Source organism: Schistocerca serialis, chromosome 8 (genome assembly GCF_023864345.2).
Source record: "Schistocerca serialis cubense isolate TAMUIC-IGC-003099 chromosome 8, iqSchSeri2.2, whole genome shotgun sequence".
NCBI lineage: Eukaryota > Metazoa > Arthropoda > Insecta > Orthoptera > Acrididae > Schistocerca > Schistocerca serialis.
Genome location: NC_064645.1, coordinates 193,444,066 through 193,516,154, shown reverse-complemented (window position 1 = coordinate 193,516,154; position 72,089 = coordinate 193,444,066).

Genomic DNA, 72,089 nt, shown 5'->3' with positions numbered 1-72,089 from the left:
TCCAAATTTGGAGAAGGTTAGAGAATTCCCTCCCTAGGCCCGACAAGACGCCTCCTGAGACGCGGCAAGGTAAGAGTGGGCAAAATGAAACAGGGAATAACAATATTAATGTGTTAATAGTAAACTGCAGGAGCGTCTGTAGAAAGGTCCCAGAACTGCTCTCATTAATAAACGGTCATAATACCCATATAGTACTAGGGATAGAAAGTTGGCTGAAACCAGACGTAAACAGTAATGAAATCCTAAACTCAGATTGGAATGTATACCGCATAGACAGGCTGGTCAGTGAAGGGGGAGGCGTGTTTATAGCGATAAGAAGTGCAATAGTATCGAAGGAAATTGACGGAGATCCGAAATGTGAAATAATTAGGGTGAAGGTCACGGTTAAAGCAGGCTCAGACATGGTAATTGGATGTCTCTATAGGCCCCCTGCCTCTGCAGCTGTTGTGGCTGAGCACCTGAACGATAATTTGGAAAATATTTCGAGTAGATTGCCCCACCATGTTATAGTTCTGGGTAGAAATTTTAATTTGCCGGATGTACACTGGGAGACTCAAACGTTCATAACGGTGGACAGGGACAAAGAACCCAGTGAAATTTTTTTAAGTGCTTCATCTGAAAGCTACCTTGAGCAGTTAAACAGAGAACCGACTCGTGGCGATAACATATTAGACCTTCTGGTGACAAACAGACCCGAACTATATGAAAAATAAACGCAGAACAGGGAATCAGCGATCATAAAGCGGTTACTGCATCGATGATTTCAGTCGTGAATAGAAATATTAAAAAAGCAGATTACAGAGTACCGGACGGCTTAACACGAAAGCTTTGTCTCAAGTACTGATAGTGTTGAGGATCAGTGGAAAAGTTCAAAACCATCGTACAATATGCGTTAAATGAGTATGTGCCAAGCAAGATCGTAAGAAATGGAAAAGAGCCACCGTGGTACAACAATCGAGTTAGAAAACTGCTGCGAAAGCAAAGGGAACTTCACAGCAAACGTAAAGATAGCCAAGGCCTTGCAGACATACAAAAATTAAGCGAAGCGAAATGTAGTGTGATGAGGGCTATGCGAGAGGCATTCAATGAATTCGAAAGTAAAGTTCTATGTACTGACTTGGCAGAAAATCCTAAGAAATTTTGGTCTGACGTCAAAGTGGTAAGTGGATCAAAACAAAATGTCCAGACACTCTGTGACCAAAACGGTACTGAAACAGAGGATGACAGACTAAAGGCCGAAATACTAAATGTCTTTTTCCAAAACTGTTTCACAGAGGAAGATTGCATTGTAGTTCCTTCTCTAGTTTGTCGCACAGATGACAAAATGGTAGATATCGCAATAGACAACAGAGGGATAGAGAAACAATTAAAATCGCTCAAAAGAGGAAAGGCCGCTGCACCTGATGGGATACCAGTTCGATTTTACACAGAGTACGCGATGGAACTTGCCCCCCTTCTTGCAGCGGTGTACCGCAGGTCTCTAGAAGAGCGTAGCGTTCCAAAGGTTTGGAAAAGGACACAGGTCATCCCCGTTTTCAAGAAGGGACGTCGAACAGATGTGCAGAATAATAGGCCTATATCTCTGACGTCGATCAGTTGTAGAATTTTGGAATACGTACTATGTTCGAGTATAATGACTTTTCTGGAGGCTAGAAATCTACCCTGTAGGAATCAGCGTGGGGTTCGAAAAAGACGGTCGTGTGAAACCCAGCTCGCGCTATTCGTCCACGAGACTCAGGGCCATAGACACGGGTTCACAGGTAGATGCCGTGTTTCTTGACTTCCGTAAGGCGCTCGATACAGTTCCCCACAGTCGTTTAATGAACAAAGTAACAGCATATGTACTATCAGACCAATTGTGTGATTGGATTGAAGAGTTCCTAGATATCATAACGCAGCATGTCATTTTCAATGGAGAGAAGTCTTCCGAAGTAAGAGTGATGTCAGGTGTGCAACAGTGGAGTGTCGTAGTGCCGTTGCTATTCACAATATACACAAATTACCTTGTGAATGACATCGGAAGTTCAAAATGGTTCAAACGGCTCTGAGCACTATGGGACTTAACATCTCAGGTCATCAGTCCCCTAGAACTTAGAAGTACTAAAACCTAACTAACCTAAGGACATCACAAACATCCATGCCCGAGGCAGGATTCGAACCTGCGACCATAGCAGCTGCGCGGTTCCAGACTGAAGCGCCTAGACCCGCTCGGCCACCAGCGGCCTGCTCGGAAGTTCACTGCGGCTTTTTGCGGATGATGCTGTGGTATATCCAGAGGTTGCAACAATGTAAAATTGTACTGAAATGCAGGAGGATCTGCAGCGAATTGACGCATGGTGCAGGGAATGTCAATCTACATCTCAGAGTAGACAAGTGTAATGTGCTGCGAATACATAGAAAGGTAGATCCCTTATCATTTAGCTACAAAATAGCAGGTCAGCAACTGGATGCAGTTAATTCCATAAATTATCTTGGAGTACGCATTAGGAGTGATTTAAAATGGAATGATCATATAAAGTTGATCGTTGGTAAAGCAGATGCCAGACTGAGACTCATTGGAAGAATCCTAAGGAAATGCAATCCGAAATCAAAGGAAGTAGATTACAGTACGGTTGTTCGCCCATTGTTTGAATACTGCTCAGCAGCGTGGGATCCGTACCAGATAGGGTTGATAGAAGAGATAGAGAAGATCCAACGGAGAGCAGCGCGCTTCGTTACAGGATAAGTTAGTAATCGCGAAAGCGTTACGGCGATGATGGATAAACTCCAGTGGAAGACGCTGCAGGAGAGACGCTCAGTAGCTCGGTACGGGCTTTAGTTGAAGTTTCGAGAACATACCTTCACCGAGGAGTCAAGCATTATGTTGTCCCTCCTACGTATATCTCGCGAAGGTCCTGTAATGGCCTTTCTGGATACAGAAAATGTTCGACTGCTGCCCCGGCCAGCACATTCTCCAGATCTCTCAGCAATTGAAATCGTCTGGTAAATGGAGGCCGAGCAGCTGGCTCGTCACATTACACCAGTCACTACTCTTGATGAACTGTGGTATCGTGTTGAAGTTGCATGGGCTGCTGTACCTGTACGCGCCATCCAAGCTTTGTTTGACTCATTGCCCAGGCGTATCAAGGCCTTTATTACGGCCAGAGGTGGTTGTTCTGGGTACTGATTTCTCAGTATCTACGCACCCAAATTGCGTGAAAATGTAATCACATGTCAGTTCTAGTATCTTCTTTGTGTAGCAATTTTAATGACCATTAGTGTATTATTTTAGAGTTCAGGGTTGCAATGACACCGTTCCTCAGTATGTAAAGGAAATTCGCAGCAGCAGGCTGGCTCTGTGTCGGAAACTACCGAGAGAAATGCTATTGATAATATCTTACAGTGGATGTGTCCGCAGGATAGTTCGAGTGTCGTTTTTGCCGGTAATCCTGCCAATTTTCAGGAACTGAATTAGCTGATTGCCACCATGGAGGGTTTTCGGCTGCAGGATAAAAAGAGAAGTCGTAGCAGCAAGGCCTATCCGTTCGAAGCAACAATGTAGTAGACAGGGAGTACCATGTTCGTAGTGTGTTTTCGTTAACACCAACCAGACACTTCAGTAGGGAATGCATACGCAGAGTGCCAAGTATTAATAGCAGCTGACTGTGACGGCAAATATGGTAGACCGTCAAGGACCTATAATAAATCTGAGGGAGGTAATCGCGATCTTCCTTTAGTTTGTGCGCTCATTACGTGGGAATGAGTTTGCAGTTTACCTGACTCAGGCAGTGGTTCTTCAGTGATAGATTGTCGGTGAAACCAAAGACATAATTATCTGTGTAAATTCTTCACCGTGCTGCCACTTAGGGAACGATGCAGGGCGGTGAACTGCGGAGAACTGACGTTAATGGGAAAGACACGAGTTGATGTGAAGGTCTCAAAACTTTCCTGGCTGGTCAATCTCTTAGTTGCCAAGCTCCTATCTTCAAGCATTAGTTTGGGTTATGATTCCATAATTAAACCTCGCTGCGTTTTGGATTATGGTGAAAAAGATTCTTTTTAAAATTTTGCCTTGAGAGCAAGTATAGGTTGTGCAAAGATCATCGAGAACATGGTATTCATGCTGTGGAAGTGTGTGCGAAAGAGATACAATTATATCATCGGAAAGCTAAGCAAACTCGACGCATCCTGAGTCATCAGAGCAGTTCCCAAAGGTGCTCACTAAGAGAGCAGGAGTAGCCAGTAAGATAGAAACTAACATCCACCGGATGCATCTGGCCCCTGTATGGCTATCACCTTATCTCTTAGCCCTAGTCAAAATGCGAGAGCTAAAGATAACTGTTCTGCATTAGTTGGAGGATGGTGGGATGAGGCCCTTCACCTACCCATACGCGGCATTACGTCATATTGTGCCTGTTAAAGTCATGCAGGCCAGTGCTCTTTCGACTGTCCTTAAAAATAATGTATTGAAACAGAAGAGCATAAGCTTTGAAGTTGTTGCTATTGTACCTGATAATGATGCCATCAATAAGGACGATATATCGTAGTTCAGTGACCCACCAGAACTTAAAATTAAATATGCACATCCCTCCGAGATGCTGGATTTAGGCCTTTGTATTTGCTCTTTGATAATGTGCACCCATTGAAAACTATACGTATTAACTGCCTAAATCAGGAAGAAGAGATTGTGAAGATTCCAGGTTTTAACAATGAAGTTGATTGTGTTCTTACATCTTTCTAATAGTTTGAGATCTCTCAATTCACTTGAAAGGCCAATTTATTAAAGAGAGGAAGTTAAGGTAGTGCCCACTCATTGATTAGTGAAGGTTAAATTCCAGGGTGGTGTTAGAATCAGTCCCATTGCCTGATGTTCGAGACTGTTTCTAGTGGCTCGCGAGATCAAGTTACTTTACTGTAAATAACGCCTACTATCAGGAGCCTTGAGGGAAAGTTCCAAGCCTTTTACAGCTTCTGCAGCGATTGGAATCTTTATGAATTAACCGTGTGTCCCTTCGGTTAGCGATCAGCGCTGCTCTCCTCTCCGGTTTATTGCATTCGGTATTTGGAGAGCTAAACTTTCAGTTTGTATATAATTACTTGAACCACGTTCTCATTGCAAGTAAGACCTCCGAGAAAAACCTCGATCAAGGAACATCTTCATCGTTGAATTCAAGAGTTGAAGAGCCTGAGGGAGGTGGGCGTGACCGTAAAGCCACCTAAGGTCAGCTTCATACATTCTGAGATTTCCTTTCTGGGACACTTAGTGGCAGCTGAATGTGTGAAAATCGACAAGAAAGAACCAGTTCCGTTCATGACAGCCCGTCTCCCAAGAATAAGACAGGAGTATCCAGATAATTCGGCATAATCTTTTTTTTTTTCGAAAATTTATTCTAAATTTCACACAGGTTGCTGCTCCGTTAAAACCAAGTCGTAGAAAAAGAGCCACCTGGAGCTGGTAAACAGCAGTTCTTACCGCACTCAAGGGAGAACTTAATAACGCGCTGGTGTTGGGAATTCCGGATTTTAAGAAAGAGTTTGTGCTTCAGACTGTCGCATCGAATGTCGGCGTAGCAGCAGTTCTTCTGCCGGAGCAGGAATGAGAGCGACGGTCGACTGCTTACACCTTGAGGTCTTTGACGGAAACAGAGATGAAATATTCGGTCTATGAACTGGAGCCCTCGCGGTATAGTTTGGACCAGAGAAATTCTGTTACTATCTTGACCATAAAAGTTTTAATTTCGAAACAGACAACAAGGTTTGACCTGGCTTCTAGCCAGGCTTCGGAATACAGATAGAACAGCTCGTTGTGTAGTCTGCATTGTTGCCTCACAGTTTTCCATGAAGCACTTTAGAGGCTCGCATAGCTTAGATGGCCGATGCGTTGAGCCAAATGTTTGAAGGGGACACTCCGCTGCTGAGTGAACGTCGGTGTTTTAAAAGGGATATCCGCCTTGTTTGAAAATTTACCCGATAATGAGGAGGTAGACGAATCTTCGGAGAAGTTAGTCGGTAACTGAGGAAAGGTAGTTGGTGGAGAGATACTAGTAAGATAAACGAGTGTTATGTTAATGCACCAGTTTCGTTTGTGGTTCAATTGTGATTGTAAGTAATGTGAAATGCCAGTTTAGTTCAGTTCAGTTCTTCAGCTGGGACAATGGGAAAATCTGCAGATTTTACCTTGCCTATACCAAGATTTTTCCATAGGACAGCTGGACTATTTCTATTGCTGGCTGACGTATGGATGTGCCTGAGTTTTGCATTTGTTAGAGCTAGACTAACTCTGTTCCGCTTCTGTGTGTAAGCAATATGATTCTCAGGCCAGAGATGTGGTATATATGCCCAATGTGCAGCGTCTCTGAGATTCATGTTCTGCTTTAGTTCTTCTGTTAGCCAAACTGCAGGATTCCTTCTCACTTCTCTGGCCTTTGGGTGAGCACATTTGTCATACAGCTGAGTACGTTTCTTAGCAAATTAATGATGTTTTTCGTTTATGCCTGAGAAGTAAACATAGGACCTCCAACGAACTATTCTTACACCTCTGTTGCAAGCTCAGATAAATCAATGCAACTAAAGTTTCGGTATGTAGTTTGTTTCGGTTGCTTTCTAGGACATTCTACCAAGTATGTCATGAAAGTTGTGTCATGGACGGACAAGCCAGGTGTAGGTCTTTGACAGGTACGAATCACTCTGTTTGGGGATTTCGTTGCAAATATGTCTCTGGGCGCGTGACTGCTGTTCATCAGTTGGAAAGAAGCAAGCTGAAGTAGCGACACGTTTGAAGAAGAAAGCATCCGTTTAAATTTCGCACTTAAAGGACTACCGTATATAAAATTAATGTTAGTGCCACCAGTTATAAATACGAGGGTTGGAACTTAATTGTGGCAACTATTTATTCACAACCGATACAGCAGAGTTACACGTTTGCACCTGTTACTATCCTTCAAAGTAGTCTCCAGCGTTTTATAAAACCCGTTGTCAGCGATGTGGAAGGCGTAGTATACCGTTAGCAGAGCCTGTTCTGTTGATGGTGCGAATGGAGCGGTCTACTGCCTGTCGAATCTCTGCAACAGTTCTGAAGCGAATGCCATGAAGTGGTTCCTTCATCTTCGGATTCAAATCAAAGTCACAAGGACTTACATCCAGGGAGTATGGTGGATGGTACAGTACCTCCCAGTCCCATCGACCGAACACAGCAGCCTAGGCTTGCGCTGTATGCGCCCGCGTATTGTCGTGCGAAATGATGGGTGGTTTGCGGAGGAAGTGTCGCCGCTTCTTTCGCAAAGCTGGTCGCAGGTAATGCTCCGAAACCGAATAGTAATACTGTGCCGTGGAGGAACGTAATGCGTTAGAATAACACCATCACAGTCGTACATGAGAATGGCCATAACTTACGAGCTGGTGGACATTAGCGTCTCTGAGCCAGCGAGAGTAGAGGAAAAATCCATGGCCGACCTCTGCGGTGGGGGACACATAGGTTCACGTAAGTGGAAGTGGTAGGTATCTTCAGGTAGAAGCGAAACTTTACAGCCAAGGCCTCCAGGCTTTGACAGCAGTCATTAAATAGCCGACTGAGGTGAGGAACAGAAACTCACCAAACAGAGCTACATTAATCTGAATGCTACTTTAGTGAAAGCTAGATAAACAGAATAAAAAGAAAGTGCGCTGTAAATGGTTCTAATGATGAGTAAAAACGGCAATATGATAACAAACTTCTACATAAAAATGAAACTAAGACAGTCAATTAATCATCTCAGTCAAATCCCTGTCAGAGTAGTGAAGTAATAGTGAAACAACGAACTATACAGGTATTGGAAGAATGTTGCAGTCTTGTCTTCCCATTTTCGGTTGTCACCAATATCCTGCCGTCGTTTATCCACGCGATTTGTATCCCAAATCTCGAGCCCGCACTGATCAAAATCTTTAGTCTTACAAAGGTGGGATTCTTGCGTATTATCAGACCTAACATCCCGAGGTTCTTCATCGCTGTTTTCGACATTTCAGACTTAGTTTCTATGCATGTTATTGCCATCCCATTTAAGCTTTTGACTTTCATTCATACTTCGCAGTGCCTCTTTTTAATGGACGCACTAGTCTGTTCTTTAAAATTTTCCAAGCATAGACAGTAATATTCTGTTGTTTCACAGCTTCATTCGCATGAAATAATGTTCAGTTGCCAACGAAGAATAGTAATGCCCGTCATTTGTGCCAGCTTTGTGGTGATGTGATAACCCTCAACTTCACGTAGAAGCCAAGTGTAGTCAATTACAGTAATGGCTGCCTAATGACGTCGCTGTTACGCACAGCCTACAGATGTATTTGGAAAGATTCAACACTTGCTTATATTAGAAATGAACGAAAGAATTTTATGAAATAAAATATTTTTTCCTTTGGCAAGCCTTAAAATATGCGACAGCTGCAGTGATAAATCCCTCTTTCTCTCACTCTTTACCTATTTTTCCCTTTTCCTTCCTTTCCTCGCAGCCACCGAAGCATCACGTGTTCAATTGAGTTTCGTCAGCTTTCTGTTACTGACTAACATTTCTTCATCTTTTATGACATAGGTTTTTTGGTTCATTCGCACGTGGTCTCATCCGTTCCTTCTCATTAGCTGTTTTTCTCTAACATTTCTTCATATTTTTAGCCTATCATATTTATCCTTCCTTAAAAAGTACCTCTACTGGTTTTCGTGCAGTCGCTACCTATGAATTCGAATATTAACTTCCATTTCTGTTGCTTCTGCATTTCCGAAGTGCACTTCTCCGATCCAGCTTGTTGGTGATTACTTTTCCCAGATATTCTTGAAGGTCTTTGTTGTTAATCAATTAAAATTCCTTCTGTACAATTTTCCAAAGGCTTAAACTCTCATCTTTTGTTTCTGTGATGCGATACATTTCATCATTCCATTTTAATTAGCAGGCATCTACGCTCCATGTTGGGTCAAACGATCTCGTATACTTTCTCCAGATAGCAAATTTACTCTAGGAATTCATTTGAATCTTGGTGTTCTGTTTCAGCTAATTAGAGAAGCATTACGTATGCTTTCCTTGATATCCTAAATCTGTGGTAAATGCTCTTCACTAATTCAAATTATCTTTCCATTTTGGGTATTCTTTCCTCCATCGCAGATTCCGTAATCCTTTTTCTTGAATAATGTTTTCGAAATTATGGAATTTAGCGCTTCGGTATAAGTTTTAAAAACTACCTTGTTGCTTCATCCGTGTCAGTGTTTACATAAACATTCACTCTGAAGATATTCACCGAGTCTGAATTACTGTTAGTGAAGCGATGTAACATGTTGCACCACTTGCATGTGAGTGCAGCAAATGGTCGACAGTACATGCTGTAGCAGCTCCTTTATCCCTACGGGTTAGAATTACAAGGAAAAAAAATAGTAGACGTAACAAGCAGCACCATTAAATCCCTGGGAAGTCTAAATTTTAATTATATATCATTTTAAAAGTTACTTTTCTATGGGCAATAGATAATTGCAATCATTGTCTCCGGTAAATTTCGTAGAGCATATCCGAATTAACATCGCTTCAGGTATTACTGATCCCTACTACAAGAAAGGCCTGCGTCTTTCTCAGCTAACAGACAACTCGTGTAGATAAAATGGTGAACCGTTTTCTGAAGGACCGACGTTTATTATTAAATATTTTGAATAAATTTACGTTTTGAAGAAGAGTTATCTGCAACGATTCTTCAACGTGTTTTTAGTGCTGGTATTGCTGTTCTTTGCGAGAGGACAAATTGTGCTGCTGCTCCTGGAAGAATTTCAGAGACTACGTCATATTTCTTAAATTTTTCAATTTTTTCAGGGAACACACTTATGAAAAAAAGCATTGCAGACAAGCCATCACCTTTTCTGACGACTGTACTAATTTTAAAGGGATCGTGATAATTTATAAGTAACCATTTAACATATTAATTTATTTACATAATGAGCAGCTGCTTTTTGGCTTATTTGTCCCACGGTGGCAAAACAGAAAGACCTATTGCACCAGCAAAAACAGAGAAACAGGATGTAGATAATCACGACCAAAATAATACAAATTATATTTAACGTAAATACACAAAAAACATTTTTCAATCTGAATTAAACCATTAATAAATATTAATAATTGAAGAATAAACATAAAAACCACGTAAATAAACTAATAAAGAAGCAAAGAAGCAGAAATTATGAATGTCAATTTAAACAGTGAAAATAACATTATTCTTGTAAACCAAAAATAACACTAGTCAACGATTATAAAAATCTATACTTTGCGGTCCCAGAAACCAAGAGTTTAATAAGTTATGCCATGAAATGATTCAAATATTTATTCTCACACATCACTTAAGAGCGAGAACCGAGTAAACTTAGCGCTCCTTTTCGTTCTTGAAATTTTTCTCTAATACGGTACCACACAGATGATACAACCGTGAAACTACACCTATGCTATGCTCCATGAAATCTATGAGGGCGTGTTGAGCAGCAATTCTCCAGAATTTTTTATTCTGTTCTCAAAATCGGTTGAGATATTAAATGTAAAGTCGGCACCTATTTGTAGCGGTGTGTAATGTAACTATGTCGGTGCTTGAGAAACACCATCCTGTAATCGCTTCTCTGAACACGGAATAAATTTCTCCAATTGAAACCCGTACACGAAAGAAAGGTGCATAGGGTGACGATTGTACTGACATCAGTAATGTGTGACGTGGTTGTTGGAATCCTGTCTCGGGCATGGATGTGTATGATGTCCTTAGGTTAGTTAGGTTAAAGTAGTTAAAGTTGTAGGTGACTGATGAACTCCGATTTTAATACCCATAGTGCTCAGAGCCATTTTGTGGTTGTTCGAGCTCGTAATAAAGGAAACGGTGATGGTAACGTCAACGTGTGTGACGAAGACTTACTGAAATCGGGTTGGTTAACTCATCAAAGAAAAACGTCGGATAACACAGGCACAGACCTCAGGTTGTTGTTGTTGTTGTTGTTGTGGTCTTCAGTCCTGAGACTGGTTTGATGCAGCTCTCCATGCTACTCTATCCTGTGCAAGCTTCTTCATCTCCCAGTACCTACTGCAACCTACATCCTTCTGAATCTGCTTAGTGTATTCATCTCTTGGTCCCCCCTATGATTTTTACCCTCCACGCTGCCCTCCAGTACTAAATTGGTGACCCCTTGATGCCTCAGAACATGTCCTACCAACCGATCCCTTCTTCTGGTCAAGTTGTGCCACAAACTTCTCTTCTCCCCAATCCTATTCAATACTTCATCATTAGTTATGTGATCTACCCATCTAATCTTCAGCATTCTTCTGTAGCACCACATTTCAAAAGCTTCTATTCTCTTCTTGTCCAAACTATTTACCGTCCATGTTTCACTTCCATACATGGCTACACTCCATACAAATACTTTCAGATATAACTTCCTGACACTTAAATCTATACTCGATGTTAACAAATTTCTCTTCTTCAGAAACGCTTTCCTTGCCATTGCCAGTCTACATTTTATATCCTCTCTACTTCGTCCATCAACAGTTATTTTGCTCCCCAAATAGCAAAACTCCTTTACTACTTTATGTGTCTCATTTCGTAATCTAATACCCTCAGCATCACCCGACTTAACTCGACTACATTCCATTATCCTCGTTTTGCTTTTGTTGATGTTCATCTTATATCCTCCCTTCAAGACACCATCCATTCCGTTCAACTGCTCTTCCAAGTCCTTTGCTGTCTCTGACAGAATTACAATGTCATCGGCGAACCTCAAAGTTTTTATTTCTTCTCCATGGATTTTAATACCTACTCCAAATTTTTCTTTTGTTTCCTTTACAGCTTGCTCAATATAGAGATTGAATAACATCGGGGAGAGGCTACAACCCTGTCTTACTCCCTTCCCAACCACTGCTTCCCTTTCATGTCCCTCAACTCTTATAACTGCCACCTGGTTTCTGTACAAGTTGTAAATAGCCTCTCGCTCCCTGAATTTTACCCCTGCCACCTTTAGAATTTGAAAGAGAGTATTCCAGTCAACATTGTCAAAAGCTTTCTCTAAGTCTACAAATGCTAGAAACGTAGGTTTGCCGTTCCTTAATCTTTCTTCTAAGATAAGTCGTAAGGTCAGTATTGCCTCACGTGTTCCAGTATTTCTACGGAATCCAAACTGATCTTCCCCGAGGTCGGCTTCTACTAGTTTTTCCATTCGTCTGTAAAGAATTCGTGTTAGTACTTTGCAGCTTACCTCAGGTAAGAGTGGCGTATCACAAGTGTGTGTATAGACCAGCGTTGCAGAATTTCAGTACAGAAAACTGTGTACATGGTGGGTGCCTCAAATGCTCACTCATCACACGAAGCATAAGAGCCTGGACAGCTCTCAACAATTTCTTTGCTTTTCGAGCGCAAGGGAGATCGGTTCAATAAATATGGCGACAGGTCGTAAAAGCTGGGTTCACCAATTTGATACCAAAAACAATAGAGCATCAATTTCCAAAACTTAAAGAACACCTTAGAGAAATTATCTTTGATAGTGATGAGCCGGCGCAAGCAGAGGTAAGGTCGTGGCTCTGTGAACAAAGTCAGACGTTCTACTGTGACAGTATCAACAAACTCGTTTCATGATTGGAGAAATGCGTTTGCCGCCAGAAATAAATATGTAGACATGAAGAATAAAGATGTAAAATATTAGTAAAGTTTATATCATTTAACAGGCTTTACAAGTTCCCACATAAATAATTTGGCGGCGTTACATTTCAGAACGCCTTTGTAGCAAGCTTTCGAAACTAATCTACTTGACGAGGCATAAACGAGTAAGGGAAAGCACGTGGAATATTACATAGCGACACCTATTTCACAGGCGTGCCAAGCACCGACGATGTTTCGGAGTGTGCTGCTGGTAAGCACAGCGGCGCTGGAGGATTTGCTAATGACGTCACCGGCATCAGGCGGTGCTTCACCACACGGCCGGGGAGTAACGCGGTTACCAGGGCCGCAATTTCCTCGCCACCGGAGGTTGGAAGGTGGCGGCGTGACCAGGGGGTGAGTGGCGAATGAGGACGGTGTTATGAGCTACCTGCGCTAGAGGAGCAACACTTTTTCATACCAAAAAGAGCTCCTGCTACTTTGCAGTCGTGAAACAAAGTTCTTCCACATGAAAGAGTGATGACCTTCCCGCGGCGTAGGAGAAATGAAAGTGCTGCAATATCATAACCAAAACTTGCGCCACCGATTTTTATACATTACTGATATAAATTACATTACAAACAGGAATATTGTAACACATATAACACGAATTTGATTACTCGATTGCAAAGTAGATGGCTACCAGACTACCAGACTAAAGGTCTGACATTAGATTATCAGTAGGTTCTGGGATGTTATTACGTCTATTACAACTTTTTACACCTGTGGAAAGTATTTGAAAAAATAAGTAGTCCAACTTGCTCTATGGCTCGTAGTCTGCCTTTATATTGCTTTGTAACTCACCTCTACGATTCAGCGGAAAACAGGTGCATACAATCATTAACATAATTACTCAATCGCTTTGGTGCACAAACGAAACTACTGCCTGAGGACAACTTGACCTGTATTTTACGAGCATGATAGCAGGAAAAAGTCCATAGCAACAGCACAATTCCGATTTTAAAAATTTCTTTGTGATTTGAAGTTCCCACATCACAAAACTGCATGCTGTATTGTTGAAGAAGACGATAATGCGCTCCTACGAAATATATTTAAAACATATATTTCATGCCTTTCCATGAAAAGCAAAGACGATTGCAGGAGGACTGTAGATCAACCAGAAACTGTTTATGACGGACCATATGAAAAGTGAGTGTGAAGTTCTGAGTAGTGCTAACACCTATTACTCTTCCCAGAAACTTTCCACATCTTACGTCACTCGTAGATTGCCATTGTCTTGCTGGTATGTGCCACATGAATTATTGTGAAAGAGAAACTCTCAACGTAAGCTCTAAAGAACTCATTCATTAGATAGCGTGTTTATCTACTGGAACTGTAATACAAAACACTGTACATTGATCCACTATGACAATAAATACTGCATACTGCCACTATGTTGTAAAATACGCTGCTGAGGCAAAACATTTAAACCAAATGTGTCACAAGCACATGTGGATAACACCAGGTACTAAGAAGCCATCCAGAATCCTTGATTAAATCTGTTCCATGAATAAGAGTCATAATAAGCGAAATTTCCCACATTTATATCGTGAGTATAAAAATATTTATGGTGAAGTGGTACAATAATCCATTTAATGATGAAATAACGTACGGTTCAAGGGACTCGCGAATGAGTTTGGGAACACACTAAAAGAGAATTAAAGAGAGCGTAACAAAAACATAGCCGCCCGCCGTGGCCAAGCGGTTCTAGGCGCTTCAATCCGGAACCGCGCTGCTGCAACGGTCGCAGGTTCGAATCCTGCCTCGGGCATGGATGTGTGTGATGTCGTTAGGTTAGTTAGGTTTAAGTAGTTCCAAGTCTAGGGGACTGATGACCTCAGATGTTAAGTCCCATAGTGCCTAGAGCCATTTGAACCATTTTTGAACAAAAACATAATATACTATATCGAAAACCATGTAAATGAGCATTTTTCAAGTATTGGAGAGAAATTGCTGCAAAAGCTCCCAAAAACCAATGTATCACCCGCAAAAATTATGCACGCACTAAGTACAGTGATGTTGCTATGAACCACGGAGCATGATATCCGTAAATGCGGACACAAGCTAAAAAATGAAGCCAGTAGTATGAGGTGAAGCACCGATGTATGTTGAAACGATGTATACTGAGTATACAAGCTCCCTTAAACGTAATCAAACTTTCATTCGTATCAGAGAAATATCCATATTTCGGCAAGAATTGTACGTCTTCTAAAGAAACGTAATGTGGAAGGCATAGAAAACTAGCAACACATTTCCCCTTGTCACCATTCTCAACAATAATAGAATCAATTATGAAAATCATATCAATAAATTACTTGAAATATTACAAATTTTTAAGTGATTTACAGTTAGTTTTACGAAATGGTGTAAGTGTAGTAGCAACTACATTAGATTTTTCTAAAAATGTATTTAATGCTATTGACGATGACAGATGTGTCTCATGCATGGTTTAGCTCTCCCCCCCCCCCCCCCCATGGCCTTTGACACTAATGAGCATAAGACTATACCAAAACAGTAGAAGCATTGGGAATAGGAGGTGTAGCTACTGATTGTTTCCGACCCCACCTAACAGATAAAGTACAACGATTAGAGGTAATATATAACTCAAGTAAGTATAAGCATTCCGTCCGAAGCTCGTGGTCGTGCGGTAGCGTTCTCGCTTCCCACGCCCGGGTTCCCGGGTTCGATTCCCGGCGGGGTCAGGGGTTTTCTCTGTCTCGTGATGAGTGGGCGTTGTGTGATGTCCTTAGGCTAGTTAGGTTTAGGTAGTTCTAAGTTCTAGGGGACTGATGACCGTAGATGTTAAGTCCCATAGTGCTCAGAGCCATTTGAACCATTTTGTAAGCTTTTCATAAAACACTTGTCACAAAAAAATACATAATCGTAAGAGTTCCTCAGGATAGAATTTGAAGTCCAATAATTTTGATAATATACATTAATGACCCTCTCAGTAGCCTTAGTCTTAGGTTATAAAATTCCTTTTGACGATGATAGCAATATTATACTCACTGAGGAAACAATATACATTAATGACCCTCTCAGTAGCCTTAGTCTTAGGTTATAAAATTCCTTTTGACGATGATAGCAATATTATACTCACTGAGGAAACAAATGAACTCTTTCTAGAGAAAGAAAATGAAAACTTGAAGACACGTTACAACTGATCCATATGAAATAACGTGACATGCACTTAAAGATAACAAATGCTATGGATTTCAATTTGAAGAGGCAAAACGACACTATTAAATTAAATGTAAATGGCACCTCCATAGACCGCCTAACAAACACGAGACGATTGTAGGTTCTTAGTAGAATAGGTGTGATCACACAACGATACTTCTAAACAACACGTCATCTGCGTTTTACGCTCTTAGATTCCTGTCATCAGTGTGTGACAGCCATTGTATTTCTTTACGAATTATTCATATCAACATACAGTTCCTAGCTACGGAACAATGCCACAAAAAGAAACACTGTTTTCAAACAACAGGAAAGGTCTATAAGAATATGAATTTAATATAGTAACGATAAATAGTTGAGACAAGAAGAGAATAGAAGCTTTTGAAATGTGGTGCTACAGAAGAATGCTGAAGATTAGATGGGTAGATCACATAACTAATGAGGAAGTATTGAACAGAATTGGGGAGAAGAGGAGCTTGTGGCACAACTTGACTAGAAGAAGGGATCGGTTGGTAGGACATGTTCTGAGACATCGAGGAATCACCAATTTAGTATTGGAGGGCAGCGTGGAGGGTAAAAATCGTAGAGGGAGACCAAGTGATGAATACACTAAGCAGATTCAGAAGGATGTAGGCTGCAGTAGGTACAGGGAGATGAAGCGTGCACAGGATAGAGTAGCATGGAGAGCTGCATGAAACCAGTCTCAGGATTGAAGACCACAACCACAACAACGACAACAACATAGTAATACACCTCATAGTAAAGATCTGTTCAAAACAGTGGGGATTTGGACTATACCCTGTGAGTACATTTACCATTCACTTGCAGATATCAGAAACAACATTGATAATTACTTCGCAAATAACTCTGTTCATTATTAGGGCCAAGAGCTGGACTCAACATACAGTGGACAAGAAAGAACAAACATTAAGCTCAAAACAGTATTTTGCACGAAAGAATAAAACCGTACCATAAATTATCACAGGAGAGTAATGAGGTTACTAAAACAAACTTGTTTAAAAACCACTTAAAAAGTTCCTGATAAGCAGTACATGCAACATACGGGAGGCCTATTCATATAATACAGTAGGGGTCTGGTAAACATTGTGACATATATAAATAATAATAACGAAGCACACTGAGGCAAATATGTTCCTCTTTAAGAGACGCTGACTGAAAATGTGTGGAACCTGCTGCCTAAATCCTCATTCCGTATAGCTTACGAAATGTTTGGCATGCGAACATATCCACGCTCTTTGAAACCAGAACCATTTTACCCAGTCTCTCCTAGTAGTTAAGCCTTCATACTCAACATCTCTCTTTCTGTCTCATTGCCATTGTCTACACATGTCTCTCTCATACCGTCTCCTTTTTCTCCCACTGATATTTGCAGTATAACCTGTCGCTATCTCCACTATAATTGCATTGCCTCCTTTTGTCTTTCTTTCTCACTCCCATTGGCTTCACCACAACTCGGCAACTTAAAAATTCAGGGTGTCAAAGTTATTGTTTCCCCTAAAACCATGTACCTAAAATTCCGGACCAAAATGCATCTTGCCTTACATCTCCATGTTAAAGCTCGCCAGTATGGGAGGGTCATGATCACAAAGAGCTATTACACCCATTTATCTGTCTTTTTTCTTTTCCTCTTCTCCCCTCTCATTTATTCCAATAGTTTCTATCTGCACTCTTCTCTCTTTCTCTCTGACTGCCACTGTGTCTCACTGACCATCAGTATCTCCTATTCTGTGGACCCACTGCTATTGGCCTCATCCATATCTCTTTCTCTTTCACTGCCTAGATTTTCTCTCCCAACATTGTAGTCTCCTGGTTCTTTCTCTTCCACTGAAACTGTGCTCTCTGTTCCACCGTCATTGTGTCTCTGCTACTCTGTTTGAGCACAAAAACACAGCGATACCTTCGCATACCAAAATTTTCGGCGAGGAAGACGGAAAGAGGATTGAAGAAACTGGTTCTCCATTGTTCTATCAGAGTCGTTTGAAGAGGAACGTCCTGTTCGTGCTCCAACAGGTGCATTTTTACACGCATTCCCTTCTAGTCTCTGCAACCGCTGTGTGTGCTGTTTATATAAAACGGATTCTACAGGTCACTAAACTTTTGGCAGTTTTTTGTTTCAATACCTTGACATATACACGAGTATATACCACAAGTAAGTACACTTAATATGAGGCTAACACAAAATCGTTTGCTTTCCACTTTTATGGATGCTTTGTACACAGATCGCAATTCAACGAAAATGCCTGACGCATGATTTATATCTTAATACAGTGGAAAAGTAATTAGGATTATTTCACTGGATTAGCAGTCTTTAGAGTTTTCTCTAATTATTGTCATTTTTCAGTCACGTTAGGAACTATTTTAGCTAATTTTGATCACTACAGTACCACTTTTGGCATATATGTGTAAGCACAAAGTAAAGATTTGGCCTATATAGATACATAGTGTGTATGTCAGTCAACTAAATTTTTTTACGACTCAGGGTAGAAGTTTGTCGAATTTGCCCACAAAATACGCAAATTCATCCCGTGTATACCTGTCAGTTTACAATTTTTGACAACAAAGAGTATAAATTTCAGGAACTATACTCGAAAAATTACCGCAAATTCATCATGGGTACACCCGTCAGTTTACAAGTCTTGAAGGTTTCGGGTAGAATTATGACGACTTGTACCCGAAAAATCTAAGTAATGCATCATTCGTTCATTTTATGGGTATAACCTCCTACTTCTATAAACTTTATTTGTTTATTTTGCGTGTAGATGTAGGGTGGTTTTGAACCTTTGCATCTCGTAAAGAGATAAAGATGTTAAGAAAATTTTCAAGTTTACTGGAGATCGGGATTTTAATAATTCACAAAAATTTCAGCAACTTTGTGTGCTGTCTTGAAATCCGCGGATTGGTTTGCTGCCGAAAAACTACGCTTTCGCGGTGTTTCACGATAAAGAGTAATGGTTTCTGGGAAGAAGAAGAGCCGGCCGCAGTGGCCGAGCGGCTGTAGGCGCTTCAGTCTGGAACCGCGCGACTGCTACGAACGCTGGTTCGAATCTGTAACGTACCCTCTCTTTTATTGTTTTTGTTTTTTTATTTTTTTGTTATTGTAGTTGTAGGGATATGAAATTATTGTAGCGGTTTGCTTAGTCAGTCGTACTTCGGAATTTTTTTGACTTTAAATTGAGCCTGAAGCTTGCGTAATAAATACTTCGCGTGAACTGTGATTTGCGGCATAAACAAAAATTAATTGCGAAGATGCAATCCACAGAATATTAACAGAAAAGCTTTAAAAAATGCGCCCGACTGACTCGACACATTCAGTGGGTACATGCATTCGCGTACGAGTGGTTGCGATCTGATGAGAAAGATATACCTTAATTTTTTTGTGTAAAATAATTACGTAGTAACACACTCGGAGATTGCGAACGTACAATCAGGGTAGAGGCACGTACTTTCTATCATTCCCCATGGCATGGGTAAAAGAATTTCAATTATTTAAATTTAAGAATATTTCTTTTTCATTCGGACACCTATTTTTATACGAAAAGGAAGATTGCAGGTTCTGAATGTCTCAGCAAAAACACATCGACAGTAATCTTAGCGGCCACAATCACGTACCTCTATTGTTGAGCAGCGCCGTCGTAAAGATAGTCGCCTCCATCTAAAATTCGCCTTCTCGAATTAACAGAATAATTTGTACACGATTGGCATGGGATTTAGGCTTGATCTTGACAGAAATCATAAAACGCATTTTTCATCATTTGACACCTTCATTTAACAAACACATAGACATGAAACTATACAGTATGTCTTTACGCCGGCACATCAGAACAGAAAGGTAATTAATACTAGAAATAATAAAAGAATCTCGAAATTAGTCCTTTGTCTCTCAATGATGAAAGGTTTTTTAGAATATTCCTGTGGTATGACAGTCTTAACAAATTTTCTTCTTGTATCTTTGAGATTAAATTACAACATTTTTTAGTCCTTTTCATCCCCCTCTTGGGCGAATTGTCCGAAGAAATTTCAATTTTCCGAGCTATGACCCCAACACTTAACACTTGACTGTTATACACACATAATGGGACCGCACTGTCAGTGTGTTTCTTCCCATATCTTTATTCTACAAACATGGTTTTGATGCGAGTTTTGACACAAGGCAATGAGGACAATACATATACATTAGGATATACAGAACTCACGTAAAACACACAAACTTACATACAATACACACAAAATCTTTTACATTGTCTTTACATCGTATTTCACATAAACTCATCACATCTGGATAATTATACACAGAATTGTTACATACTCCTTTTACCTCCTTCCCCTTCATTTCTTTCTTTTTTATGTCGTACAGTATACACAAATTTTTTTTTATTATCTCTTTGTACATTGTATTATACAAGGGTTTTACATTGTTTTATACATAATATATCGTCGTATAAACAGCCTTCTCGTTCGCATGTTGACAATAAAACGCATTTTTCATAAGTCTTTGTCTCTTGAGTAAAAAAAAAATTACAGGAAAGTCACATATTTATTGGAGTGTACAGATCTAGGGTGTGGGGCTAGCAGAGGTGTCTGGGGCAGCAAGAGGCGTTAGTTCTTGCTTAGAGTTGCTTGTGCTTTCCACTGCTTCCCTCTTCTACGCTAGGATCTGCTTAGTGATATCCTTTTCGCATTTTACTATTGTCCCGTCATGGGTAATATAGACATGTAACAAATAAAAATTCATATGGATTAGTCCTTAATATAAGCATAGGCGTTTTTCAAAGGTAACGTGGAACGTGAATCATGAGCTGTGGTAGTCAGACTTTATTTAGTGTGTCAGAGAACTGTTTTCTACATGTCTTGGCACTTTGTTGGGTGACAATTTAAACGCAGTTATTGCTTTGCATTTAAACTGTCCTATGTTACGCCGTTAGCCAATAATGCGTCGGATGCGCATAACTGCAGACGAAACAATCAGTTTGATGGCGCGCTGCGCGCCATTTGGAGCTCGGCAGTTGGGTGGGCCAACCGCCGTAAAGCGATGCCGCGCGTCCCGGTCCATACTTTTCAGTGTCTCGTGCAGTGTTCGCAGAGTTTGCGAAAAACCAACCTCACTTGTCTCAACTTGCCGTGCACCTTGGCTGTGGGAAGGGACCACTGGGTGCCTTCTAAGTTTACTGCACAAAAGTAAGTACAGCCCTTCACTATTTGGCTTGCAACGGCACACTGGCCTATGTAGTGCACAAACACTCGTACCGTAGCAGGCTTCCTCGATTCACTATATCTCTTTTACCTGTTTGCGTATAGCTCACAAGTCACTGGCACTGAATAACTCATTGTCACTGGGTAAATACACACTGTCCTGTTCTTTATCTAGTTCGTTCAGAAAGAAAACTGTAGCTCTTGATACCACTAGCTTGTCTTTTATGATAAATGCCCACGTTCGTTATTTCTTCCGGTGCTTCTATACGGAACTATGTCGGCGTACTTTTTTGCTCACAACATTTTATTACATAAATTGGTAGGTGATTGTGTTCTCAGAGTGTACGGACCTCTAATACTACATTTCGCGGTCGCGACACTGCCTGACATCTCATAGAGCATAGGAGAACACTATTGAGAACAACAGCACTTTCTAAGTTTATGTCGTACTACTGATCCACTTATGTATTGAAGTAACAGCACTACGACATAAACGCACTATAAATGTTTTTTAGAAGTTGTCTCCTAATGAGGCAAAATCTGTTCATTTTCTGCCTGCGGGTTACTATGTGGGGAAGGGGGGGGATTTTTTTTATCCTTTCGTCACCCAAGTTTGTAACAATGTATGGTACACACATCATAAACAAAGAAATAAAAAAATAAGAAAATACATACATAAATAAATCACTATACTTAAATTGCTAGGTAGAACCAACAACAGATTGGCTGCTGTGCTCTACTGCCTCTAAAGTCTGTGCTTGCGTATATGGTGTTTCTTTGTGCTCATGTTTGTGTTAGTTTTCCCTTCCATCGAATATCTTTTGCTCAGATTGGACAAAATATTATAAACATAGAAAAAAAATTAAGTGTACTGCATCCCTCTAAAGTCAGCATACATCCTTTGTGTTTTCATACTGAAAAAATGGATTATTAAAATCCTCTGGCGTCACTTAGTGTCACGTAGTGTATTTCTCAGTGATCTTGGTAATGTTTTATTATGACAATCGTCCGTCATAGTGACATTAATGGAACTTAGTGGCTTTTCTCCGCCGATTGAAGTCTCGCAGTATCTCGCCGAGCGCCACCTGCAAATAATTGTTTGTTTCGGCGTTACCTAATTTTTTTTCGGCTAGTTGGCTTACTATAACTTACCTTGTACATACTCCTTTATTTTGTTAGAAGATACAGTGTTATGTCTGCCTCAGTTAACATTCACTAATCGTATCTCAACATCGTACTTGCATTCAAACATGTATATAAAGTTTAAAAAAAAATATCTGTATGACAGTAAGATCACACAAGTTGTTATCCATGAGTCCTATCTTTACGTGCACTTTCCTTAGATTAGGTTACTGTGCGTATGATATATAGTATGCTAAACTGTCATTAACAGCTGGAAATCATTTTTATAATTGCAGCATCCAAAAAAAATTAACATCATTTTCCATGCGATACATATATAGATGAAACTCCGTGGTGTGGATACGTCAAAAACACACAATACTTTCTCAGCAACCTATAGTGTACTTGCGTCACACATTTATCCTTTGTACCTTAGGTAGTCCAATACTTTTCTGTAAGTTACCCTGTACCTTATTGCTTTGATACACAAATGGCATAAAAAGATAACTTACATCTATATTGTTCCGAGGTCTGTGATAATTCATCGCTCCAGATACCTCCGTATGTTGCTGTTCTTGTCTTCAGTCCTGAGACTGGTTTGATGCAGCTCTCCATGCTACTCTATCCTGTGCAAGCTTCTTCATCTCCCAGTACTTAGTGCAACCTACATCCTTCTGAATCTGCTTAGTGTATTCATCTCTTGATCTCCCTCTATGATTTTTACCCTCCACGCTGCCCTCCAATGCTAAATTTGTGATCCCTTGATGCCTCAGAACATGTCCTACCAACCGGTCCCTTCTTCTTGTCAAGTGGTGCCACAAACTCCAATTCTCCCCAATTCTATACAATACCTCCTCATTAGTTTTGTGATCTACCCATCTAATCTTCAGCATTCTTCTGTAGCACCACATTTCGAAAGCTTCTATTCTCTTCGTGTCCAAACTATTTATTGTCTATGTTTCACTTCCATACATGGCTACACTCCATACAAATACTTTCACAAACGACTTCCTGACACTTAAATCTATACTCACTGTTAACAAATTTCTCTCCTTCAGATACGCTTTCCTTGCCATTGCCAGTCTACTTTTTATATCCTCTTTACTCCGACCATCATCAGTTATTTTGCTCCCCAAATAGCAAAACTCCTTTATTACTTTAAGGGTCTCATTTCCTTATCTAATTCCCTCAGCATCACCCAACTTAATTCGACTACATTCCATTATCCTCGTTTTGGTTTTGTTTATGTTTATCTTATATCCTCCTTTCAAGACACTGTCCATTCCGTTCAACTGTTCTTCCAAGTCCTTTGCTGTCTCTGACAGAAGTACAATGTCATCGGCGAACCTCAAGGTTTTTATCTCTTCTCCATGGACTTTATTACCTACTCCGAATATTTCTTTTGTTCCTTTACTGCTTGCTCCATACACAGATTGAATAACATTGGGGACAGGCTACAAACCTGTCTCACTCCCTTCCCAACCGCTACTTCCCTTTCATGCCCCTCGACTCTTGTAACTGCCATCTGGTTTCTGTACAAATTGTAAATAGCCTTTCGCTCCTTCTATTTTACCCCTGCCACCTTTAGAATTTTCTTCCCATATCTATATTCTACAAACGTGGTTTTGATGCGAGTTTTAACACAAGGCAATGAGGACAAAACATATACATTATGATATACAGAACACACGTAAAACACACTAACTTACATACAATACACGCAAAATCTTTTACATTGTCTTTACATCGTATTTCACATAAACTCATCACATCTGGATAATTATACACAGAATTGTTACATACTCCTTTTACCTCCTTCCCCTTCATTTCTTTCTTTTTTATGTTGTACAGTATACACAAAATTATTTTTATTATCTCTTTGTACATTGTATTATACGAGGGTTTTACATTGTTTTATACATAATATATCGCCGTATAAACAGCCTTCTCGTTCGCATGTGGACAATAAAATTCATTTTTCATAAGTCTTTGTCTCTTGAGTAAATAAAATTTACATGTCGGTCAGGTTCTTCACGTCAGTTTCTATTTTGTCCATTTGTGTCGTAATATTTTCTAAACGCGTATTTACAGTACCTATTTGTGCTGCAACATTATCTATCTGCGTGGTGACATTTTCTATGTGGGCGTTCATTTGTGCTGTAACATTTTCTATGTGAGTGTGCATTAGTGCTGTAACATTTTCTGTGTGAGCGTGCATTTGTGATGCAACATTCTCTACACGTGTGTTAACAGTACCTATCTGAGCTGTAACGTGAGCTGCAAACTGTGACATTAAATTCGTCTGCATCTCTCTAAACATGCGCATGAGGTCTGGTTCTGCTGGGTCTTGTTTATTGTCAGTATTCGTGTCTGTTTCTGTAGTCGACATGTTGTCACCTGTCGCTTGCGACTGAGCACTGCCGGTCGCTGCAACTGTGTTTTCAGTATTCGCAGTACTTTCTGCCTCAAGGTTATGTAAAGGTTGGACTATGGTTTCCTCATCTGACGAACTATCCATGGTGTTGGTTTGAGATCTGAGTTTCACCATGCCGATTCACAACTCAGAACAGCGTGCAGCCGAATTTCACTATCACTACAGCTCGTACTACACGTAAATAAATCACAGATGGCTTTGCGCTCGTCCGAGGAAATTCACGTAGTAAAATATGTCTCTGTCAAAACAGAAGACTGAAAAATGACTCTTTTCTTTTTCGCGCGCAATTAATAAATTTTGTCCGCCATCTTGTGATGCATTTACATATAATAGGAAATGAACTATTGCAATTTTTGCGTAAAAAAATGGACAAGAATTTGGAAAAAAGGAACTGGTGCGTTCTACGCAGTGGGTGTCGAAAAAAATAAAAAAAAAACAATCCCACGTTTACTTTCAACTAAAGCGTAGTAGTGCTGCTGCTCTTAGCTTACGTGTTTTTTTTTTTTTTCGGACGGTTTTGTAGCCGGAAGAATTAACATTAAATGGTCCAACACTTTTCTCTCAAACATTGTTAATTTCTATGAGTTTTTTTCTTTTTTTGGGTACGCAGCTCGCGTAACATGCAACAGAAACAATGAGTTGTAATAGCAATAATGGATGGCAAAAATGGCTTAAATATTTCAACTAAAATGTCTACTGATTTTTTACTGAAATAATCGTCATGGCACTCGGTCGCCACTGTAACGTACACTCTCTCTGTTATTGTTTTTTGTTATTGTAATTGTGGAGATATGGAATTATTGTAGCGGTTTGCTTAGTCAGCCGTACTTCGGAATTTTTTTGGCATTAAATGGAGCCTGAAACTTGCGTAATAAATACTTCGCGTGAACTGCGATTTGCGTCATAAACAAAAATTAATTGCGGAGATGCAATCCACAGAATATTAACATAAGAGCTTTAGAACAATGCGCACGACTGACTAGGCACATTCAGAGGGTACGTACATTCGCGTACGAGTGCTTGCGATCTGATGAGAAAGATATATCTTAATTTTTTGTGTAAAATAATTACGTAGTAACACACTCGGAGATCGCGAACGTACAATCAGGGTAGAGGCCCGTACTTTCTATCATTCCCCGTGGCCTGAGTAAAAGAATTGCAATTATTTAAATTTAAGAATATTTCTTTTTCAATCGGACTCATATTTTTATACTAAAAGGAAGAATGCAGGTTCTGAATGTCAAAAACACATCGAAATTAATCTTAGCGGCCACCAAAGGATAGTAGTGAGCACAATCACGTACCTCTATTGTTGAGCAGCGCCGTCGTAAAGATCGTCGCCTCCATCTAAAATTCGCCTACTCGAATTAACAGAATAATTTGTACTCGACTGGTATGGGATGTAGGCTTGATCTTGACAGAAATTATAAAACGCTTTTTTCATCATGTAACACCTTCATTTAACAAACACGTAGACATGAAACTATACAGTACATCTTTACGCGAGCACATCAGAACAAAACGGTAGTTAATACTAGAAGTAATAATAGAATCTCGATATTAGTCCTTTGTCTCTCAATGATAAAAAAGTTTTTTAGAGTATTCCTCTGGTATGACAGTCCAACAAATTTTCTTCTTGTATCTTTGAGATTAAATTACAACATTTTTCAGTTCCTTTTCAAATCCTACCTAGGGGATGGATGTGTATGATGTCCTTAGATTGATTAGGTTTAAGTAGTTCTAAGTTATAGGGGACTGATGACCTCAGATGTTAAGTCCCACAGTGCTCAGAGCCATTAGAACCATTTGAACAGGAAGATGGCACTTGTAGATAAATGTCAAGACAATACACTTCCAAAATTTGAGCCATTTACTGAGGTAGATATGCGTTGCTGAAGCCGAAAACGTGGAATAAATACGACTTTTTGGGTTCTCTCAGGAACTACCCATGTACTAATACTGCCTCCATAAACCCCTCAAGGCCCTTTCGTAGATCACCTCTTATGCAATACAGCCAACCGATTTGTTTTATTTGCCTGCGCTGGAGAAAATGTGTAACATTCAAACACTGTCCATGCAGTGTAGGATACTTACATAGGACGACTGGGTGTAGAAATGGTCCCTAGGCCAAGGATTATGTAAAGAACTTGATCTTACCCTTCTGAAACTGAGGTATTAGCACCTGAAAAACCCGACTTTTAAGGGCTACTTTTTGGGCATAGTGGTAGCCCATGCAGTCGCAGGCGTACCGATAATAAAGCATGTACCATTTCACTTAACACTTCCATACTACGTTATTTCCTTAACTTTTATTTTGTGGGAATACTTACCCCAAATCCTTGCAGTGCGTAATTTTAACACCTTTTCCTCTTTCTCATTTCAGCGTTTCATTTGCTTTCAGTCTAGGATGTGACAGGTTGCGGTACAGAAAATGGATACGAGACATCATCACTATGTTCCTGCCGTCAATTCATAGTGTGCGTGGCATTGCATTATGAAAATATAAGCTTATAGGATGTGTAGATGCACTGATTGGGAGTGAGAAATGAGTGAACAGCATTATGAAACATTTCTTTGTAAAACAGCATTGTACACTGGGGATACACCGAATGAGTTAACATTGCTTCAAAAAGGCTGGCTCTGTATTCTAGAGGATGGAGTCTATTATTTTCATCCGCCCATCCATATTTAGATTTTTCGCGGTTTCCCTACATTACTTAAGTCTAATGCCGGGATGGTTCCAGCTCCAAGACCTCTGCGGACTACCTGTCCTACCCTTTTCAAACAAGACCCGGAAATATGTAAATGGCTCTACATTTAAATTATGCTGGTTATGTTGTTCGTAAATTATAATAACAAAATATTTCCGATATCTTTGTAAAAGTGATCTACGGATGAACAAACCTATTACTTAGACTACTACGACTACTAGTACGACTACATAAGACGGTGATCCACCTTTGGAACGAAATTCAGTATCTGTTGTGCGTGTGAAATGAATCCAACAATTTCTTGACAGGTTTGCAGCAGGTGGCATGAGGTGTCTACGAACAGGTCGGTTATTTGTGGGAGTTCATCTGGCACCCTCGCGCCGTCCCATAGGTGTCCCATCCTGTGGCTCTGGTGGCAAAGACATCAGCATGAGTTGACTATCCTGCTCTTCGAACCGCGATAGCACGATTTCGTTCTTGTAAAAAGGGAAGTTACATTGCTGGAAGATGCCAAATCCGACGGAGCAGACAAAAAGCTAGAAAATGGATGCAGGTGGTCCATAATAACGACCACATCGTCCACAGCTGTCACGGTGCCCTCGATTACCACCGCACTTCCCACAGAGGACCAAGTCAAAGTCCCTCGGAGCATAATATTGTTCCTACCGACCAGTGATAGCGGCATGATGCTTACATCGGGAAGCTGTGCACCTACACGACAGAGTATGAGGACATGACCAGAAATGTGGTTCGTCCGACCAGCTGACATGTTTCCATTTCTGTACGGTCCAGTTTCGATGGTCCCATCCCCAATGCAAACGTAACTGACGATGTCGTAGGGGCCAAAATAGGAACACGCATGGATCGTTATTGACGTTTCTTATTCATATAATTCAATTTTTCTAACCATCTAATCTGAACATCTTTTACTCGACGGTAAGATGGAACATTGATCTTCGGGTCCGCTAAGCCATTTAGAGCATATTTTCCTCCCCCTTTTGACGTTTTCACGTTTCCACATAGTTTTTGTCACTATTTGATGTGTAAATAAACACATTAATAAGTTTCCGGTCCATAACCAATGTCAAAATACCAATAAATAGAAATACACTACTAGAAAGAAATTCAATTTCGAAATTCAAAAATGGTTCAAATGGCTCTGAGCACTATGGGACTTAACTTCTGCGGTCATCAGTCCCCTAGAACTTAGAACTACTTAAACCTAACTAACCTAAGGACATCACACACATCCATGCGCGAGGCAGGATTCGAACCTGCGACCGGAGTGGTCACGCGGTTCCAGACTGAAGCGTCCAGACCGCACGGCTACACCGGCCGGCCTCGAAATTCAATACTAGAAAGATATTTAATTGGCTGTTTTCTTTGTTTATACTGCACTCGTTTTGAAATAATTGTTTTCCATAATTACTATTCCATTGTAAGGAAACTGAATACCCGGAAGTAAAGAAAAAGGAAATTTGAAAGCTTATTTTATTTTCCGTCACTTAAGTTTTGCAGACTTTTCGTGAACACTCCAAGCAAGTTGGTTCTTCAAAAGAAATTCACTCGCAGACAGTATTCCTCGTTTTTTTTTATATGGGCAAAATCGACAAATTTTTCCTTTCTCGAACTTGCTTGGTGCACGTGAAATGTCATCAAATCGAACTTAAAGTTAATTGCGTTGGCTAACGATTTTCATCTGGTGTCTCTTCTTGTACAGACAAAATAATATTTTGTAGCTCTTGAGACAAATTGGAGATTGCCACTCGGGATTTCACGATATCGTTGACCAACTATACAGAAACACTTTAAGGAAATCAAAACGTGATATGGTTCTCTTTCTTCAAAAAAGTCCATTAAGATTACTTGGTATTGATCCAGCCATGGTCACCATGTGTTAAAAAATAGGTAATGGCCACCTTGTTGTTTTACGATTAGCTGAATAAACACTGCACTTAATGTCTAGTGTGTCAATTCAACGTTTTGTGGCATTGCAAGAAGACGTAATTTCAGAGATACCATTTCAAACGTCAGTATAATTAGCATGATCCATTGATGAAGTGAGCAGGACTTTCTTATTTTTCGATGGGACATAAGAATGTAGGGCCATGTCTTTTTTAGCAAAACCAAGAGGATAGATACGGAGCATTTTAAGTAATCATTAATACTGATATTTCTCATTCTGTAACAAGTTTGCTTAGTAAAATTGAATATGTGTATGTAAAACGAAACAAAATTAAAAGGTAAACTTCGGGTTATTAAATTTTTTCTTTCGTCTATGAGCATAAAAGTATTAATCGTAGCCCACTGCAGCCACTTTTAATCAAATTCATTGAATGTTCCTAGAGAGAAACCTTGTAATAGTGGGACACCGGTCAAACAGACCGACAAATAAGTGACAGTTTTAGGAATACCCAGTCGGAGAGTAACGCAAAAAGTTCACAGTTTTAGGAACCCCTGATATGTCAGAATGGCAAGAGATTGCATATGAACACAGTCCCACAGACTGACAATGGGTAACAACAGGTTTACTTACTGGATAAAAGTGAATGCGCCAACAACGAGTTGTTGACCAACTGCCATTCGAGACACGACTGAGAATCACTCAGTTTGCCACCTTCCTCAGACGCCATTCAGCACTGTTAGCATTTTTAACGTCAATTAGATTGTGGTGGAAAAATGCGTGGGATACCTCTTCATATCGTGCCGGAACTATTTTTCCTCGGCGTAGTGCAGTAACTCGACGTGGTATGGAGTCAACGAGTCGTTGAAAGTCCTCTGCAGAAACGCTGAGCCATGCTGCGTCCGTAGCCGTCCATATTTCCGAAAGTGTTGCCGTAGCAAGATTTTGTACACAAACTGACCTCTCGGTTATGTCCTATAAATATTCGATGGGATTCATGTCGGGCGATCTGGGTGGCCGAATCAATCTCTCGAATTGCAAAGAAAGTTCTTCAAGCCAATCGCGATCAATTGTGCCATGGGGACATGGCGTATCGTCATCCATAAATGATCAATCACTCTTTGGGTACATGACCACCATGAATGGCAGTAAATGGTCTCCAATGAGCAGAACATAACCAGTTTGAGTCCTGATAAGTTTAGTGGGACCAGGGGACACAGTCCATTCCATGTTAACACAGCCCATACCACTGTGAAGCCACCACCAACTGCCACAGCGCCTTGTCGACAACTTGGCTCATTGACTTCGTGGGGTCTCACCACGCTCGAACCGACCATCAGCTCTCACCAACTGAAACGGGGGCTCATGTGACAAGGTCACGGTTTACCAGTCGTCTAGGGTGCAACCGATATGAAAACGAGTCCGGGAGAGGCTCCGCAGGCGACGTCGTTCCGTCAGCAGAGGCGCTTGCATCGGTCGTCTGCTTCCATAGCGCAGTAACGCCAGAATTTGCCGCTCTACCCTAACGGATACGTTCACCGTACGTTCGTCATTGATTTCTGTAGTTATTTCAGGAAGTGTTGCTTGTCTGTGGGCACAGAAAACTCTACGATAACGCCGCTGCCGTCGGTCGTTGTTAATGGGCATCGGCCGCTGAGTTGACCGTGGTCGGGGATAGTTCCTGAAATTTGTTATTAAAAAAAAATGTTCAAATGTGTATGAAATCTTATGCGTCTTAACTGATAAGGTCATCAGTCCCTAAGCTTACACACTACTTAGCCTAAACAATCCTAAGGGCAAACACACACATCCATGCACGAGGGAGGACTCGAACCTCCGCCGGGACCCGCCGCACAGTCCATGACTGCAGCGCCTTTGAATACAGAGCTCCCTAACGGTTTCGGGATTGGAATTTCCCATGTGTCTAGCTCCAACTACCAAACTGCAAACAGAGTCTGTTAATTCCTGACTTGCAACCATAATCACGATTTCATAAGAAACACCTGAGTGCCAGTGACATCTCCGCCAACGCACTGCCTTTTTATACCTTCTGTACGCGATGCTACCAGCATCTGTATATGTGAACATGCTATTCCATAACTTTCGTCACCTGACTTTGTTTTCATTATAGTATTTGCTATTCTTAACTTGTTACGAGGAACTGGCCACTTTTTTTACAACGTGAATTGAACGATATGCTCCGAAACACCTGCACCATAAACGTGAATGTATGCTTTCCCGGCGTATACAGCTGGCGAAGAGTTCTCGGGCTTCCAGCCGGATGATGAGTATGTCACTCGTCGAAACGTCGGAGTTTGAAGACACCACCACCTGGCTGGAAGCCCGAGAACTCTTCGCCACCTTCACCATAGTTGTACTATGCCTTCTGCTTCGCCGGCCAGGGTGGACGAGCGGTTCTAGGCGCTACAGTCTGGAACCGTGTGACTTCTGTGGTTGCAGGTTCGAATCCTGCCTCGGGCCTTAGGTTAGTTAGGTTTAAGTAGTTCCAAGTTCTAGGGGACTGATGATCTGAGAACTTAAGTCCCATAGTGCTCAAAACCATTTGCACCAACCTTCTGCTTCACCACTCATCCCCCCCACATAGCCTATTTCGCAGTACGGCCGGGTCTCCTACTTAGGTGTTCTGTGATGTGTGTATGTCCAGCACCTTGTACCTTACTCGTGGTCCCACCGTACTCCACCTACTTTCCATAGATGCTGACGACAGTAGCAAGCGAACAGGAGACCTGCTTCGCCGTGTCCATAACTGTGCCGGCGTCGGTTCACAAATTTTTACACATCTACAAAGTCCCTTTAGTCAGCAGATGTCCCGTTTGCGGCCTGTTCCGTAGAATGATTCCCCGTTCTTCTCTACATTTACATACGGGGTGTCTATAATTAAAGTTCAAATTTGTAAATGCTTTAGGAAGAGAACCACTACGCAAAAAGACGACAAATTTTACCATCATATTATTGACACAGCGGGAAACGTCATAGAAGGATAACAAAAAACGTAAGGAGAACCAATATGGCTCTCTCCGTGAAGGATCGCGCGTTGCTGGTAGTGATCGTTTAAAAGAACGGTGATTGTGCGCAATTAGTAGATTGGGCGCCTGTAGGAATCAACATGGGTTTCGAAAAAGACGATCGTGTGGAACCCAGCTCGCGTTATTCGTCCACGAGACTCAGAGGGCCATAGACACGGGTTCCCAGGTAGACGCCGTGTTTCTTGACTTCCGCAAGGCGTTCGATACAGTTCCCCACAGTCGTTTAATGAACAAAGTAAGAGCATATGGACTATCAGACCAGTTGTGTGATTGGATTGAAGTTTTCCTAGTTAACTGAACGCAGCACGTCATTCTCAATGGAGAGAAGCCTTCCGAAGTAAGAGTGATTTCATATGTGCCGCAGGGGAGTGTCGTAGGACCGTTGCTATTCACAATATACATAAATGACCTTGTGGATGATATCGGAAGTTCACTGAGGCTTTTTGCGGATGATGCTGTGGTATATCCAGAGGTTGTAACAATGGAAAATTGTACTGAAATGCAGGAAGATCCGCAGCGAATTGACACATGGTGCATGGAATGGCAATTGAATCTCAGTGTAGAGAAGTGTAATGTGCTACGAATACATAGAAAGAAAGATCCCTTATCATTTAGCTACAATATAGCAGGTCAGCAACTGGAAGCAGTTAAGTCCATATATTATCAGGGAGTACGCATTAGGAGTGATTCAAAATGGAATGATCATATAAAGTTGATCGTTGGTAAAGCAGATGTCAGACTGAGATTCATTGGAAGAATCCTAAGAAAATGTAATTCGAAAACAAAGGAAGTAGGCTACAGTACGGTTCTTCGCCCACTGCTTGAATACTGCTCAGCGGTGTGGGATCCGTACCAGATAGGGTTGATAGAAGAGATAGAGAAGATCCAACGGAGAGCAGCGGGCTTCGTTACAGGATCATTTAGTAATCGCGAAAGCGTTACGGTGATGATAGATAAACTCCAGTGGAAGACTCTGCAGGAGAGACGCTCAGTAGCTGGGTACGTGGTTTTGTTGAAGCTTCGAGAACATACCTTCACCGAGGAGTCAAGCAGTATATTGCTCCCTCCTACGTATATCTCGCGAAGAGACCATGAGGATAAAATCTGAGAGATTAGAGCCCACACAGAGGCATACCGACAATCTCTCTTTCCACGAAGAATACGAGAGTGGAATAGACGGGAGAACCTATAGAGGTACTTAAGGCACCCTCCACCACACACCGTCAGGTGGCTTGCGGAGTATGGATGTACATGTAGCTGTAGATGTAGACACCCAAGAATATGGAAAAAAGGTGTCTGGTAAGCGTCTGGAGAAAATGATTACAAATTTAAAAAAGACATATTCCTTTGAAGTGCAACGTGGCAGAGGGAAGAAAGCAGTTGATCCGACGTCTCTCGAAGAAGTCACCAAAGTAAGGCGGGAGGGGTCGAGCGATGGTGTGCAAGCATGTATTGCACATCGAATTGCATGAACGTTGGACATTCCTACAAGCACGATGCATAAATTCCTACGAAACATCATAAATCGCTGACCACAAAAAATCAAACATGGTTGAGCTATAGCTTTCTTCTGAACTGCCAGGTTCGAATCCTTCCTCGGGCATGGATGTGTGTCATGTCATTCGATTATCTAGATTTAAGTAGTTCTAGGCCTAAGGGACTGATGACCTCAGATGTTAAGTCCCATAGTGCGTAGAGCCATTTGAACATTTGCTGTGAAATTTCTTTCTCGGATGAAAGTACACAACGAGTAGCCATGGAACATTCTGTGTGTGTGAGAAGCCCACTTCTATTTTAAAAACATGTCAATACACAGAATTACAGAACATGGACAACAGAAAATCCGCAGGCACATCAACCGGTACCACTTCGTTCTGCAAAAGTGGCTGGATGAAGCGGACTGATGGCCTCGTTTACCGTAGAGCGATATTTTTTCGATTAGGTGAGTCCTGCGGGTCCCATTACCTCTACCGTCACTAGTGAAAGCCATTAGAGTCTTGCGTACCAACCGCAATCCAACCCTTCAACTTGGAGGGTGTATGTGTAGCAACAATGTTTTACAAGGTGGTGCTGCTTCGCGTACTGCACATCCACTGAAGCGGCTGACGCAGAGGCATTTCGGAAATGTTAGAATTATCAGCTGCCACCTCCCTACAGCCTGTTCGTCCAAAACGCTCGATCTTAAACCGTGTGACTTCGGGCTATGGGGTTGTCTGAAAGATGTGTTCAGTGCTGCAGCCAGGGAGCATTGAAGGTTCGCATTGCCCAATGCATTCTTAACGTGGACCCATAGACACTTCTGTCTGTTGCGGAACGTGCTGTTCCCTCGATTTCAACGGTGCCCAGCATACTGAGCATGTCTTGCGCCAGACTTCAAAATGGTTCAAATGGCTCTAGGCTGTATGGGACTTAACGTCTGTGGTCATGAGCCCCCTAGACTTAAACCTAACTAACCTAAGGATATCAGACACATCCATGCCCGAGGAAGGGTTCGAACCGGCGACCGTAGTAGCAGCGCGGTTCTGGACTGAAGCAAATAGAACCGCTCAGACACAGCGGTCAGCGGCCAGACTCAAGGAAATTATAAACCTATATCATTTTGCTTTTATGCGTTTTTGCCTCGTGGCAGTGGAAAATCTATTTCTCCTGTCCGATGTGGTACGATCTCGCCGTAGTAGACGGGCTTACGTCACAGTCTCATAACTGATGGCTGTCGAACTTGTGCCATCATGTAGTCTGAATAGTAGGGATGGTGTAATGTCTAACTCAAAAGACAGACGTCCTACTGTCATTCAGCTATCATTTGTAGCCCGCCTCACTTACGTTAAGACACTTACAGCGTCATCTACTGCTAAAATTTTCGTTTATTTGTTTTTCTTTCGATGATGTTTTCGCGTGCATAAATAATATGCTGCTTAAATCTGACGTCATTCTGAGCAGTGGTTTTCTTTCTACAGCTTTCGAAACCGTAATTATGGAATGCTGCACATTCCCTACATTGTCAAGTGTCCGCAAAAGGACTAGGTGCCTATCAATCTCGCGATGGGCAGTACTCGGTATGTTTAGTTAGACTCACGAGCGTAAGTTGCATCTACACGGCCATAATTAAAAGACATGTTGAAGCCGTACCAGCCTGTAGACATTAAAATTTGCGTTTCGTCAATGGCGTTTGAAATCTTTAATGGTTCTCGGAGGTAGACCAAATTACATGCAGCACTGGCATTTGCTGTCATGTTTGTGCTTCGTGTGAGGGTTCTCCGGTAGAAGTTTACGTTACATTGGTGACATTCCTGGTCCCGAAAAAGGGGGCCACTGCAGGTTGTATACATACCCAACCGCAGTGTAATCATATCCACTATTTCCTCATATGTTGCTGTGCACATCCATCGACTTACGATTCATTTGGACTATTCCTTTTAGATGTTCCTGCTTTCGTAAATATTTGTGTATTGCTTTACTCCTAGAGCTCACGTCTTTCCTGGAAGCTGGGAAATCAACTAATACAACCTCAATAAATTTGCTAAAGGCGATTTCACAGTACTGTCTTCATTCCATATATCATGTGACACACTTAATCAATCAACAGTTTCGGTAAACCATCGCCCACTTCAGGTGATTGTCAAGCAGCTGCCAAACTATACCCATACTTTTGTCTTTAAAGTTTACGTTATCCACCTTGTTATGTGGCTGATAGGCAGACTTTTCATTTTCTTGTTAAAAATGTTGGGAAAAGCAGCTATTGCAATGAAGTAGTTCTAATTCAAATGGCTGTAAGCACCGTGGGATTTCACATCTGAGGTCATCAGTACCCTAGACTTAGAACTACTTCAACCTAACTAACATAAGCACATCACGCACATTCATGAACGAGGCAGGATTCGAACCTGCGACCGCAGCGGACTGAAGTGCCTATAACCGCTCGGCCAGTGCGGCCGGCTATGAAATAGCAATGAAATATTGCACAGAACACTACGGATCACATAAAACATTAGTTACCACTCATAAATAAAAGGATTTTGCTGCGATCAAGATAACTGTACATAATTTTTATTACTTCCCTTTTTCACTGTATCTGTGTTAAGTGAATTTCAAATTGTAATTCTGTAGCTATCAACCTGTTGATTTCATTAGCATATAAGCTAGCACTATCGTGATGGGCGGGGGGTTCGTATCTATCTTCGGTACAAGAATACGTTCTCTGTGCTTTTCATTGCAATTTACCCATGTTCCTGCGTAAGTGTTTTAAACTCTAACAAACAGTTTTTATTATTATACAGTGTGCTTCTTTTCACTCTCTACCAATCACGACCATATGGTTCTTCTAACAACAACCTTACAGAAAAACTGCCACATGGTTTTTATAACAACTTCCTGCAGTATGTCTACTGAGGTGGTAGGACTACCTACAAGATAACTGCTGCCTTGGATGATGTCCTAGAGAGCTGTTCTGGGTATGAATTTAAGCGCTACCTGCATACAATCGTTAACAGCAAGTGTCTCCATAGTACAGCCAACAGAGGACTTCCCACAAATGTGTGACGGATCATATCCAGTAAACTGATGGATTTCGGCACCGAAATGTTCCGCAGTGTTTCCGAAATATCCCGGAAAGGCAAACTCAGAGAGCAATAGCAAATGTGTACGAGCTTGCAGACCTCGGTTTCCCTCAGATTACAGCCCTATAAAAATGTTCTTATTAGCCGCTGCCAAACTGGTGGATGGATGCTTCGAGAACTCACATGGGTCCTCTGGAGGGAATCTAATGTTCTTTTCAGGAACACATTTGAGAACCGACGTATGGAGCTGATTGCTGAGGGATATGTTTCGTATGTGGAACACGAAAATAAGAAACGAAAAATTAACACTCATAAGACGCATAAAACCTACACCATTCCCCAGTCCCTTTTTGAACATGTGTCAAGTCATCAGTTTCATAACTTCCTTGATTCTGAGTCACTGACAAAGATTTATGAGGCACTTCAAACGATGTGTTCATTTGCTTGGCAGTTGTCCTGTTCACGAAGTCAGTGCAGCATGGCGTGCAATTTCGCATGTCAAAGGTTGATGCTATGCAGTTGTCTATTTACTCATAAGCTGCATTTTCCGTTTATGACGATCATTTTACAGGACTGATGCGAGTATAGCATAATTTCCTAAATGTAGTCGGATGCGGGCGATGGGCGCTATACACCTCTAGAAAGCCATATTGTGCATATATCACAAAGAACCGTTGATTTTATTTGGTGTGCAAGGAAGTAGTTTTGTTATTTTATATTTGTCACCGTAGTGAGTCGGATAGAAAACCTGTAGAGTGAATGTATGTAAGATTTTGAACATAATGTTGTGCATTAGAGTATTAAAAATGTTGCATTGCGCACGAGTAATATTTCGCAAACCACATGGCTTTTACGTTATAGCGTCTTTAATTGCAGAAACGTGTAGACTTAGGAGTGCATGTGTTTCTGTTCTACCATTTTTTTTTTTTTACGAACAACTTCTTGCTACTGACTCCAGACACTAGATCAGTACTGCACAACTGGCAGCACAGATGACTTACGTAAAATGTTTCACACAAGCTCCATCATGCGTAAGCCACACGTTTCTTCTGATCTGTCTGTTACATCACAACAATAGTCTCATATCAACTATTAAACAATGAGTGGTGCTTATCTCCTCAACCTGCACACTTCTGGAGAGATCTTCTGCACTTGTATTGGTGCAGTGAGTTAGACTGGTGCCGATCAGTCTTTGTTGAACAGAAGTTATGGACTCAGCTCTCTCTGTTTCTTCACAAAACGTGTAATGTAGAGGGTATAGTACCCTCCTACGTCAGGTCAGTTGCAAATAAAATTGACGATATTGTTGCAGGGGGAGTTGGTCAAAGGCTATGCGGAGTGCGGAGAGATCTTTCAATCTCCTACTTTGTACTAAGAGTGTCTGAATACTTTGTGATTCTCGTCCAATAAGGGTCAGATGGAAATTCGTAATAAACTCTTACCGAATTTATGAAGTGTTTCAGCTAAGGAAGGTAGTTTTGGCACCTACTCTCTGCTGATGATTATTTCCAGCACCAAGGAACAGTATTTCTGTCATTTAATGTAGGTAGTGTAACAGGGCACAATATATGTCCACATGTATATGAGCTTCGCAAATTAATGGAGAACGTTGTTCGGCAATGATACAGAAGTTGGGAACCTTGCTGCTATGACATTGGCTGATAGTATGACGAAATAGAAGCGAGACACGTTTCGTTTACAGGATAACTCGTCGAGCGTGGTGGTTCGGACCTAGAGTAATTGGGTGAATGCTTTGAAAATACGGAAAACCTGGTAAAATGGCGAATTTGGTGGAGAATACGTAAAGTTGAAGAAAATGCGACAAAAATGTGGTATGAAGACGGTACTTACATGCTCGCCCGGGTGAATGAAAATCATTCCTCTCCTGCAGTGGTAGGAATGACAATTGATGGTTCATACTATCCACACTCAATAGGCTTAAGTCCCACGCAATACCCCTTGTTCCACATATGGTTATGTACTGTAAGTCATGAACTCTTCGAAAAGTGAAACACTGACAAATCTGCTACCCACTCACTGTGGAAGATGAGAATAAATGTGGAAGGCATCACCTCTGGATAACTGTTCAGAAACGGTCCACAATGCTGTAAACTCTTCCAGTTTCCATACATCGTCATGTCTTTCACCACCACCACCGCTGTCTTTCATCCCAACCACCCAATGTTGTGGGGGCAGCAGAGTCTGCACAATGCGATGTGTAGCTTTCCATGAGAGCCAATGGATCGAAACTTGTTAATGTCGACTTAGCACCCGACACAGACTTCGAAGTCATTGTAGAAAAACAAATGTTCTAATGTTCAGATGCGTGTGAAATCTTATGGGACTTAACTTAGAAAAACAAAATTAATGGCTGTGTACATAGCTGTAGTCATACACTGCTTCAGTGTGTTACAGCAAAAACAATGTATCAACCTATTCATGAAACAACAGCACAAGAAACCTCTCACTGTGATTCACAGTCTGTGGGATATGGCCTTCCTCCAGTATAGGAGATAGAACTCTTCTCTGGTCCTGGAAGCGACATTGATCATTGGCCACCTGCTACAGTGGACCAATATATGTATATTTAATTTGATCACCACATATGGTTGATGTCAACACGCAAACAGTATTTGTTTTCCGATATATCGGAAGAGAGAGCCACGGTAAAATCTTATTGAGTTCTCTGCCAGGTGCGGTTAGCGAAGTTTTTGTATTTCGTAGTTTTACTCCACTGGATATTAAAAAAAGTAGCAAGAGGAGAGAGAGGGGAAGAGAGAGAGAGAGAGAGAGAGAGAGAGAGAGACTGTACTGTCAACGAAGACTTGGACACCATTATACTGTATATTTCTGGCAGGGTGATAATAGAAATACGATAAAGGAGATTCGCTCATGTGCAGGGGGATATTTATACATAGTCATTTGATATCGATGAATTGTAGGTGTTACACTTCGGAATTTCTTTGTGTAGTCAATGTATACTCTGCAAGGTTGTGAATTTACTCCTGTACAATAGTGTGCTACATTTCTCATTGTGGTAACTCTCTTCCTTGTTAGTTACGTTTGGAGGTCTAGACAGCCTTCTAACTAACAGAAACAGTGCTGTCGGAATGTGATGAGATTTCTAGATAATTAGCAATGGTCGGTAATTTGGCGGGGAATACCTTTTACTTGTAGAGATCAGATGGATTCAAATGCTATATACTGAGAACAGGAGGATTCGTGAGAATACAGCAGGTAAACGATACTCTGACAAAAGATGAGTTGAGAGGTTAACTCTTTACAGTCCCTTCTAAGTATTGTTGCCAAACATATTACAACCCCTCATATACGTCTCATGATATGACTGCAGTGAGAAAATTAGGACTTAATGCGAAGGCTTCTACAGGGAGACAATCAGCAGCGGTGGTTTCCTCTTTGTTTTCCTTATAAATAAGAAACAGAAGTCTTTCATGAGTTCTATGTGTTTATAAGAGGATGAACTGAAAACCTAACAGGTGGACTAAATTTACATCTATATGTGTACCCTGTAAGCCATAGTAACATGCGTGGCACAGTGTACCTTTTCCTACTACTTGTCATTTCCTCCCCTATTCCACTCGCAAATAGAATCCCCACATGAGTGTTAATTTTACGTTTCTTATTTTCGTGTTCCACATACGAAATATATCCCTCTGCAATCAGCTCCATACGTCGGTTCTCAAATGTGTTCCTGAAAAGAACATTAGATTCCCTCCAGAGGACCCATGTGAGTTCTCGAAGCATCCATCCACCAGTTTGGCAGCGGCTAATAAGAACATTTTTATAGGGCTGTAATCTGAGGGAAACCGAGGTCCGCAAGCTCGTACACATTTGCTATTGCTCTCTGAGTTTGCCTTTCTGGGATATTTCGGAAACATTGCAGAACATTTCGGTTTGCATGATGGATAAGGCGAATCATCCCACCCAACATCCAAGTATTTATCCCAGCGATGTTTAAGCAAGTAGTCCTTCTGAGAAATATAGGACAAGTTTTGCGAGTCTGTAGTAATTGACAATTCTCTGGCACTGCGAGCGGTTGGTTGTTGGCTGGTAGCAGTAGAGCCCTGACAGATGCATGGGGATTCGCGACCTGGTGGTGGCGGTGGCGGCTGTTCACAGGCGGCCCAGTGGGGAGGTTGGGTATGGAGACAGGGGCGATGCATACTACTGCCGCTATAGACCGAGGGTCGCAGAAGGATTAGTTCAGAAGCGATATACCAGGATTCGAGTTCCAGGTGACCTGCTTCCACCAGCACACCAATGCAACCAAGGGTGGGAACGCAATTGGCACTGGATGTCTTTAGCTATTGGGCACTGTTTATCACTCATTTTGGTATTGGGGGAAGTAATTGCCTAGCCTATGGATGACACCCAATTTTGTATTGGAGGAAGTGAGTGCCTAGCCTATGTGAAGCCTCCGGATACTTCAGTGAAGTGTTTGTAATGGTTACCTAGCGAGTGTATTCCGACTGTGGAAAAAATTACTCATCATGAAAAGGGAGTGTCATGATCAATTTAATTAATTGCTCAATCAAATTGATAACAATGATATGCCACTAGGTGGCTGGAAGCGATGGCGAGTGTACTAGTTATGATTCGGGAGTTGGAGTGATAATGAGGCGTCCTTTCGTTGTGGTAAAATCTTTTAACGGAGTTTCAATCTCTCACTAACATAGGGAGAGATGCTCGTCATAATAAATTCAGCTATATTATCAAATTTATAAAGTGATACATAGAATAAACCTGATATTTACAACTCCCTGTGCTGCTGCTTTGAGAGACTTCATAGGTGATGAGGATTTTGTTAATTTAAGAGAGTTCAAAAGTGAGGAGGGATCCTGCGACAGAGGTGCAGCATGCTCTTAGCAGTCTGTCATGAACCAAAAATGAGTTTAATATTCTAGCCTTGTGATGCACGATGTGGCACATATTGAGCTGATAGGAATAGATCTTTCTACCTGACGAAAGAATACTTGGAGAAAATATAGCCTATGCCACAGTGATGAACAAGATTCCCACACAAGTAATAATACTTTAGCGATGTGAAGCCGCGTCTATTGCCCGATTTCTTCTGTCTTCGAAAACAACTCGAATAAAACGGAAGAATCTACATTTTGCTTGAGAAGCACAAGATGTATTGACAAAACAACATCCCCATTTAGGATTGGGTAATGTGAATTTTTTTAACTTATGAGTCTATGTCAGGGGTGGAAGTGCTGTTAGACCAAGTCTCGTTTGCTTGCCTCACTTTGTAACACAGCCAGTGGCAGGAGGGGTCATAAGGTATCAGCAGCTGGAAACCACAGCTTAAGGCTGTTGTGAGTGGCAGTTACAAAGACAAGTTCTGGTTGCTCCGCCCCCCCCCCCCCCCACCCCCCACCCTTTCAGGTACACAATACAGTCGGTATATAGTGTAGGTCTATATTAGAGGTTACTTGTCAGTTATTTGTCTTGAGAGGCCGTGTTCCAGTGGGGTAATGAGCACTACATTCGAAAAAAAGGTCATAGTCTGTATTTCCCGTATTTATGTAGCTTAGGATGCGACTTTAAACTTGTAAATAGATTTAAGTGTGTTTCATTCTGCAGTGACGTTTGTGCGAGATTCCTATTTATAGCAACACGAATTTATAGTCTCATTGGGACAGTGGTTCGCTGTTCTAGTATTACCAGTCTCTATATTCCTCCCAGGAGCTATTCACTTGTAGATTGGCAAGCTGCACTTGATAGATTGCTATCCTATTATTATTACCCATCTATCCCATAAAGTGCTTTTGGCTAGACTGGCAGGAGACTAATTGCGAGATACGGTCGCAGGTTCGAATCCTGCCTCAGGCCTGAATATGTGTGATGTCCTTAGGTTAGTTAGGTTTAAGTAGTTGTAAGTTCTAGGGGACTGATCACCTCACAAGATAAGTCCCATAGAGCTCAGAGCCATTTAAACCATTTTGAACTAATAGTGAAAATATCCTCTGTGCATCCAGCAGTTATTGACAAAACTGGAAAGAGCCACAGTCTAGTGCTCAGTCAGTGGCAACTACCCCTCCATAAATCCCATGATTCACAGTCTCAGGAAAAAATTTCGATTTTCCTGCCAGTTTTTGAATTTCCTGCCAATAGACAGAGGAGAGTTAGACTGCATCGGTATTTTGGGCTAGCCATCTTTGATTCCCCCCCCTCCCCCCATGAACCATGGACCTTGCCGTTGGTGGGAATGTTTGCGTGCCCCAGCGATACAGATAACCGTACCGTAGGTGCAACCACAACGGAGGGGTATCTGTTGAGTGGCCAGACAAACGTATGGTTCCTGAAGTGGGGCAGCACCCTTTTCAGTACCTGCAGGGCCAACAGTCTGGTTGATTGACTGATCTGGCCTTGTAACATTAACCAAAACGGCCTTGCTTTGCTGGTACTGCGAACGGTTAAAAGCAAGGGGAAACTACAGCCGTAACTTTTCCCGGGGGCATGCAGCTTTACTGTATGGTTAAATGATGATGGCGTCCTCTTGGGTAAAATATTCTGGAGGTAAAATAGTCCCCCATTCGGATCTCCGGGCGGGGACTACTCAGAAGGACGTCGTTATCACGAGAAAGAAAACTGGCGTTCTATGGATCGGAGTGTGGAATGTCAGATCCCTTAATCGAGCAGGTAGGTTAGAAAATTTGAAAAGGGAAATGGATAGGTAAATGTTACATATAGTAGGGATTAGTAAAGTTCGCTGGCAGGAGGAACAAGACTTTTGGTCAAGCGAATACAGGGTTATAAATACAAAATCAAATAGGGGTAATGCAGGAGTCGGTTTAATAATAAATAACAAAATTGGAGCGCGGGTGAGCTACTACAAACAGCATTGTGAACGCATTTATTGTGGCCATGATAGACACGAAGCCCACGCCTACTACAGTTGTACAAGTCTATATGTCAACTAGCTCTGCAGATGACGAACAAATTGAAGAAATGTGTGATAAAATAAAAGAAATTATTCAGATAGTGCGGGAGACGAAAATTTAATAGTGATGGGTGACTGGAATTCAAGAGTAGGAAAAGGGAGAGAAGGAATCGTAGTAGGTGAATATGGATTGTGGCTAAGAAATGAAAGAGGAAGCCGCCTGGTAGAATTTTGCACAGAGCACAACTTAATCACAGCTAACACTTGGTTCAAGTATCATAAATGAAGGTTGTATGCATGGAAGAAGCCTGGAGATGCTGACAGGTTTCAGATAGATTATGTAATGGTAAGAAAGAGACTTAGGAACCAGGTTTTAAATTGTAAGACTTTTCCACGGGCAGATGTGGACTCTGACCACAATCTATTGGTTATGAACTGTAGATTAAAACTGAAGAAACTGCAAAAGGTGGAAATTTAAGGAGATAGGACCTTGATAAACTGACTAAACCGGAGGTTGTACAGAGTTTCACGGAGATCGTAAGGGAACAATTGGGGAAAGAAATACAGTAACAGAAGAATGATTAGAGGGAGACCAAGAGATGAATACACTAAACAGATTCAAAAGGATATATGTTGCATTAGGTACTGGGAGATGAAGAAGCGTGCACAGGATGGAGTAGCATGGAGAGCTGCATCAAAACAGTCTCAGGACTGAAGACCACAACAACAACAACAACAACTTGATATTAAATTTTTTCCAGACTAATTATTATTTTCTGTGACCTTCATCACTGATTTCACAGTCATTTATTTTATTGTAAAATACTTCTTTTACTTGCAGCTGTGTCTCTTCTAATTTCTTTCATGAATACATCTATTCATATGGGCAGACACTTTTTCTGACCATTTGATAGAAAAATTCCTCTGTGATACGTTGCCTAACGTTTCTCATTTGATTCTTTCTCAAATTTGATGAGAGTCTGTCAAGACTTAAATCTACATGTGTCACTATGACTCATCTTCCAATCTGCTGCGTGACTTCGTTGTTGTGTATCAAATCTATTGCTGTTTTACTATTAGTGAGTTATTTTATGAAAAATGAGAAGCATATATTGAGAGATTATGTAAGCACTGGGGGGAGGGGGGTTATAATTAAACTTTCTGTATTTAATATATTGTATTACAGAAACTAATTACTGCAGGAGTACCAAACATGGCAGCATTATGTCCAGAGTGTGGGGTGCTTGAGTTCCATGCATCACAGCACCGCCGTCCAGTTCCAACTATGGCCACTAGGTGCCGTGCTCAGTCATCGTGATTCATAGTCTTACACACCTGACGAGTTGCAGTGCACTTTCTGCACCTACTGTGAAGGGCATGATGAAGAAGTTCAAATCAACTCCAGGAAGAGGCTGACGACCGGTTGAACCACAGGTAGTGGACAATGTTGCACGTAACTCTCGATTGTCAGGCACTGCGCATGCTATTTCACAACACTTTCACATCCCGTGGTACACTGTACAGAAGGTGCTTCGAACTATTCCCAAGTGATATCTGTACAAGGTGCTTATTGTTGTGGGTTGGCAGGAGAGCCTACACCGGGTACTAGAGGAAGCAGAAAGGTACGCGTTTTAGCTCACGCAGGCTGGCGTGAGGTCTGGAACAGGACAAGGAAATTAGACTTTAGAAAAACGGACGTAGCTGGTGGAATACTTAACTTTAATCCATTAATGATGAGCGTCGCTCTTGACGGTACATGATTACAGTATCAATAGTAACTGGTAATGGCAAATGAGAGCGTATTTTGTCAGTGAACCATCGCTAGCAAATTCGGTTGTACAATTGGGCGAGTGCTAGGAAGTCTCTCTAGACCTGCCGTGTGGCGGCGCTCGGTCTGCAATCACAGATAGTGGCGACACGCGGGTCCGACGTATACTAACGGACCGCGGCCGATTTAAGGGCTACCACCTAGCAAGTGTGGTGTCTGGCGGTGACACCACACTTATCATACAGCAGCTTATACCAAAACGACTCACAACGACAAGTTGACTTTGCTCTCCACTTCTTCGCAGTGACAGAAGTGTCGAGTGGTCGCCCTGGGTCTTACTACGGACAGAGGGAGCTCATTTTTCTCACACACAGAGAACTGCCGTGTGTGGGGATCTTCAACTCCAGTCACTGTGCATAACGTTCGTCTGTACGATGAACGTTGCACCATATTGTGGGGCTTCATTGTTACGTTGGTCTTTGGCCTATTCCTTTTGAACAGGTTGGCGCTCAAGAGCCAAAGACATGCAGTGAGACTGGTCAGCGTTACTGCAATGGTGTCGAGTCAGACATTACAAAAATAAAAACCTCATTAGCGATGACCCTGCAGATTTGTATGTCAATGATTCAACAGTCAACATTCTCTTACAACGTGGCATTAATCAAAATTCTAACGATGATTTTTCTAATTCAAGATGATCAATAGACGATAAAACCAGATATTTGAACAAAAATATATTTTACCACAAATGTTTAAATGGTGGATCAACTTTGTGTGTTTTTCTAGTATGTTCCTACTGCACCGGTGCTGTTTCTTGCGCACCAAGTAAATTGTTCGGAGGTACGGCCGCGTTTGCTACTAATGGTATTGAAGACTGGGAAAATATTTCTAATATTTTATCTCATCATAAGAATTCACTTGAACACAAAAATTCTGAGTCATCACCCTTAACAAGAAAAAAGTCACTTGGAACGATAGATAACCATTTCGAGTCATATGTACAGACAGAAAAAAAATGTATTGCAGCAGTGTGTTGAAAACGGTGTTTGCAGTACTGAAGAAGATAACAAGTCGTGGATTCCCCTAAGTGGACACGTTGAAAGATTCCATTTATTAAATAATGGTCAGTTTATGATGTCTCTTGAACTTATAGCCGAGTTTGATTCTTTTCTCACAGAGCATATTGAACGATTTGGAAATCCAGGGCAGGAACACACAATTTATCATTCTTCAACGATCTGTGATGAAATAATATAGCTTCTTTCTGAACGAATTAAAAGAATTACTGTAAGTGAAATAAAACAGGGCAATTTTTTGTCTATAATAGTAGATTCTACTACGGATATTTCACATATTGATCAATTATCTTTGATAGTAAGATATGTGAACGAGAATGGGGAACTGTTTAACGTTTCCTTCTATTTTTACCAAATCCGAGACACAAGTTGGAAAACTTACCTGAGGCTGTCCTAGAAGTCCTGTCCATAATTTCCATTGATATTACTGACTGTAGAGGCGAGTCATACGGCAATGCAAGGAACCTACACTGGTTTGCAGGCACGCATTAAAGAACGATATCCGAAAGCGCATTATGAGCATTGCGCAGCCCATTCTGTGAATTTAGTCGGCACTAGTGCTGCAACCTGTTTGCGGGAAGCATGTTCATTTTTCAATGTAGTGCAAAATCTTTGTAATTTTTTCTCTGCTTCTACACAGCACTGGGATAAACTTCTTTCTATCATGAAACCAGGACGCAAAACTATAGAATGGGTATGAAAGACACGTTGGTGAGGGAGAGAGGATGCGTGTGGAAGTCTGCATGAAAACTGGGAGGGCGTTATCAATTACCTCACACATATTGCCAATAATACGTTTGAAAAACCACTTTTGCGAAATGAGGCTTTAGCTTTATTCAATAAAATCAGCGGACTATAAACAGTATTCATGATGACAGATAGGAAGGACATACTCCAGAGATTTAATAGTGTAAATATGAATTTGCAAAGTGTAAATATTAATAAATCCATCGAGTTCGTGACTGATGATGACTGATGTAGACTATGAATGCACCTGTAAAAGATCTCGAAAACGCAAACTTCATGAGGACGAAGAAGCTCACTCTGAAGAAGTTTTTCTGGCTGGAAGGGAAAAATTTAGGGCCGACACATTTCTCCCAAAACTCGACAACTTGTACGCTCTATTACTGCAGAGGAAGGGTAACTATAGAACACTGTTAATATTATTTTGTGATTTTTATTATAACTTAGAGTACATTCATTGGTGTTACAAACTATGTATTACCCATTTGTTTCACAATTGCCTATACAGAGCGCAGAACTAAATCTCGTTTACGTGCAGACGTAACCGAAGGTGCCCAACAATACTAAACAATATCCGAATGACCCAGGCCGCTCGGCGCTCTACGCTCAAGTCATACTGATACTGTATTATATTTCAACTGATGCGTATTCTTGGTGTCTGCTGAAATGCATAGTTATCGCAGAAATATACGTTATCGGAGAGTATGCTCAGATGAAAAAGTGTTAATAAATAACGTAGTTCAGTTCTGTCGATAAATACGTAAAAGCTTTCCTAATACCGTGTAAGATGTATGCTTCGCCGGCGATGGGCGAGGCATGACAGAATCTCTGACCAGAGAGTAGTTTATCGTTAGTTGTTGCTTGTCCCTAGTCTGCGCTTGTCTGCGCGAGTCGACAGTAGTAGTAGTGTAGTAGTCTGCGTGAGTCGGCGGGAGTCGGCATGCGTCGGCTGTGTGCTCTGCTCGCGACTCTGGTCAGGACTCTGGAGGATGAGTATTGTTGTAGAAGGTAAAGAAGCAGCATTGCACATATCTAATAATGTATGTTAATTGTAATTTAATTTGTTCCAAAAAATGCCCCAATAATAATTTTTATAATATAAAGTAACTCTTTTAAAGAAAAGCATTCATTTCAATTTAAAGAATATTTCCAATACATGATCAATCCTTCCAATAACCAAGAATCAAAAAAAATATATACGCCAGCATTGCACGAAGCTGTGTCAAAAAATATCTAATTAAGAGCAGATATAATTGCAATTTTTATTGAGGTAAGTATTTTTGCGTTTTTTATTCAGAATACAGGGCCGAAGGGCAGCGCTGCTGTCCTCATAAAATTCATCAGGTTACCAAACTTTTTTATTATTTTGGTGTTTAGGAATTTTTATGTTTCGAACTTGACATTAAATGAGAAAAGAATTTTGTGGTAACATTAAATGTGAATGTATTTCTGCACACAGAAAATAAATGGGAGCCAATTTTGTTCAGAGGTTACCATATTAAAAAATTCATTTAATTATTATTCTTTGGCTCAAATTCTTTTAATTATATTTTTGGGAGGTTACACTTGGCTCATTAACATTTTTATTAACATTTTTTATGTGAAGGTTACACTTGGCTCCATTTTCATTGACATTTTTTGTGGGGAGGTTACAACCGTTAGAAACTGCTATGGTGAGAGCAGTAGCTGCAGTACAAAACTGTTCCGCCCTTACATGGTCTAAAGGTATTGTGTACACTTATTAGGCCGCATCTAGCTACACAGACTCTAATGCTTTACACGTTAACTATTACATTATAAAACACATTTGATATTTCCACACTAGTCTGTAAAATTACGCAACAGCAAATCCAGTTCTATGTTTGTTCGTCAGTATTTAGTTGTTAGTTCGTGTACCGAAATCTCTATTTCAATATCATTTCTTACGCTTTCCTATAGATTCACGTATTAATACCGAAGGTGTTTTTTTTTATCTGCTACACATTCAAGTTATTAGATCGTAAAACAACAGTTTAATTTTAATTTTGTATGCATCTCTGTAAAAGTGCCTATTAATCTCTAATGTATGAATCTTTCACTTCAATTTTTGGATTGTAAAACAACATTTTTATTTTCGTTTTCGACGGTTTTGTGTAAAAGATCATATTAAAAGTGAATATATAACAGAAATCCGTTGTCTCCTACATGCTCTGCTGCATTTTTAGGCCGTAAAGGAAAGATTGTTTTCCTTACGTTCGTTTCTGTTGTCTTTCGACAGAAAAATGTGTTAACACAGTGCAGATTTAAGTTTGTTTTATCCGTTGCCACACACCAAGTGCAGTTCTCGAATCATATTACATTTTTATTGAGCCCGACTAGATCGCTGACGCGTCCTTCAGAACAACGATTACCAGTGTACGGAAACAGCTCACAGCGCTCCCATCCACTCATCCAAAACGGCAATTATGAAGTGGTAGAGTAATAGTTATTCATTTAAAACACTTTTTTTTGGGGGGGGCATATAATATGGTGTGATTAGGGGAGAAAATTGTTTAATCCTCCAATGGGAGCCGGACCACCAGGCACTCCAGACCGTTTGATGCCGGTCTAATGCCAGTCTACTGTACTTAGTTTCTAACATTACTGAAAAAATATATCTGAAAATGAAGTTCCACAACGCTGACACAATGCAGGTGCATGAATATACATACTCAGTTAGCTACTTTACAAGGCCCGGAAGAGCTTTCTTTGTACCATTGTTATACATTATTTCTCCCGCTCCATTCACGTAATGAGTGACGGAAAACGACAGTCTGTTACCTCTGTACGGATACAAACGTTATTCGCATGATTCCTATGTGAGATATACAATGTTGGAAGCGGAATTGTCGCACATTCTTGAAACAGAACTTTTACCAAACACGATTTCGTGTAAACTGCGACGTTTTCTTCCAGGAATTGCGATTGGAGTTCCAAATGCATTTTCTTATACTTTTGTATGGGCAGTACCAATAATTTACGATATAGCTGTTTCCCTTTGAGGTTTTCCGATGCCTACTGTCCTCCCACTTGATAACGACGCCAAAAACAATAAGGCAAGCGTCGTCGCATAACCATCTAGTGTGATTTTCTGTGTGGATGGTCTGCACACTCCTAGAATTGTACACATGAGCAGTGAGAGGAAATTTACTTATTTCAACAAAATTAAACAGTGTATGTCTACGTTGTTGGCCAAAATTTAAGAAAAGATGATTAAAATGGCTCTGAGCACTATAGGACTTAACATCTGAGGTCATCAGTCCCCTAGAACTTAGAACTACTTAAACCTAACTAACCTAAGGACATCACACACATCCATGCCCGAGGCAGGATTCGAAACTGCAACCGTAGCGGTCGTGGGGTTCCAGACCGAAGCGCCTAGAACCGCTCGGCCACACCGGCCGGCGCCAAAATTTAAGGAGTTTTACCGTCGTAACTGAAATGTAAATATTAACATGTACAGATTATTTTGAAAGACCCTTAGTCTCCTCCATTCACTGAGGAATAACACAGAATTATCTGATGAATATCAAACAATAACTGAATTTCAACTTTAATTGTTCCTTTCTATTCATTCACTTAAATCTTCATGATTATTAAGAGATTATGTTACACTAGTAGATCACTGAAGAGGGGCCTAAAGTAGCTACCATGAAATGGGACATTCTTGAGCAGTACACACATATAATTGAAATATTGGATGTAATATATTCAGTTCATACTTATCTACGCATTTACAGTTCTGACGTACGCTATGTCAGGAAATTGTGTCGATATCTTTGTTCCCACGTTCTACACAGCTTCACTCTATAAGTACCTCAGACGTATTACTTTTGACAGACTGCACGCTCTTCCTTCCGACTCAGCATCTGAAAGGTAATTAGGAGGCTTGACTGTCACACTTCTACGTTTTTGACACGCAACTGACGCCCATCCAACGTTATTAGATACAATCCTCATCCTAGACCGATCAGTGTCCATACGTCTTGCTGCCTAACTGCGCGTCTGGATGGCGTCCCTAGTCGGCACGCATACAGCTCGCACCTTACGTCTTTTCCACTGATGGCTCTGCTTTTTCTACTGTCTGCTGAATGTATCTGAGGATAATGAGGTTTTGTATGGTGTTGTCTCATGTTTGCGTTATGTGGTGATTAGGAAGAGGAGGATGAAACATAATTCTGTCACACAGCCTAGTGTTCCCGAAGAGGACAAATGTGGTCTCCAAGCTTAATGCCCCCATCCAACAGGCGGGTCAACATCAGCGTTACAATGAGACGCAGGGGAGGTAACAATGTTCCAAGGACTTCTACATAACCACCTTATCACGCCTTGCCAGCCAAAAATCATCTGAGAAAATAACATCTGCTATCAGAACGCAAACCAAATAACTTTGAGTGGAGTCGGGAATGGAGGACGCCCTGAGAAAGGATGGTAACTTTCATAGAAGAATATCAGATGCCGAATAAAATGGAGTGGAAACGGACAGCAATAAATTTATTTGCCAGGAATAACGCACAAAATTTTATTGATACCTTTTAAAACAGTTAGAAAAAAATTTAATTAAAAGATCAACAGATAAATAACGAAGAAAATTCCAAAATGACAACAGGAGGCGCAGAAGGCATTTTAACTCATAGTGCCAATTTTTGTAATTACTTGAGACGATTAGAAAACAATAAAACTGGATTCGCCCTTTTCGGGGATTAACCAGTACGCTATGCAATTTATCTACTATCACTACTTGGTAAGGTTACACAGAAGACGACTTTTACAATTAAGAGAATCCTATTTTAAAAGAAATATACAAATAGACCGTTACGCTGAAACCCTAGATCATTCGAATTGCACAGAAACAAGTTTACAGCATTAATGGATTATGCTATATTCAAATGGAATAAAACAGATGTACCAAGGCCGGGGAAGGTCACCTGTGATCTAGGGGTAGCGCCTTTCACTAGTAATCGAACGCTGCCATTGCTTAAATTTTGAATAAAAATCATCAAAAAAGTTGCCCCAAGACTTAAAGCATAAGAAATCACACACGATCTGATAACGAACTCGTGAAAGAGGGTGAAAGAACGGACAGAGGTTCAGGGCAGTCTCTTACACTTGGGGTGGGGAAACTATCGCTAATAGGTGGATCACCGGATCACCGGCATGAAGAGTTTGAAGACAATGAAAATGCATTCATTAAGGACACATAATGTGTGTCCGTAGGATATGTGGCCGGTAACTGAAAAAAGTCCTGATGATCTCCCTATTGACAATAGATTCCAGACTGTCCCCAATTCGGATCTGCCAAGGGGAGGTGACCACGAGAAAAAAACTGAATAACCAACGAAGGGATAACGTTCTACGAGTTGGGCCGTGGAATGTCAGAATTTTGAACGTGGTAGATAAGTTATAAAATATGAAAGAAAAGTAGATGCTCAAACTAGATATAATGCGGGTCAGAGAAGTGAAATGGATTCCTGGTCAGACGGGTAAGTGGTAATATTGACAGCAGCAGAAAATGGTACAATGGAAGTAGGTTTCGTTATGTATGGGAAGATAGGCAGAGAGTGACATACTGTGAACAGTTCAGTGATTGGGCTGTTCGTATCAGTATCGACAGCAAACTAAACCGACGACAGTAGTTCAGGTATACATGCCAACGTCGCAAGCAGATAATGAAGTCATAGAGAAGGTATGTGAGGGTACTGGACGAGTAATACATTACGTAATGCAGATGGATATCTAATCGTCATGGCCGACTGCAATGTGGTTGTAGGGGAATGAGTAGGAGAAAGGGTTGAGGAAGAACATGTGTTGGTAGTAGGAAAGATAGACCTAAAGGCCTAACTGAATTCTGCAATACATTTTAGATAGTAATAGCGAATACACCCTTTCCAAGAATCACAGTAGGAGGCGGCGTCCTTCGAAAAGGAAGGAGGAAACGTGAAGCTTTCGAGTAGATTACACCACGGCCAAGAAGAGATTTCGAAATTCTGGAGCATGAGGCGTACCCAGGAGCAGATATAGACTGAGATTACGATTTAGTGGTGATCAAGAGTGAATTGAATTTTAAGAGAATAATTAGGAACAAACAATGCGAAATGAAGTGTTATACGGAAATACTAAGTTCAGCTGAAAAGGAGTGGAAAGTCCAACGGCCGGCACAGAAACTGGAAAGGAAAACGCAGTTACAAGAAAAGTAACTGCGAAGAAAGCACGGGAAACAGGGAAACACTTCAATTGTTCGACGAAAGAAGAATGTATAAAAATTCAGAAATACAGATCGCTGAGGAATGAAGTAAATATGAAGTTCAGAGAAGCTAAGACGAAGTGGCTACATGAAAAATGTGAAGAAATCGAAAAGGGCTGATTGTTGGGAGGACTGACTCAGCATGTAGAAAAGTCTAAACAACCTTCGGTAAAATTGAAAGTGAAGGTGGTAACATTTAGAATACAACGAGAATTCACTGGTAAATGACGAGAAGGGAGAGCATAAGTGGAAAGAGTACACTGAAGGCCTTTATGAGGGGGAAGATTTCTCTGATGTGGTAGAAGAAGAGACAGGAGTTGATTTCGAAGAGATAGGGAATCCAGTACTAACAGGGGTGACTCGAGGCGTAACGAGATACTTAATGTTTAACAATTTGTATAAAATAAGCGATCACAAGGAAACACTTCTTAAAGCTATAAAAAAAACCTTGTATTGTAACCTAATGTATCTTATTTTAAAATCACTTAAAACAATACAGTTTGTATTTTTTACTAATTTTCGAAGAAAGTCTTGCATATTTCCCGTTCCGACCCACCCACGGGGCAGATTGGGATAAGGTTATTTCATGTTACATTATTGCATAAACGCTGAATTTTTATTAGGAATATCGTATTAAACTATGACAAAATGTTTTATAAAAGGCAATTCAGACTAAGGAATGTGTAATTTAAACAATTAAACAGTCATTCTGCAAAATAAGAATATATTTTAATATCATTCTGAAAAATGTGCAGTGCTTAATAACCACCAAACCACTAACTAGTAATCTTTAGACAATAGTCACAAATCAGTATTTCCTCTTCATCTTCACTGTCTATGGCAGCACATGAATTGTGTTCCCACTTGAAACACCTCTGGCATGCAACCCAGCCGGAGTAGAAGTCCCCACAGTAGAGACAGCAACCTCTCTCTCTGATTCTCTCTTCTCCATCATTTTGTTCCTTTTATTTTTCTTAAGGTCTTTGATGTCCTGTATTATGGTTTTTTTGGGAGTACAGTTTGATATTTTTGCCTTAAGTTGCATTGCACCTGACGTCTCTGTCCTGACATTGTTATGTTTGTGCACCCTCCTCCTTTCTGTGGGCCTACATTACGTGCGACAGAATTCTGCAGTTCCTTGTTATAAGGCGAATCTGTCAATACGACGGTTTTTCTTTTTCGTCTTATGGTCTGCCGATTATTTTGATAGATTAGTGGGATTGGAAGGACAGCCTCGACCGATATCTGGAAAGCTGAGTTGTTCGGCGAACATAGCTGGTTGGGAGAGTTAAACTGTGAAACTACTACTTCGTTGAATCCCATTGCTCGAGCACCAGAAGTATTTTTTGGCTTGTGAATAGACAGTGTAGGATGCCTTTAATCCAGTCTTGTCCAGCTAGACAAATCTGTGTTCTAAGCCATTTCTTTCGCCTAGTTGATAGGCTAGTGATCTGAGATCTTTCATTGTTACACCAAAAAGTCTGCTTTCCATTGAATTGAGATATGTTACAAGCTCATGTTCTTGTTCTGCAGTGAACAGCTTTTTAAATTTTCCATCTGTATGTCAATAATGTAGTCAGGATTATTCATAGCTTTAGGCACATATCTTCCCAATGTTTATTTCGGTACGTTGAACTGCTTAGATACTTTTAAAAATCCCATTTGGGAAGATGAAACGGCTGAAACTGCCATTTCCATCGCTTCTGCATCCCTTTGCTGTCTATCAGTCTTTTTCATGTACGGGACACTATATCATTCTGCCCCGTTCCATTCCACCCCAAGAGCACTTTTGAGGTTAACAACTTTTATGGGGTGCAATAACTGACGTATTTAAACGCATTAAATAACTAAAGTATAACGAATGCCATGAACTTTAAGGGAATGTGTCATTTTATGGTACATAATTAACAATTAACAGCTTACATGGCGTTGAAATTCACCAAACGTTAGGACAACGCAAGCGGTAACGTGACGGACAACAATTAACTCAGATCTCGCACTTCAAACTAAATAAAAATCGCTGCCCTAACTTCCCTTCCATTCGGAGAAATAATTACATGCCCATACGACAGGTTGCAGCACTGTGTAGTCTAGAAAGGAGCAATTTCCCATTGTGCCCCGCTATCCCGTTCTGCTCCGAGTTCCCCTATCAGAATTTAAAAGGGCTTTGGAAGACTTAAGATTAAATCAGAATTCTCAAGTCATTGGGGGAAGTGGCAATAAAACGACTATTCATGTTTGTATGCAGAATGTATGAAACTGGTGATACACCATTTGACTTTCGGAAAATTGTCTTCCTCACAATTCCGGGGACTGCAAGACCTGACAAATACGAGAAGTATCGCACGAGAAGTATTGCACAATCACTTTAACAGGTCATGCATCCAAGTTGCTGACAAGGGTGCCCAGAAGAACAGAAAAGAAATTTAGCGATCTGTTAGATTACGATCAGTTGGGCTTTAGCAAAGCTGAAGGCACCAGAGAGGTAGTTCTGACGTTGTAGTTGCTAATGGAAGCAAGGCTGAAGAAAAATCGAGACACGTTCATTGGGTTTGTCAACTTGTAAAATGGGTGTCAGATTTTCAAAATTCTGAGACGAGAACTGTACAATATGTAAGACAATGAGAGGCCAACCCGACTCCTGGTGTGACTAGCCAGCACCCACGAGAAAAGCCGACCTTTGTCACCGCAATCGACAACGTCTTTCTCCTAGCCGGCGGAGCCACTAAACTCGCTTTCCCCAGCCATGCCCTCTCTCAGCCGGTCAGGGAATTCATAGAAATCTCGGAGCAGAGATAGGCGAGCGGATAGTCTGTCTGTAAACTCAAGAGCGAGCAGTGCTGTGGTGGGGCAAGTGGCCTTTCATGCCACCGGACTACAGGGGCACCCAAAATCTGTTGCCCGTTACCTGTGTAGCGGTGTAGATCGGCGTGCCAGTGTCAGTTAACTTTGTATACTTACTGATATACTTCGATATCCGGAAGTGATGGATAATCGCCTAGCATTGCAAGAAAATATCAGAATACGAAGAAGAGGAGGTATTTGCGGAGTAACGAGCGTTCGATCGTCTCTAATGATATTACAGGGTGCATTAAAGAGGCCATACAAAAATAACTGTTGGCTCATATTGCCAGTCCCAATAAAAAGGGTTGCAATTTATGCAAACGTCAGCCTCACCCAGTAGGACGCGTAAGGGTGGATCGCGAATATAAGCCGCATGGTTTACTGGCATCGCCACGAAGGAGATGTAATGATTTTGAGAGGAAACCAATCGATGTAGACAGTTTCAAAATCACGTAAAACCTTTGATACTTATGGAACACTAAATCTCTATCTTGGCCACTGTTCACCTGATATTGCTTAAAACACGTGCGCAATAGCTATTCTAAACACTGCTGAAATTTCCTTCAAAACAGGTAGCCCGATTCTGGCCTTCTAAGCAGAAAGCTTGATATACTAGGTGGGTTTACATATAAATTTTTTTTTTTGGTATGAACTTTATTTGTTGATCTACAGCAATGTTATACTCTTCAAAATATTCCGCATTACATACTATATTTTTCCAGTTCCCAAAACACCTTAGGAACTGTTTCTTCGGGATAGTTTATAGATCTTTTAACTGTGCACTTTTAATCGCATCCATACTTGTAAAACCGCTGCACTTTAAGACCTGCTTTGAAATGTTTATACCACTTGTATGCCCTTGGTTTACTCATAACTGGCTCACCAAAACCAATATTTAACAATTAAAAAAATTTCATACATTTTATTCCACTCTTACAACAAAATTTAATACAGAGTCTCTAATCTATTTTTATACAAAATAAATAATCGTTGATGCTAGCAAAACACATGTAACCCTTTTGACAGCTCACAAGAGAGCGAATATCCGATATGCATAACATTGTACATATATTTTTGATACATGTTTACGAAGACAGTTACAAAATAGTAGTGCAAATCGGACAACTACAACAAACAAAATTATAAATTTCTGCTTACTTTTTAAACACTGTTCGTGTTGCAAGAATGGTTAAGTTTCAATACAGTTCTTCAAAGAAAACTTCTACCTTTCAGTAGAGACACAAAGTAAGAAGAAGCCTTCAATTCTACAGATTGATTGCATTACATGGGGTTCGTTTTACGAATAGCAATAGAGGAACATACATTCACATGAACAGGCATTCGGTTTTATGTTTGTAGTCGACTGCTGACTTCCGTTCTTATGTTAATATTATTTAATCTATAATGTTGTGTTTCGGATCTTATTTTGTATTGTTTATGGTCTTAATGCACTTGTCTAAAAATAAACGCAGCCGAGACGTATCCGTACACGGGGTCGCCACAGATTTAAAGCTCGCGCCACGGCAGGGGCGGTACTGCGTTGTGAAGCAGCCTGTAGAAGCGCCTTGTGGCGTAGCTGGGTTGGCAGAGTGCGGACAAGCTCGCTCGCTCTTCAGTTTACCGACAGGCTATAATAACTATCGATATGCGCCCTCGCACTTAACGCATTTCTTTCCCAATCGGTGGAAGAATGATAATCAGCTGTCATACCTGGAAGAACTAGAAAGATTCCGTTTGTCTTGGTTACTGACATCATATTTATCCAGAAGAACCGTGGCTACGAGAAAATGCCTGATTCGGGATTCACTAGCAGCCAATGCGATCGGGAGCCTAATGACAAGACAGGCCGCTGATTCGATGCGGTTGCAACGTGCGCCAGGTATCGACCGCGCAGCCGAGGAGGCTGATGTTTCATTCATACTGCCATTTCAGCTACTGTGTTTCTCTCATTTCCGCTGTCACGGAGATGATGCCACGAGCCGACGCCGCCGCGGTATGTAAAGATAAGAGCGCGAGCGTGCGTCTGTGTTTTTGTATGAGCGTCTGTGCGTGTGTTAGCAATCGTGCGTTTCTGTGTTTGCGCGAGGGACAAAGTTGCCTGGAAGCTCCACTTTCATGTTATATTAAAACAGGCATTCGTCTCCCGGCCGAGTCTGGCGGTTGGGAAAGGCTTTCCCGCATGCAGCGCCAGAAATAACACAGCAAAAGGGCGAGAAAGGAAACAGGGAGAAAAAAAGGAGGCAGGCTGCGTTAACCCGGACTCTTTTGCAGACGACGTGTGCGTAACGGAGTTGGAGCAGGTGCGAGAAAAAAGGTGAGGAATATGAAGACATTTTGTGCGGCGTCGCCAGGTTGGACGAGGAAATGGATAAGTCTACAGGTGGTTCCGTTTATTTTCGAATGGAAGGTAGAGTGTTGGTGATTGTAGTATAATAAGTATTGTGCGTATGAGCACATGGCTTCTTGGACGAAAATAGTAAGTAAAATGGAAAGAAGGAATATTTCGTGAAATGCTGCATTTGTTAGCAGTCTTACTAGCACAACCATACTATGGGGAAATGCTATCACAGATAATGAGTAGCAAGAAGGACAATCTGAAGAAAGACAAAAAAGATTTAAAAAATACTTGTGCCTAGCAGACTGCGTCGTAGTGTCAAATGATGATGTTTCGGTCATTGTTGCTTCCATCAGCAAAATTATGTATAAATACATGGACAATTAAATTATAACAATAGTGGGTGAACCATTGCTTCATGACTTTAAAATATTAAGCAGTTTGCAATTCAAAAGAAACTACCTCACGTCGCTAAATCCTGTAAACATACGAGTACAAATGAAATAATTGTCGTTGGAGAAGGGATAAATCCTCATGTGGTTGTGCAGGCTGTACCTCACCTCGTCTTCACATTCAGTTTTCATATCACAAGCAAAGTAAGCTTCACGCAAAAATTAATTTCCTTTGCTTCTTCTCTCACCTTCCATGGTAGACATTACAGTCTACTAAAAACTGGATACATTACTAAATATCATAAAATAGTAGTAAATCAGTATATTGGCGGATACACATATGCAATCATCTCGTAATTAATATGAAATCTAAAATAATTATCACCGGTTAAAATAAGAACGTTTCACGTTGAAACTAGTATTGCTTTTCCTTTCATCCCATGTCAAGTATACGCCTTTTCCACAATGACTTGAGTAACGAAAGTATGAACATAGAATCTGAAAAATATGGCGTAAGGAACGTGATTTTATTATCATATTTTATTTTGGAAATGATTAATGTCCAAGCGGAACTCCAAAAGAAAACACTATTCACCACTCTAAACAAACTTGAAAACACACACACACACACACACACACACACACACACACACACACAAACGGAACAAACTCAAATTTCTTGGACGTCAAATAAAACGAAACAATGAGATAAACGATAGTCAAAAGTTTATCCGACATAAACTGTGCACTGAAAATTGTGCTCAACTCACAGCCACATAATATGCAGAATTCACAAATAAGCAAGAGAAAATGTGATTAAACGCTGTTGGAATACGAAAAATAATCCATTGAAAGGTTGCTACACTGAGTTACAGCGCCAGAGATTGCGCCAAAGAGTATTATTGAGCCGCCTCCACTGGCATTGCTTGTCGAGAAGTCGTAGTGGAGAGTGCTTGTTGAGAACTCGTAGTAGTGAGTGCTTGCTGAGATGTCGTAGTGAAAAGCTCATGTCGAGAAGTCGTAGTGGAGAGTGCTTGTTCCATGTTTTATGCAGTTGTTTGATGGGTTAGACAGCAGATGTTGTTCTAATGGAGATATTGTAATGATCAGAGTGCTTTTCGTCAAAATATTTGAAGGTAAAAAAAAAATTCCTTTTCTTTTTATTATTACAGGATCAGTCAACAAAGCATCTGGCTTGTGTTCTTGTATTAGAGTGTAATTCTGGTTTTCTTGCGCAATTATAGTATTTCTATTTTTTTTAATTACTTCAGTATAAATGGTATTTAAAATTTCTTGTCTTGTTGAAGAAGAACCGTGCCAGATGTGTACGTTGAATCACACTCCCACACACAGAACAATTACACTTGTGTTTTGGTTTCGTAGGTTTTGTAGTTGCAGGGGACTTAATTAATTGTGTTAACGAAAATTTTCATTTCATTCTTTGTTGTTGTTCTATGCAGTCAGATTGCGTACAAAAACTAGTCAGGGCCAACCGTTTACGACACTGCGTAACCGGACAGTCAGCTACTATAAACCATAAAAGTATTTGCATTTACTTATATAATTAAGCCCCCATGCACGTGGCGACCGCTGCTTCGGATCGTCCCTTGGAATTCTTCTGATTGTAAAAATAGTAGGCAGTAGTATTGTTGTAGTAATTTGTAGTTTAGTAATTGTAGGCTATATTGCATCAGTAGATTTGTTAATTGTCATTCTTTTAATGGTATATTGGCAGAATTTTATTTTTAATCTCTTGTATACAGGTCTGACAAGTTTCTGCAATTGTGAAGGTTCTAATTGTTCGTTAGGCGTGTCTGTCGGGAAGTATTTCGTGCGAATGGTATTGTTGGAGATAAAGTGTCATTCTGTGTAATTTTCGTATAGTGACGAATTTTGTATGTTTTGTAAATTATTATGCGATCGATAAAAAAAGGCAAAAATGATGGATAGTGAGAATGACGAAATTGTTAACATGGCGAACTCGCCAGCACAGGAGAACAGTGTGATGAATAATGAAGTTGAAAACAATTTAATAAGTCGGGAAGATAGTGCGGGACCAATTCGAAATTTTTCTCAATCGAAAAATTTTCAGAATACGAGATTAACGACAGAAGAGATGGAGCAGTTGATGGGTGCTATATTAAAATTGGGATCACAGATGGGAACTTTCCAATCTGAATTAAAAACAGAGATAGGGAAAATTAAAACGAAGATGGAAACTTTGACAACACGATTAGACTCACGAAAGATGAATCAAAGAAAGAAATTAGAGAAGAAGTACAACCGATCTTGAATGCTCACAATAATACTTTAATTTCAATAGAAATTAGACAAAGGGAACAGGATAGAGAACAGGAAGAAAGAGATCGCGTGATAGTACAAAAATTTTCAGAGTTAAATTTACAACGTGCACACGATAAGGAGGAAATATTTGAGAGAATCGAGGAATCCGTACCAAATGACAGAATAAATAACCTAACACAACAATATGAACAGTTAACTACCAAATGTGTTAATACTGAAACCCGAGCCGCGACACTTACGGAAGACGTAAATAAACAGAAAGAACAAATAGGTGATTTATCGGAAAGAGTTGAGGAGATTTCAGATAAACTGACAAGTCTTAGTTTAAATGGGGACAGAGATTCGGATGATACAGCTCCATTACCATTTGCAGAAACCGAAGAGTACCAGAACATAAATAAACATATTGAAAATCAGGGAAGATTTAATGAACGCGTTAAAAGGGAAGTTGAGGCATTACGAAAGCAAGTCAAACAAATCGAAGGCGAAATTGTAGGAAAAGACAGCAGAAAAAATTTAGAATCACAGATAGCAGAGAGCTTTGAAGAAAATAATTTATTTCATTTACGGGATGCAACAAGAGAGCGCCAGGCGCGTGAACCTGACAATAATCGACTTTCGAACTGGAACAGTCGCGGTAGGTCTTTGTCGCCACGAGGCGAAAACTTTGACTATAAACACTTTTTGACTGTTCGGAAATTTAAGATCTTTCGTAATTCTAAGAATGACATACATCCATGTTCACGGTTAGATCAATTTATGTACGCACTTCCGCCAAAGTTGCCATTAAGTCACAAACTGGAAATTATGTGCGGCTATTAAAGTCCTCAGGGGATTCACTACACTAAGTGAATATGTGCCGTAGCGTGCATAGGGTCCCGAGCTGTAGTGGTGCTATTTCCCTTTTAGTTTTCTGCACCGCTGCCTACTCTTTTACTATTCTTTGCATCTGTCAAAACAACTCTTCGACTATCAATCTATCTAGAGAATCGTTAAAGAATAACCGGGTATGACTATTTTACCCAAAAGTGATTTCGGAAATTACCGTTTGGACTTTCTGTACCTTCAGCAGCATTCATTCGTATTTTAAACGAAATTTTACCTGTTTATCTTCGTGACAATATTACTTCATATGTTGACGATATTCTTATTGCTAAACATTCTTGGAGTGAGCACAACAAAATTTTGGATTCATTATTACGTATCTTTGCAAGAGTTGGCATTACTGTGAACTTAGAAAAATCTGAATATGGTCGTTCTCAGGTGAAATTTCTTGGTCACATTATTTCTACAGAAGGTATTCTTCCTGATCCAGAGAAATTAGACGCTATTCGTAATTATGCTGTTCCTACCACAAAACGTGATGTTCGTAGTTTCCTTGGTGTCTGTAATTTTCTTAGACGCTTTGTTAGATTGGACAATTTGGCCACACCTCGTTTATGTGAACTATCTGGAAAGAAATCTAATTAGTGTTGGGATGAGGAAGCTCAGTCAGAATTGAACAACTTCGTGATGCTTTAGTTGCTGCTCCACTTCTTTCACATCCGGATTTATCTAAAGATTTTTGTTTGGCGACGGACTCATCATACAAAGGCCTAGGTGCACATTTATTTCAAGAGATAGAAGAAAACGGCGTTGTAGTACAGAAGACTATTGCATTTGGATGTCGTGTTCTCTCTAAATCAGAAAAGAATTATTCGATTACAGAACTTGAAGCCTTGGCTGTTCTTTGGGCTTTCACAAAATTTCGCATATTTTTGTACGGCAGACGTACTAAGGTTTACACCGATCATCGAGCCCTGGAATTTCTTATGTCAACAAAATTAACTCATGGAAGATTGTCACGATGGGCGCTGTACCTACAGGAATTTGATTTTAGTATTGTTTACATACAGGGTTCTTCAAATATTATTGCTGATATTTCATCACGTGCACCGATGGGTTTGAAACAAAGTGCTGAGGAGGACTGCAAAGAAAACAATTATTGTTTGATGTATATTCAAGGTGTTGCGTTTGAGAATTTTATTTCGTCTTCGCTCCAGGACATCGCTAAGGAGCGAAATAAGGATCTAATCTGGAAGGACATTATGGAGAAGTGGAGGAGAAAGGAAAGCGTAGCGATTAAACAGCATTATCTAGTTCACAATGATATTCTTTTTAAACGGATATCGGTCGACAACTCTGTTTGGTTAGTTTGTATTCCTGATGAGTGGGTCAATAAATTGATTTGGTACACACATTTCAGTTATGCACACTTTGGTCCCAGAAAATGCTTTCATAAATTACGAGAAAATTGCTACTTCAGTAATATGGAAAAACGTATTCGATCTGTTCTAGCCAAATGCAAATTATGTCAAAAGGCTAGGCCGCCAACTATTTCTCACAGAGCACCGTTGTTTCCTATCATTCCAGCGAAATTAAAGGATATGGCTGCAGTCGATCTGTTCGGTCCAGTGGTTCGTTCTACTAATGGTTTTGCGTACATTTTGGTAGCAGTGGTATTGACATCAAAATATGTGTGTTTTACACCCTTACGCAAAGCAACACCTCGTTCAGTATCTAATGCTTTCATCAAACATTTTCTTAAAGAAGTGGGTCATGTTGATAAGGTTATATCAGATAATGGATCACAGTTTCGCTCTAAAATTTGGCTTCGTACTCTACGGCGTCGTAGGATTAAACCAATTTTCATTTCACTTTTTCACCCTCAATCTAACGCTTCAGAGAGATGGATGAAGGAAATCAATAAATTGTGTCGTCTTTATTGTCAACAGAATCACAGAACGTGGGATCAGTATCTTCATATTTTTAAAAACATTCTGAATGAACTCCCTTATGATTCAACTTCTTTACCGCCTATATTGATATTAAAAAATAAAGCACCGACAAATCGCATTTCTGAAATCGTTCCTTTTCCACCTAGACGGAAACTGCGGCATTCTGAAGTTGTCAACCTGGCTCTACGAAATATTGCATCTGCGGCTGCTAGAAGAGAGAAATCAGCTAAACATCCTGGTCGTTTAAAAATCTTGTCAGTTGGTCAGAAGGTGTTAATTAAGTCTCATCGTTTGTCTCACAAAGGAAAAGGCTTGTGTCGCAAATTTTTTCTGCTTTATAACGGTCCATATAGAATTCGCAAAATTATTCATGATAACACTGTTGAAGTAGAAACTCTTAAATCTCGACGCTCTAAGGGAATACTTCTTATATAAAACGTTAAAATTTTTGTGGAATGACATACTTTAGAGAAACTAACAGTTACATGTAAACACACGGAGAATGCATGGATACCGCGCCGCATTCCGGCGGCGGTACATACTCAAAGCAACAGTCAAGTCTGCGCGCCACACAAGGCAGTCGTTGACCGCCAACAATTACTTCCTACGTCACGCGCCTACAGCTGATCGAGCGCTCGGTGTAAATGCACTGGCAGCTGTAAACAAATACACAGTCAAATTTCTCCGACTAAAGTCAGTATAAAGCTATAGTGACTTGATGAATTATGTTATTAACGTTCAGTATTTTTCAGGATACGGTTGTGAAAAATATTTAAGAACTTCAGGTTAACTCTGTGTGTGTCCGACGTTAAGAGGACTTGCTATGGAGAAAATTTTAGGAAGAATATAATATCGAAGAAAAAAGTAATAAACTAAAAAGGGTAACTATTAATTGAGTTTATTTTTCAGGTAACATATTTCCACTTAGGTACGTACTTTAGACGTAATTTGCTGCTCGCGATTACGTGATTTATACTTTGTGTTTACTGATTTTGACAATGATTGATTAATGAACAGGGTTGTTACTTTTGTATATTATGCATCGCTTGGCTGCACTGCTTTTTCAATGACGTCATATTTTTTTTATTATGTGCATGCTGTGCTTATTTATTTAAATTATAATTGTTACCTGATTAATTGTGCTGACTGTGATTATGTATGTAAGTTACACTTTGTGATTTATCTGCTTGCGCCTTGATGTTTACTTGTTAAGATTACATATGAACATTTATTTGCTTATGCTGATATGATGCTAATGACCTGTTTATTGTGTAAGATATATATTTGCTGCTGTGCGTATGGATTGCATATTTACACATTTCTCTTTTGTTGTCATAACTACTCTTTAATTGCTATATATAGAAATGCTGATATACTGTGTACGAACATAGAGTTCAGGTTACACTATGGTATTAATTATTGTTCGCTTGGCAGAGCCTCGTTGTAGGAATTGTGCTGCATCCACTTGTTGACATTCTGTTCTCTACTGGTATATTTACTCGCTATTGCATGTTTTGCTTACACTCAGTGCCTTGTATTTTTACGATCTGAAAATGAACTGCTATAATTCGACGAACGACATTAGTACAAGGAACTTTGTTGAAGTCACATGAGCTGGAGGTTTTATGGAATCTGTATAAATTTGTGCTAATAGGAAGGAAGCTAACGACATGACATACAAACACTAGGGTTAGACCATTGACAGTTATTACACTGCATTCTTCGTGAGCAATTGAAATAGGAAGTGACACTTGACACAAAAAATACTCCACATGTTTGCTTCTGCCATGATTCTTGAAGTGGTGTACACACTGTGAAATATTATGATCATTCACACTCCGTAATCGTACTTAATTACTGAGAGTCATTCGAACTAAAGTCTGTTAGAGGTCATGTATGCATTTCTTTTATTTAATGATGGACAAGGTAACCAAAATGTATTTTATGATTCATAATGAGTAGAAGATTTGGGTCACATGGATTACACAGAGGTTGTGTGTGGACATTATGTCTTCGGATTGTATGGGATGATGAATTGAAGTTTGCACTAGAATTTTATCTGTACTTGTTCGAGGAGACTGACTGGAGGAAAGAGTTGTTATGGAAGTGAAATGATATTGGTAATAAGGTTTATATGTATCGACGTATTGAAGAGGTATTATTGAGGTATTGAGATTATGTGAAGTTGATGATTAGTGGAGTTTTGGTGGACACGAGGTAAGGTAAATGATATTGATGATAAGATTTATATGTATCGACGTAAGAGGTATTATTGAAGTATTGAGATTATGTGATGCTGATGATTATTGGAGTTTTGGTGGATAAGAGGTAAAGTAAGTGAGGAACATATTTTTTTGTTGGTTTATATGGAACAAGGAGGATGAAGATGGCAGACTAGAACACTCAAGTAGAAGGAAGATAGTCTACACACACACTTTGTTAAATCACTAAGCAGTATATACTTTTTTTTTTAGAGAGGAAGCAGTTGCATATCTTGGCTCACTGACAGTTGTTCAGCAGCCGTACATTTTGATCTGGCTTGGCAAACATTGGTCTTGACATGATGACTATGACGTTGACTAACTGTTATTGACTGTTATATATTGCTGCCACTACTACTTGATACACATGTCGAACATCAAACCTTTGACAGAATTGCATTTACACAGTTAACACTATTCAATTACACAGTAGTACTCAATGTGGATGAAAGATGAGTGAGTGTGTTTTGTGTGTTTTCCTTCCCTAATCCCAGATAATTGGTCCCAAACTATCTCCTAAATATAATTCTACTTGTTTGTTATGGCTTGCACTGACACCCATAAATATTATAGGTTTACTGATATTTGTGTATTTGTAATAGTTAATATGACAATTATCTGACATCATTTGTGTGTTTGTTATAATTTGTATGTCTAGTGTAAGAGCATTGAGAATAATTTTGTACAAGCAATGGTGTGTGCATTCAAACTGTTGTTCACACCTGCACCTCTTCAACATTGATGTGTGACACTTAGAAATGATTAATTTCTGCTGATGAACTGTGTGATTAGTGATGGTGAATATTATGGACTGTTACTTGCACCTTTTCTAGGTGATTGGTGCCACTTCGAAATGTTTAATTTCTGCTGATAAACTCTGACGAAGAGTGTGATTAGTGATAGTGAATGTTATGGACTGCTGTCTGCACCTGTTCAACATTACTGGGTGTCACTAATGGAACTGTTTCTGCTGAATGATGTCACTTGTTGCTGTCTGCACCTGCTCAACATTGCTGGGTGCTACTGATGGAACTGCTTCCACTGAAATATCACTTGTTGGTCTCTGCACTTGTTCAACATTGCTGGGTGCCACTGATGGAACTGTTTCTACTGAAATACTGTCACTTGTTGGTGTCTGCACCTGCTCAACATTACTGGATGCCACTGATGGACTGCTTATACTGACATAATGTCCCTTGTTGGTGTCTGCACCTGTTCAACATTGCTGGGTGCCACTGATGGACTGCTTCTACTGAAATGATGTCACTTGTTGGTGTCTGCACCTCTTCAACATTACTGGGTGCCACTGATGGACTGCATCTATTGAAATAATGTCACTTGTTGGTGTCTGCACCCGTTCAACATTGCTGGGTGCCACTAATGGAACTGCTTCTGCTGAAAGATGTCACTTGTTGGTGTCTGCACCTGTTCAACATTATTGGGTGCCACAGATGGAACTGCTTCTACTGAAATAATGTCACGTGTTGGTGTCTGCACCAGTTCAATATTACTGGGTGCCACTGATGGACTGCTTCTACTGAAAGATGTCACTTGTTGGTGTCTACACATACTCAACATTGCTGGGTGCCACTGATGGACTGCTTCTACTGAAAGATGTCACTTGTTGGTGTCTACACATACTCAACATTGCTGGGTGCCACTGATGGACTGCATCTATTGAAATTATGTCACTTGTTGGTGTCTGCATCGGTTCAACATTGCTGGGTGCAACTGATGGAACTGCTTCTACTAAGATAATGTCACTTGTTGGTGTCTGCACCTACTCAACATTGCTGGGTGCCACTAATGGAACTGCTTCTGCTGAATGATGTCACTTGTTGGTGTCTGCACCTGTTCAACATTGCTGGGTGTCACTAATGGAACTGCTTCTGCTGAAAGATGTCACTTGTTGGTGTCTGCACCTATTCAACATTGCTGGGTGCCACTGATGGACTGCTTCAACTAAAATGATGTCACTTGTTGGTATTTGCACCTGTTGACCATTGCTGGGTGCTACTGCTGGAACTATCAACTACTTGTTGTTTTTTTAATCATTCAAAGCATTTTATGAGAACATTTGTATAAACTGTTTTTTTGTGTATTGTGTAAACTATTATGTAAAGTCACATGTATGAAGGAATTGGTATTGCTTACTGTAGTTTATATATTCGGTTATTGAAAGGTCAGTGCAAAGCCAAAGTTTTATCTAATTATGTGATATTTACGTATTAATATTATCTTTTATTTTTGTCTGTATTTTTGTGGACGAATTTGGTGGTATTTTCACCACCAATGCTGGCAAAAATACCATCAAATTCTGGCCCCTGGAGGAAGGACATATGAAAGGTGGCTACACTGAGCCACAGCGCCAGAGATTGCGCCAAAGAGTGTTATTCAGTCGCCTCCACTGGCAGTGCTTGTCGAGAAGTCGTAGTGGAGAGTGCTTGTTGAGAACTCGTAGTAGTGAGTGCTTGCTGAGATGTCGTAGCGAAAAGTTCTTGTCGAGTAGTCGTAGTGGAGAGTGCTTGTTCCATGTTTTATGCAGTTGTTCTAATGGAGATATTGTAATGATCAGAGTGCTTTTCGTCAATATATATGAAGGTAAAAATAAAAAATTTCCTTTTCTTTTTATTATTTCAGTGTCTTAAATAATGCATCATTACAGGTTCAGTCAACAAAGTATCTGGCTTGTGTTCTCGTATTAGAGTGTAATTCTGGTTTTCTTGCGCAATTATAGTATTTCTATTTTTTTAAATTACTTCAGTATAAATGGTATTTAAAATTTCTTGTCTTGTTGAAGAAGAACCGTGCCAGATGTGTACGTTGAATCACACTCCCACACACAGAACAATTACACTTGTGTTTTGGTTTCGTAGGTTTTATAGTTGCTGGGGACTTCATTAATTGTGTTAACGAAAATTTTCATTTCATTCTTTGTTGTTGTTCTATGCAGTCAGATTGCGTACAAAAACTAGTCAGGGCCAACCGTTTACGAGACTGCGTAATCGGACTAACAGCTACAAAAAAAAAAAAAAAAAAAAAAAAAAAAAAAAAAAAAAAAAAAAATAATTTTCATTATAAATAGTTAAGCCCCCATGCACCATGACTAACATGGTGTGGGTTCCTGTAGTCATGTCCTAGTTCATGAACCACGGGAAACGTATGAGTGGCCAAGTAAGTGGTCCTGACAGTCGGGATACCAATTACTTTGGAATAAGGCTGGGCATCTCGGACATATTCTGAATCGTGGTCACCTTTGTGCTCATACGGCAAAGGCTACCAAATCCACTGGTTAGTCCCTCAACCGTTAGGGGTAAAACTCAATGGGACTCGGGGCAAGTAAGGCTAGCAACCTGCATCCCTGGTACTTTAAATATGATGCTGGCAACAATCAGAGTTAAATGCCTCGGACCTTTGGGGGTGACCGAGGCCCACCTCTAACTGACAAACCAGGGACTCCTAAGATACGACTTGGCAAACAAATGGTAAAGAGATGGGGAGCTGTTAATATCAATGGGGGCTACTCTGGGAAGAAGGTAGAGCTGGCAGAGGCTGCAAGTAAGATGGGGCTGAACGTTTTAGCTGTTAGTGACATTCGGGTAACGGGTGAGACAGAGGAGGAAGTGGGAGAATACAAGGTCTACCTGTCAGGAGTCAAAGCAGGAATAGCACAATGGGGTGTAGGGCTTTTCATCAGGAAAGAAATGGAACCCAGCGTAGTTGCAATAAGGTATGTAAATGAACGACTGATGTGGATAGATTTGACAGTGTCTAGCAAGAAAATTAGGATTGTGTCAGTATATTCGCATTGTGAAGGGACCGATCAAGATAAGGTGGCTAGTTTTTATGAGGCCCTCAGTGATATAGTAGTTAGAGTAAAGGAAATGGACAGTGTTCTGCTCATGGGTGATTTTAATGCCAGGATTGGAAATCGAACAGAAGGGTATGAAAAGGTTATGGGTAAATTTGGAGAGGATATGGAGGCCAACAGGAACGGGAAACAACTCTTGGATTTCTGTGCCAGTATGGGCTTAGTAATCACAAACTCCTTTTTTAAACATAAGAACATTCACCGGTATACTTGGGAAGGCAGGGGAACGAGATCTGTCATTGACTATATAATAACAGATCAGGAATTCAGGAAGGCTGTGAGGGACACACGTGTATTCAGGGGATTCTTTGATGACACTGATCATTATTTAATCTGCAGTGAAATTGGGATTATGAGGCCGAAAGTGCAGGAGGTCAGGTCCATATGTAGGAGGATAAGAGTGGAGAAACTTCAGGATAAAGAAATCAGGCACAAGTACATAACAGTGATCTCCGAAAGGTACCAGTTAGTTGAATGTAGTCAATTACAGTCATTGGAAAAGGAATGGACAAGGTACAGGGACACAGTACTAGATGTGGCTAAAGAATGTCTTGCAACAGTAGTGTGTAAAGGTAGGATGAATCAAACAGCTTGGTGGAATGACACAGTCAATCCTTGGGCATGGATGTGTGTGATGTCCTTAGGTTAGTTAGGTTTAATTAGTTCTAAGTTCTAGGCGACTGATGACCTCAGAAGTTAAGTCGCATAGTGCTCAGAGCCATTTGAACCATTTAACTCAGGACTAATATCGTTTGGCAACAAATCATGTACGGACCAGATATTTGATAAAGAGGGATTAAGGGGACCGGCGTATATGATAGAAGCAGGGGTATCTCTGTGCGACTCGTGTTTGACACTACTGAAGGCCAGGTACAGCCATGGCAAAGAGAGAACCCATGTAGTTTGAGCCTCACAGTCGAAAACTGTCAGAGAGGACTATTGGTTACAATTAACCTGCTCTGCAAACGAAGGTTAAAGGTAATTTGGTGTCGTGGTGAAGTGTTTAACCCCTGATCGGAGAAAGAAGTTTTTAACATCCATCGAAGGAAAACAAGGCGTATTATCATCGAGAATGAGCCTAGGTCGGCCGAAGGAAGAGAAAATTTTATTCACACGCCTAATACTTTGTCTGGCAGTAATACTATTGCGGAGCTACCAGGTGAACCGAGTAAAGCTATCAACCACCACACATATATATCGTGCTGCCCACCTTAGGTTGATTGAAGAGGACCGATTCATCTGTAGGACTAAGAAGTATGTAAATTTAAATTTGTAACAAATGACAATCTCTTCTTAAAAGGATACAAATTGGTGTTCCACTGGTTCCTATTGCTGAAATATTTACATCAGATTTCTATAAGAGAAGGTAGATAATGCTTCAAAATTTATAGTTACGTAACAACCTCTTCAAAGGTTGTAGGAAAACAGTCTTCAAAACAAGCAGACAATAAGCATCTCTACAGTCTGTCTGACTGAAACACAAGAAATGAATAAGGTGCACCTAACAGGAGTTCATTGAAGTGAAACAAAAAAAATTAAAGGTGCTGGATATGTTTCCGGTCTAGGGCTAGCGTCTTTGATTACTAATAAAAACGTCTTCAGTCTCGGCTTCGATTTCCACAGCTGATTCAATTCTGATTAATAATCAGCGTTGGCGGCCGAAGACTTCCGGAATTAGACGCCACCTCATACTGCCAACTGCTTTGTCAAAGAGGGTGGAGGAGCAGACAGAGGTTCAGGGT